The 66029-nt window shown below is 39.2% G+C and overlaps 3 protein-coding genes, 1 long non-coding RNA gene and 1 other non-coding gene across 14 annotated transcripts; 3 read left to right on the forward strand and 2 right to left on the reverse strand.

Annotated features, from left to right (window-relative positions):
* Positions 1-7194: 7194 nt before the first annotated feature.
* LOC130708115 (uncharacterized) lies at positions 7195-9316 on the forward strand. The gene is made up of 2 exons (XR_009008178.1): positions 7195-7527; positions 8570-9316. It is a non-coding gene; the product is annotated as an uncharacterized LOC130708115 (long non-coding RNA).
* On the reverse strand, positions 8357-13199 carry ACTRT3 (actin related protein T3). Its single transcript, XM_007197541.3, has 3 exons — positions 13000-13199; positions 11466-12414; positions 8357-8468 (listed from the first exon to the last, which is right to left on the reverse strand). The coding sequence occupies exons 1-2, from the start codon at positions 13197-13199 to the stop codon at positions 11496-11498; spliced, it is 1119 nt and encodes a 372-aa protein (XP_007197603.2). The 3' UTR covers positions 8357-8468; positions 11466-11495.
* A 1637-nt stretch (positions 13200-14836) lies between these two features.
* On the forward strand, positions 14837-14909 carry TRNAV-AAC (transfer RNA valine (anticodon AAC)). Its single transcript has one exon. It is a non-coding gene; the product is annotated as a tRNA-Val (tRNA).
* Positions 14910-17233: 2324 nt separating this feature from the next.
* MYNN (myoneurin) lies at positions 17234-40227 on the forward strand. 3 transcript variants are annotated; one of them, XR_452493.2, is made up of 9 exons: positions 17234-17806; positions 18700-18996; positions 23798-24588; positions 25307-25466; positions 27301-27479; positions 28373-28456; positions 29515-29601; positions 31366-31686; positions 33328-40227. XR_452493.2 is itself a non-coding variant. In XM_007197539.2 (8 exons), the coding sequence occupies exons 1-8, from the start codon at positions 17589-17591 to the stop codon at positions 31626-31628; spliced, it is 2079 nt and encodes a 692-aa protein (XP_007197601.1). In that variant the 5' UTR covers positions 17234-17588; the 3' UTR covers positions 31629-31727. The 3 variants fall into 3 exon arrangements, 2 of the variants coding, with proteins under 2 accessions (XP_007197601.1, XP_007197602.1); XM_007197539.2 differs by lacking the exon at positions 33328-40227 and having other exon boundaries at positions 31366-31727; XM_007197540.2 differs by lacking the exons at positions 28373-28456; positions 33328-40227 and having other exon boundaries at positions 31366-31727.
* Positions 38950-60008, reverse strand: LRRC34 (leucine rich repeat containing 34). Of its 8 annotated transcripts, none has more exons than XM_007197535.2 (11): positions 59852-60008; positions 54864-54984; positions 54235-54353; positions 54072-54136; positions 52980-53063; positions 49200-49328; positions 46887-46982; positions 43325-43479; positions 42783-42938; positions 41669-41795; positions 38950-40100 (listed from the first exon to the last, which is right to left on the reverse strand). In XM_007197535.2, the coding sequence occupies exons 1-11, from the start codon at positions 59949-59951 to the stop codon at positions 39897-39899; spliced, it is 1356 nt and encodes a 451-aa protein (XP_007197597.1). In that variant the 5' UTR covers positions 59952-60008; the 3' UTR covers positions 38950-39896. The 8 variants fall into 8 exon arrangements, with proteins under 8 accessions (XP_007197597.1, XP_057401046.1, XP_007197599.1 ...); XM_057545063.1 differs by having other exon boundaries at positions 54072-54160; XM_007197537.2 differs by lacking the exon at positions 52980-53063.
* Positions 60009-66029: the final 6021 nt, after the last annotated feature.

The following is a 66029-nucleotide window of genomic DNA, read 5'->3' on the forward strand; positions in this document are numbered from 1 at the left end:
AACTTCAAAGATATTTTTAAATTGCCCCCCAAGTCTTTGAACATGTTAAGCCTATGAATAGCACCGTGTTAGGTGTTTATACATTTCTGGCAAGCTTTCACCTCTTGTTAAAGCAGTAAATGGTCTTTGAACAAATGTATTTCTCATTCTTTGATAACTATGCTTCCTTGTTTGTACACTTGAAAGATGATTATCATCTGGCATATGAGGTCGAGTTGAACTCCTTGATGCCATTATAGTTCAACTGCAGCTTTAATTGAGTTTTTCTCCCAAGGTTGAAAATAAGTCACTTGGTTCACTTTAGTAAGCTACTTACTTTCTAAATAATGGTGAGATGAATTCAACTATTTTCTGCAAATGATATATATAAATAATGCTTTTCATTTTAGCTATAATATCCTCATTCAAAAATTGACATAAAAATTCAGTATTTTTATTTCTTCATTGCTGTATTTTTTTTCTGATGGGTTTTCCTAGAATTGCTTTAAATACCTATAATTATTCATTTTAACATTTCTAACATAGACAGTCATGGTACACACATAAATATCACCAAAGTAAAAACCTACAACTCTCAAGACAAAATATAGGATAGTGAACATCCTCTAGAACAACTTTATTTTTTTTTTGGCCAGCCGTGAAGCATGCTGGATCTCAGTTTCTTAATCAGGGATTGAACCCGTGCCCCCTGCAGTGGAAGCATGGAATTTTAACCACTGGATCACCATGGAAGTCCCTAGAACAACATGTCTTATTGCAGATGTGCACCAAGTTCATAATCAGTGTTATATAGAAAACTTGACATTAGCACTTCCACCCTTATCCACGCATCCTTTACCTGTATACCCAACACAAATCAAAACCACTTTCTGCTGGAGTAGCCACAATGCTCCTATCAGAGAGCTGTAAAATCATTCCTTGCAAACTATGAGAATAAGACCTACCTCTCCTCTTTAATAAAGCCATTAAAGGTAAGTCTTAGTATATCCATTTAATAAATGTGGAATCTGAAGTTGGGTGACTTTTATACTAGATTCTTCTGGCCAGGTCAGAACCCAGGCTAAAATTGTTTGACCATTTCTTCCTGTTTCCTTTTTCTCTCAAGGAAGAAATGAGAATTTGAAGATACTGTTATCAAACAAAGTTTGTGTGCGTGTTGCAGAGTGAGGCCAAATAAACCAAAACGTCAGAGTTTGGAGCAGAGGAAGATTTATTGCAGGGCCAAGAAAAGAGAACTGGTGGCTTGTGCTCAAACAACCTGAACTCCCAATTGGTTTTGGGGGAAGAATTCTTATAGGCAAAATTTGGGGTGAGGGCTGCAGGGTGTATGACTTTCTTCTGATTGGTTGGTGGTGAGGTAACCCAGGGTGGTACTCCAGGAATCTTGTGCTCAGTCTGAACTTACCATCCTCCACCTGGGTGGGGGCCTTAGTTCTGCAGAAGAACTCAAAGATATTGTTATAAATATTCCCTGAGAAGGAACCGGGACCCTGCCCCAAGGCTACACTATTGTTTCTTGACTGCTCCTCCCTTGTTTCTGCATTCTCTCTCCTCCCTGATTAGCAACTGTTTGAACCTGCCCTTTGAAGCTCAGGGAAGTTCCTGGAGGCTGAGTGAAGCCTATTTCCTACAAACTATTGGGTTGGCCAAAAAGTGTGTTGGGGTTTTTCCGTAAGATGTTATGGAAGGGACTTCCCTGGTGGTGCAGTGGTTAAGAATCCGCTTGCCAATGCAGGGGACATGGGTTCGATCACTGGTCCGGGAAGATCTCACATGCCGCGGAGCAACTAAGCCTGTGCAACTACTGAGCCTGCGCTCTAGAGCCCACGAGCCACAACTACTGAGCCCGCATGCTGCAACTACTGAAGCCCGTGTGCCTAGAACCTGTGCTCCACAACAATAGAACCCACTGCAATGAGAAGCCCGCAACAAAGAGTAGCCACCACTCGCCACAACTAGAGAAAGCCCATGCGCATCAACAAAGACCCAATGCAGCCAAAAAAAAAAAGATGTTATGGAAATACCGGAATGAACTTTTTGGCCAACCTAACAGAAATGGGCGACAGAGAAAGGATTTGTACCCAGGAGCCCCACAGGGTCCTGCTTGGTTTCAATACTGCACACTGTGGTGACTTTCTAAGAAGGGAGATCTAAACCAAGGTGGAGGAAGGGTATGGGAGAAATGGCCTCAATTCCACCAAGTGATGGTATAAGCCTCCTCATGTTACCAAGTCCAAGCTCGCTCTGCTTGCTGCATGACAGGACAATGAGTCGGGAGATGAGGTGTTGAGATAAGGAATACGACTTTATTTGGAAAGTTGGCAGACCAAGAAGATGGCAGACTAGTGTCTCTGAAAAACCATCTTACTGGGGTTTGGATGCCAGTTTCTTTTATAGAACAGAGAGGGGGAGGAAGTAAAGTAAGAAGGCCATAAGATATTACATATGTCCCCTGGAATGGTCAGCCTCGAGGAGGGGATGTGTTAATTTCTTCTTTCTTCAGCCATCCACAGGTGGACAGGGTCAGGATGTTTCCCTGAACAAAGGCACTTTTGTTTAACATTCAGGCAGAGGGGCAGTGATCCCTGAGGCAGGCCATTGTGTATAGACAGTATCCTTTTAGTGAACAAAAGCAACAGGAAGCAAAGGTTAAAGTAAAAGAAACAGATCCAACTTGTAGTCAGATTTTGCTCTCCCCTGTTGTACTCACAGCCCCACCAGGATCTGACAGAATGGACACTGAAGGACAGGCCTATCCCTCAGGCTGATTCATAAGAGCAAATACCGTAGGTGTCCTAAGTCCTATATGTGGGGGAGGAGTTCCAGTTCTATTTTCAGAATATTATTAAAGATTTATTTTGAAATTTCTGTCTTTAGTGATATTCCCAGGGGCCTATAAAAGATGCTAAGAGCATAGCCTCCTTTCACGTACAATTATCTTGCATAAGCCTTTAACTGGTGGGATGGCCCAAACTCCCATACTTCTGGGAAAATCATTCCTGACTTCTGGTATCATTGAATTTGTGTAGGCCAAAGGTCACAGATTAGTAGCTATGATGGGCCAGATTTTTCCTCAAAAGGTTTTCTGAGTGGCCCATTGCAATGACTTCTGACACCAACACCCAAGTTAGGTCAAACTTCACAGGTTAAGGACACAGTTCTCCACAAGACTGCCCTTACTTCAGACACCAGCTTAAAGTTTGGGGTTCCCCAAGCCATCCTCACTTCTGACCAGCTGGCTACAATTCAGCTGGCTAACCCCTCAGGTTAGATAATTCACTAGAATGACTCGCAGAACTCAGAAAAGTGCTATACTTATGATTACAGTTTTATTATAGAAAAAGGATTCAAATCCAAACCAGCCAAAGAGAGAGAAGTATAGAGTGAGGTCTGGGAGGGTCCCCAATGTGAAGCTTCCTCACCCAAGCTTCAAAGTGTCCAGAGTTTTGACTGGGACTTCATTATGTCAGCATGATTGGTTGAGTCATTAGTCAGTCTCTAGCCCCACTCCTCTCCTAGGAGGTCTGGCTGATAAGGACAAGTTTGGTCTTGTTGATGTGACCAGTCCAATCTAGGTCATCCCATAAGCTATTAGGTGTTGTCTGAGGGGCCCACCAGGAATAAGAAAGGCACTCCTACCAATCAGGAAATTCCAAGGATATGGAAGCTACTTCTCAGGACTCAGGAATAAAAGCCATCCAAATTATTTATTACACACACACAATATGTAATTTTATTTTAAATTAACTATCAACATTTTAAAATCAGTCTTCACATAAACTAAATTTTTTGTCTCCCCCTGAAATATTTCCAATTTTAGGCCTCCGTTCCCACAAGGCTGCTTCCCCTGTAAAAGGGGTATTTCCCCCACCATCTCCACAGTCTTTATTCTTGGTGTGATTCACTCCTTTTGTTTCCTTCTGGTGCACTGCAGACATTTAAATTTGCAAACCTTGGCCTAAGCCTTGGGTATTTTTGCTGTTTTTACTTCCATCACACATTATTACCTTAAAAGAATAAATGGGGAAGGAATGACAATTACCTTTTGTCATTTCATCCTCACCTTAGTTTAATTTAAAACTACTTTTCCTCTACACTTTGTATGAGTGCGGGTGCAGGTGTCTTCTATTTGTCTCTTATGTACTGAGCCAGGCCAATATGGAATTTTTGACTGCAGAACCAGGACAAACTAAATTAAAACTCACATCATCCTCAGAATCAAAAACTATAGCCAACCCAGGACCTTGGAAAAGAAGCCTGTCTTTCTAAAGACAAAACAAAACCCATGTTTCTCAATATTTTTAAAGCTATAACTTCCTTCACAAGCATTAAATTCTCACATTCTCCTTTATTATTTGAAATTCATCATAAGTAACTAAAAATAAATAAATGAGACAGTTATTTTCAAATTTCATTTACCCCTTCCCCCATTAAAACCCTTTGCAAATCACTGTTTAAATAATCTTAAAGGCATGAAATCAGCCCCAAGTACTTCCGGGGCCATGTGGATACATGCAGTCTCTCTCAGGTACAGGGGTTGCAAAGACCTTGAAGTATAGGCAATCCTCAATATTTGCAGATTCCATATTTGTAAATCCACCTACTAAAATTTATTTGTAACCCCAAAATCAATAGCTACAGCGTTTTTACAGTCATTCATGGACACATGCTGAGCAGTGAAAAATTTGAGTCACTTGACACAAAGTTTCCCCACTGAGGTCCAACAAGGTGACACGCTGCCTACTTACTCCAAAAACGACACTGTAAGCAAGTGCCCTTTTTGTGATCTATTTAGTGGCACTTTTTTTTTTTCATTTTTGTGCTTGTTGATGATTTTGCTGTTTAAAATGACCCCAAGTATAGTGCTGAAGTGCTGTCTGGTGTTCCTAAGTGAAAGAAAGCTGTGATATGCCTACAGAAAATATATGTGTAGATAAGCTCACATACAGGCAAGAGCTATATACAGTGTTGTTGAATATGAGTTCAATGTTAATGAATCAACAATATATATTAAATAGGTGTCTTTAAATAGAAACACACATAAAACAAGATTATTCATTGATCAGTTGATGAAAATGATGTGACTAGAGGCTCTCAGGAACCTAATTTTGTATTTCCCCTAGGAGAAATGGTTTCGTATTCACTAATTCAGTGTTAAGGTGACTTTATAGAGCATACTACCACAAATAACAAGAATAAACTGTACTTGTAAGCTAGTGAAACACACAATGGACTTTCCAGCACAAAATCCTATCAAAGAAGGTTGTGGAGGGAAGAGAGCAGGGGATGAAAACTAAGCTCACAGGCAAGTAACCTTTAAAGATGTTATTTTATTTTAAACCAGAAAATGGTGGTGGAGCTAACACTAATCATCTTTCCCAGGCAAGCCAATGCAGCATTAAGGTGCCACACAGTAAACAGAACACTGGACTTTAAAGTTCAGGGCGCTAACTGCTGGTCCCAACTCTGCAAAAAATTAACTTAGCCAAGGGAGTTTCTTCATCTGGTAGAGGGACTCAAATCTTGTAGCAATAAGAAGTCACATTTGCCATAATTATTATCTCCAAAATGTTGTCATGTAAATTATCTCATTGGTTGAACTCTATGGCCCCTTCTTGCTCCAAAATTAAATAATTTAAGGAAGAGAATCATTCTGCCAAAACAGAAAAAAATATATCAAATGTTCATAATACTGAGGATTTTCCTTTGGAATGTTTACAAGACATTTGTCAAGGAGAGGATTTCAAGTATAAGAACTAGAAAACGGCTGTGGTCTTTTATATTGTCTTTATTAAATCACTACTTTCTTTTTTAAAAATGAGAGAGAGAGGGACTTCCCTGGCAGTCCAGTGGTTAAGACTCCGGGCTTCCACTGCAGGGGGCATGTGTTTGGGAAACCCTGCAGGCCTCAGGAGGCCGAAAGCAAAAAAAGAAGAAAAAAAAAAGAGCCTTCTCCCTAGTAGGTGGGAGCCTTCTCCCCAGTAAGTGGCCATCCTTGCCTCAGGGCAGACTCCATCACAAATTTTATACATGTGGAGAAGCAAAAGTACCACTAGATGGAGCAAGAACAAAAGACATCTATTTATTTCTAGTTCAAGGAACCCTGGCAGTCTTCAAAAACGATCTTAAAAGGTCACTTTCTGAGTAAATGGAAGTTTAGTGAAGCTAGCTGAGTTACCTGAAAAACCAAGAAAAATCTTTGGCAAAGTCAGAACTAGAACGTCATTCACTAACTTACCCCATGTTCTTTCCACAAAACCATGCTGATGGGAAAACGTTTTCCTTCTTAGAGAACATTACCAGAAACAGTGCAGTCCAGGTTTTTCACATTTCTTAACTGCAGGCTAAGAATTGTATTAGACGACACTGAGGGACCTACTTCAGGCAACAGGATGAAATGCTAGACATGTTCATGTAGATACTGACATGGTCCTGATTTTTCTTTTCCATTGTCGGGTCCAGCTCCAGGCTGGATATCACACTGATAATTTGCCTTTATAATTCAGGCTGCTGGGTTCTCTCTCTCTCAGCAATTGCCGCCAGAATGGCTGTCTCAAGGAAGTGAAGGCACTGACTTCAATTCCCACATAAACCTGGAAGTTAGGTTTCGGAGACGAATGGGCAGAATGACCTGTTGACTGTTTCCTAATGGGCCTTTTTCTTTTCTTTTTTTTTTACCGCCCTTGGCAAAGAAACCTGACCCAATTCTTGGGGGGGGGGGGAGGGATATATATTTCTTCGTACACTTTTCTGTCACCACTTAATACTTTGCATCCAAAGACGGAGACAAAGACGAAAAGCAACGACCATTAAGGAACAGAATTTCCAGTTTTAAGAACAGACTAGATCTTCCAGTTAACAAATATTAAGTGTTTAATAATCTCACACAAAAAAAAATCACTGCTCTTCCATACCCAATTGTCGGGACTGATCGTGATCTACTTTGGAAGAGGCAAAAACCTCGACAAAATCCGCAGAGCAGGAACTGCGTTGTGATACTATAAAAGGGCAACAAAACCAGAGGAGGGGGAGGACAAAAAAGCCCTACACAGGAACGGCTAGCTGGCTATTCGGCTCACTGCCCATTCATTTGGACCAATTTTGAAGGTGCCTCCACGTGTCCTTCTGACAGTTGATTTGCACGCACTGTGGTCCAATCTGCAAGTTTGGAGGCTCACAGGCCCACCACTGACGGCGAGGGAGACGGACGCGCACGAACGGAGTCCCTCCTTCCAAGGAGAAAGCAGACTGCCCGTGCCCCACCCCCGCAGCTCCTCCGGCTGCAAGTGTCTGAGCCGAGTCCCGGGTGCACGTCCCACGGCTCAGGGAAGCGCACCGCGCGCGGGGACCGGCTCCGTTCCTTTCCCTGCGGTAAGAGCCTCGCCTCGGCCCCCCAAGCGACCCGCGGCTGACAGAGCCCAACTCTTCGCGGCGGCAGTGGGCGCCTCCGGAGAAGCCCCGGGCCGACCGCGGCCTCAGGCGGGGCGCGGGGCCTGGGCGGACGAGCCACGCAGGTTCCCGGGAGAGGTGAGCGAGCCAGCGGCTGACATTTTTTGTTTGCTTCAGTCTGGATGGTTGATGGCGGTAGGCCGAGGCTTTTCCGCCCGCTGAAAGTCAGCGAGAAAAACAGCGCGCGGGGAGCAAAAGCGCAGCGCCTACGCCAGTCTCAATTAGGGTTAGACAAAAGACGGCAGCCACCACTCCCGGGCCCACCCTCCGCAACCCACAGCGCCTCCTCCAGCGTCTCCTTATAAAGGGAGCGGCCGCCGCCTGCGCGGATTGGCTGGGACCCTCCCGCCACGGCTCTCGCGAGAGCCGGTCTCGCAAAATTTTTTTTCAAAAGTTCTGTTTCCGGCCATGGGGACAATCGCCGCCCCACCCACACGTTCCCTACGGGAGGATTTGGGTCTTTTCTTCAGGCGAATTAACTTGTAATTTGAAAACTAACTTGAATGCTTCTTAGCGCTGTTTTCCATCCCTTACAGACCAGGCGAGGTGCACGTTACTATCTTAAAGAAGTGGAGTTCATACAAAAATTGTAGGGCCAAAACAGTGATTCTCAGTTCGGATCATCACGTTTGTTAGAGAACTTTACCAAAATAGATTCCCGAACAGAATCTTGGCTTGGTTCATTGGGCTGCCTCCGCGATCCTGACCTGTTCCCTTCCTTAGAAAGCCTACTCTTCAACTTCTTGAGCAGAGGTTGTTTTATTACGTATAACTACTCCCTCCTCGATCTCAACATTGAGGACTGAATCTCCATTTTATTAGGAAATAAAGGCTTTTCAGTCATTGACTTTGCTTTAATGTTGTGTCGTGGTTGTGTTAAAAAAGAACAATGCACCATAAACTGTAGCAGGTTTTTATATTGGCCGGTACATGCTGTTTTTCATATAACTGGCTAATCTTAAAAGTTGAACTCTTCAATTGGGTGAACTTCATGGAGTTGTCGCTATTGGCACCGCGATCTGAAAGAAAAGTAAAATGTTAAGGGGGTTGGTTTGATATGATTTAAGATAGGGGAAAATATAACTAAACGGAAATTTCACATTTTATTTCCTTTCCCTAGATTACCTGAAAAGGATCATCTATGACCCCAATGAAGAGGCTAGAGTCTGTACAGAATATTCCAGGCTAGTTGTTGGGTTAACTGCCTAAGAAACCACAGTTAAGGACCATGCGCCTGCCTAACCTAGCAAGCTACTTTGGAGATCACTTTAAATTTACATCTCTTAATCTCTTTACATCTCAACTTCTTAATTTGTAAATGGGAATACTATTTGTCTTGCCCATCTCTCTGGGATGCTGAAGTTTAAATTAGACAAATGTATCTAAACAGCTTAGCCGAAATTTCTTTTAGGAAAAAAGCACTTTAAGAATTCTAAAGTGAGGGGGGTTGGGATCATTCTGTTAGGGGAACCACTGACTGAAACCGCCTGCCCCGGCCAGGTACCATAGTAACCACTTGCAAGAGCTATCTTAAGCAGGAGGTCCCGGTAAGGAATGCGGAACTAACAAGCTGCCACCAACCGGAAGAATTTGGGAAAGGTCAAAAGGAGAGAGGAGACTCCAGTCCATGTGTTGTACCAACCTCCCAGAATCCTTCTCGCTAGAATCCATCTTGGCTGAGTGATGCGTGTGCCACCAGGAAGGATCCTGAGTCAGAGTGATTCGCCAGAGACAACCCAGAAATCAACCCAATTACCATAAAACCCGAGACTGCGAGCCACGTGGCAGAGCAGTTCTCCTGTGTTCCCTTACCCTGCTGCTCTCCGCCCCGCCGCCCCTCCCAATAAAGCCTCTTGCTTTGTCAGCATGTGTGTCTCCTCGGACTATTCATTTCCGAGTGTTAGACAAGAGCCCACTCTCGGGCCCTGGAAGGGGTCCCCCTTCCTGCAACAATTCTCTCTACAGTGCTTGTGACTCTAGTGAGTCCAGCATCGACTATTCAAACTGCTCTCAGATAATCATTTTCTACACCTTATCCAATCTAGTAGTTTTGCTTACAATCACTAAAATGATAAACACATTTCAAAGAATGAAATGCACCTCTTCACAAATGCTTCAGGCCAAACTGAATTACTTCCTGCTGCTTGTACATGCCCATGATTTTTACACCTTGGAGGCTTTGCCCTGATGTTCCCTCTGCCATCAGTGTGCTTCTGGTCAATTCTATATATCTGCATATCTACTGGGAGTGCACACAGAAGTCATCAGGGAAGGGGACAGAGATGAAAAGAGAAAGCCCACAATCCCTGTCCTTTAAGCACATATCTAGTAAGGGAGAAAGACAAGCAAACCAAAAGATAAGGCTGCATAAATTAAGTAGTCAATAAAAGGACAAGTAATATCATGTGCTGAAAGATACAAATAATTGATTTTGACTATGGAGGAAGTAGCATGAGCTGGACCTATAAATTGTCTAATTCTGTAAGCAAAAAATAACATTTTGAAAGTCCCCATAGAGACATTATCTCATTTGTATTTCATAAGGACCCTGTGAGACAGATAAGGATTAGGATTAGCAACCCCACTTATCAATGAGGAAATTGATCTTCAAAATGTTTAAACAATTTGTTTAAATCATGCAGCCGGTAGGTGGCAGGGCCTGGACCTGAACCCACATATACTGCCCCTAAATTCAGAAGGACGGGCACTCTATTAGGTTTAAATTTCAGCTTCAAGCCCAGCCCCCAAAAGCCTTCCCTGAGCCTTTAAGTTGTTTTCCCTCCTATGAGTCCCATTTTATACTTCTCTTAGAACACTAAATCACTTTTCACCTTATATTATTGCAGTTAAAGTATGAATTTCACCTCTCACACTGGACTGCTGGCTTCTTAAGGACACAATCTGACTCCCGATTTAGCACTTACTGCACTTAGCACAGTGCTTTGCATAGAGCAGATACTACATACTTTGAGTTATGTCAACACTGCCATCATTCTCTCAGCTACCTTCGTCATTTCAGACCCTTCTTTCCCCTTCATAACTAATTAGACACCAAGACTTGTCAGTTTTTCATAATTTCTTCTTTTTAATTCCTATTGCTTATAATCTTGAGTATAAGACTTGACTACTTTATATCTACACTGACAACTTTCTAATTGATCACTGAATCTCCAGGGCCTTTCCCAGTCCAATTTATCCTCTAAACTACCACCACATTCATCCTAATTTCCTTATGTCTCCTGTTTTCAAATCTTTAATGGTTCCTTTTTGCCTATAGGACATTTAAAACAAAGCCTTCCAGTCTCTGGCCTTAATTTTCCTTCCTAGTCATTGCTCTTAGTCTGTTCAATATGGGCTCTTCATTTTAACAAAACCAGTGTATTAAACATGCCTTGAATATGCTTTGTTCATCCTCATATCTAGCTTCTTGCTCATTTCCACTATGCTCTTCTGAATATCTGCCCTCTTTTATTATGCTCCCACACCATCCTAATGCCACCCCATTCATGATGGCATACGTCTGCTATGAAATCTTCCCTTATAGCCACCTTCCTTCCATAAACTTCAACAACCTTCAATCTGTATCACTCATTTGGCACATATCATGTTGTACCACAAATTGCTCTCTCCCTCCAAAGGAAGTGTAAGATCTACAAGGTAAATAATAACATCTTCTCAGGACTTCTCTGGTGGTGCAGTGGTTAAGACTCCACGCTCCCATGTAGGCGGCCCAGCTTCCATCCCTGGTCAGGGAACTAGATCCCAGATGCATGCTGCAACTAAGGAGCCCGCCTGCCGCAACTAAGACCCGGCACAGCCAAATAAATAAAATTAAAAGAGTAATGTCTCCTCTAGCATTTAATTTGGTTCTACTCAATAAATATGTTATTTGACTGCTTCATCATTATTTGCCTCCATTATAGAAATGCAACAGAGACATGGACCTTCCAATAATTGAAATATTTTGTTCTCCCCGCAACATATAATATCCAAAGTTTTCTGTCACATGTACTCACAACATTTTCTTCTAACCATTTTATCTGTATTCAGAAGCATCTTTGGTGCACTATGTTGGGTCCGACTTCTTTAAATTCTGCAGCGGTGATCCACATGTCCTGGAAGGCAGAGAGGGATGCAAGAACAGAGCCTCCCATCCACACTGATATTCTCCTTTCTGGGGGAGCAATAACCTGCACAGGGGTGTTGGCAGGCACCACCTTTGCTATATCTTTAACTAGCCGCTTATCTAAACCAGGGAAAGAGGTTGATCCCCCAGCAAGGATAATATTGGAGAAAAAGGAATTCCTCAGATCTGTATCACATTTCATTATGCTGCTGAAGCACATCTTATCAATGCCAGGGGTCTCAAGATGCATGAGACTTGGAGAGAAGAGGGCCTCTGGACAATGAAAGAGCTGGTCATGGAGTTTGAGTGTCTTCCCATCAGGTAGTTGGTAAACCTTCTCTATACAATCAGCTTTCTTGGCCTTTTCCTCTTCAAAGTTCATTGCCACATAACAATAGTTTTCCTTAATGTCTGTGACAATCTTTCTGTGTGAAGCACTAAGCAGCATGATGCCATGCTCCTTCAACAGCATCATGAGGTAGTTGGTAAGGTCAAGACCTGCCAGATCTAGCTGCTGGACACTATGAGGCAGACAGTAACCCTCAAAGATGGGTACACACTGGGTAACCCCAGCACCTGAATTCAGCACAAAGCCAGTTGTGAAGCCAGCAGCAAAGAGAGCTAGCACCTCCTGGATGGACATATAGAAGGCAGGAACCTCCAGATGCTCAAAAAATACTTCAGTGACCCGTTGCCGGTTGGCCAGTGGGTTCAGTGCTGACTCTGTAATCAAGACTGGGCCATCACAGGGCCTTAGCTTCAGGTTATCGTCATAGATATGCTTCCACATGATCTCCATGTCCCCCCAGCAAGTAATGAGACCACGCTCCACTGGGTAGCTGTAGGAAAAGCAATAAGATAAATGGCAGCTTTACATTTTTCCAGTGTCTACTCTCTTCAAACATGGGTTAATCCCCGTATTTATTACCAGTAGCCCTTTATGGGCAGTGTCCGCCAGAGCGTCTCAGAGATGGTAACTGCCAGCAAAAGATAGCCCAGCTACCTTCCTCTGCAATTTTTGTTGCTTTCCATCTTCCCTGCCTCTTTGGAATACCCTTTTTGGCTTTAAAAAAAAAAAAAAAAAAGGGAAATCTTCACAGTTTTAATATCATTTAGTTGAAAACAAATAGCCCAGAAGACAAAGGTACCTTGAATTAACATTCCTAAATGAACTTGTATTTTATGAACGATAATTGTGTTTGTACGTTTGAATACATTTGAATAGATAGAGCGAGCAAGTGATGTTCACTCTTTAGGTATGTGGTACCCTCAGAGATTTGCGGCTCGAGCGTTTGCAATAATGATAGCTGGCAGAGACTTTCCTGTTCCTCACTTCTTATCCTTCCTCTCAGTATCAGGCCCCTCCTCTGGGTTCCCCCTACTTCGCCTCCACGAGGGTCCTGCCCGCCGGGAGAAGGCGGTACCTGATGGAAAGTGAGCTTCTCCGCTGCTGCGCTTGGTCTCCCACGCACACTTCCTGCGCGCCCTCTGACCCCCAGGTCTGGCCTTTGGCGCGGCCTATAATGTTCGGGTAGACAAACTGGGGCTCCCGGGACCGAGCCAGGCCCGCCTTGATCACTCCTGAGCCGTTGTCGATCACCACCGGTAGCTGGTAGTAGCTCATGTCGCCGCCGCCTCCTGTCGCCCGGCCGCTCGGGCTGCCCTGGCTGCGGGCTGCGCGGAGAGCGGGGAAAGTGATGCGCCGGTCCGACGACCTGGAACGCCGCGTCATAGAGACCCCGGCACGGCCCCGCGGGGCCTGAGCCGGGCTGGTGGGAGCCGGGGGCCGGGGCGGGGGGCGGGAGGCGGAGGGGAGTCTCAGGCCGGGGACTCAATGGATGCAAGGTGCACTCTAAAGTGCCACCCACGATTGCGTCTCACCCGGGTTGGACCACTCTTCACCCCCTTGGAATCCGGGAATACCAATATCAGGAAAACCTGACTTTCTTCCCAAAAAGCTAGATACAAATCTAACCCTTCACAAGAGGCTTTCTCTAATACCTCGATGAGCCATAAAAACAGTTTTATTTCTCAACGTCATTACATCCTGGTTAATAGATGTCTGTCCAAGGGCCTGCGGGAAGCTCTGAAATGCGCCCTCGAAACTGGAAAAAGGTGGAGAGATTTGACAGGGTAAAGTGTCGTAGCAGGGGAGGCACGGTTCATGCTTCTGAACTTCTAAAAAGAGAATTTTGTCAACTTCTAAAAAGAGAAAGGGAAAAAGTGCTAGGACTTAAAGTGGGTTTTAAATACTTTTATTATTATTTCTATACATTCTGGGCAGTACTTTGCTGTGTTTCTTTCCCCGTGTTTTCTAAGCAAAACGTACTCAAAACCAAAAAAGTATAATCTCACTTTTAAATTTTTTAAGCAAAACGTACTCAAAACCAAAAAAGTATAATCTCACTTTTAAATTTTTTAAGCAAAACGTACTCAAAACCAAAAAAGTATAATCTCACTTTTAAATTTTTTAAGCAATCCCATCAGGTTACCCACCCCACGCCCCCGCCCCCGGTGTAATATGGAAGCTCATTCTCATTCCCTAAAAATTCTTGATGTTTAGGCATAAGGATGTGTCTGCCTCTTTGCAGGAAAAACGATATTCCTTAGGTCATATGAAGCTCAGGCTTAGAAAAATTTATGCATGTTGCGTGCCAAAAAAGTGCTTCTTGATGTCTGATTTTCTTTTTTAACCTCTTCAATTTTGCACACCCTGTAGAAGATTTTAAAACAAGTGCCGTCTAAAACAAGTACAGAGCAGAGGAGGAAATTCAAGAGCTAACGACACGTCCCTCCACCAGAGGCTGAAAGGATCGCTTTCTCGCTAGCTAAGTAACAGCTAGGGAGTTTGGGGCTGCGCGGAGCTGCGCCCGGCTGCGAGAGCCGGGACTCCGGGATTCGCGTGCGGCCAGCCCTTCCTAGCCGGCCAAAGTCCCGAAATTCATCCGGGATTGTCAACAGCGTAACGCGAAGGAAAGAAACTAATATAACACTTCTTTTCCGTAGAAGAAAGTAAACCCAAAAAAAGTGCAACCAACGGGTGCCCGGTTTCTAACTAGGGCCTTGGAAAAAAGTGTATGCAAATTCCAACTTTTGAAATGGTAGTACTGTTCAACTGGACATACGGTTATTTTTCCTTTTGGGGGGGGGGTTCATTGTTCTTTCTGTTAAAAGTTACGCTAATCCTACCTTTAAGCGCTTGTGAATTGCACGTTACAACAGCAGATACCAAGGACTTTCTCAGGAGTTTCCAGCAGGCGGGTTTCCGTAGTGTAGTGGTTATCACGTTCGCCTAACACGCGAAAGGTCCCCGGTTCGAAACCGGGCGGAAACAGCTTACTTCTTTTCCCCCTGTTTATGTCCACTTAACAGGGTCTTGTGATGTTCCTTATGTTTGCTTTTTATTTTTTTAAACATCTTTATTGGACTATAATTGCTTTACAATGGTGTGTTAGTTTCTGCTGTATAACAGTGAATCAACTATATGCATACATACATCCCTATATCCCCTCCCTCTTGCGTCTCCCTCCCACCTTCCCTATCCCACCCCTCTAGGTGGTCACAAAGCACTGAGCTGATCTCCCTGTGCTATGCAGCTGCTTCCCACTTGCTATCTACTTTACATTTGGTAGTGTGTATAGGTCAGTGCTACTCTATCACTTCGTCCCAGCTTACCCTTCCCCCTCCCCGTGTCCTCAAGTCCATTCTCTACGTCTGCGTGTTTATTCCTGTGCTGCCCCTAGGTTCGTCAGAACCTTTTTTTTTTTTTTTTTTAGATTCCATATATATGTGTTAGCATACTGTATTTGTTTTTCTCTTTCTGACTTACTTCACTCTGTATGCAGACTCTAGGTCCATCCGCCTCACTACAAATAACTCAGTTTTGTTTCTTTTTATGGCTGAATAATATTTCATTGTATATATGTGCCACATCTTCTTTATCCATTCATCTGTCGATGGGCACTTAGGTTGCTTCCATGTCCTGGCTATTGTAGATAGTGCTGCAATGAACATTGTGGTACGTGACTCTTTTTTAATTATGGTTTTCTCAGGGTATATGCCCAGTAGTGGGATTGCTCGGTCATATGGTAGTTCTATTTTTAGTTTTTTAAGGAACCTCCATATTGTTCTCTATAGTGGCTGTATCAATTTACATTCCCACCAACAGTGAAAGAGGGTTCCCTTTTCTCCATACCCTCTCCAGCATTTGTAGATTTTTTGATGATGGCCATTCTGACTTGTGTGAGGTGATACCTAATTGTAGTTTTGATTTGCATTTCTCTAATGATTAGTGATGTTGAGCATCCTTTCATGTGTTTGTTGGCAATCTGTATATCTTCTTTGGAGAAATGTCTGTTTAGGTCTTCTGCCCATTTTTGGATTGGGTTTTGTTGGCTTTTTAAAAAACATAATCCTGATAGTAATTTGCAGTACCTTGGGAATTTGAACTTTCAACTTGGATGTTATTTTACTTGTTCACCAAATGTTTTTTTATTAACGGCTTGCACATGGAAGAAGTGCCCCAGACTTAAAAAAAAAACTTTTTAAAACTCACAACCTGATACTGAAAAAATGATATAATGTACAGCCTAGTAAGAGTAATCAAACACCGCGTAAAAAATAAGCCCTGTTGCCCCCAGCACTCTTTGTATTACAAGTCATTTGGTTTTCCATTAGTTTTCCCCCTGAGATTGCTGATTTCTCTAAACGCCAGTGACCATGTTTTATGCTTTTTCCATATTCTTAGTATCTGTTTGACACATAGTAGAGACAAATATTTCTGAATTAATAAATTACTGAAAAGGATTCTGACAAAAATAAAGTGGAATCAGAAAAAAATTATATTCATAAAGATGAAATCAAGAAAGAACCAGCCTCATTTTTTTTTCTTATAAACCTAACGGTTGTGGTTTTTTTCACAAACATGATTCTTACCGGGAAGAAAGAATTTACAAAGAGAGCAAACAGAATCTGGTTGTAAAAACTCTCAAGAGAGAAGAAAAGAATAAATTCAAGTTGAGACTGTCCTTTAATATAAAATCACGAGTAAATTTCCTGTGGTCCTGACACTTTTTTTTTTTAATTGCAGTATAGTTGCTTTACAATGTTTTGTTAGATTCTGCAGTACAACGAAGTGAAATCAGCTACATGAATCAGGATATATACATATATTCTCCCCCTCCCTTGGACCTCCCTCCCACCCCACCCCCCAATCCCACCCATCTAGGTCATCACAGAGCACCTAGCTGAGCTCCCTGTGCTACAACTTTTAACAAGAAAAAATGTTGACGTTTTGGTTTTCTTAGATTATATTGTCCGCGGGTGGTATGAAAGAATTCACCCTAACATATCAGCACGACTTATCTTACCGTTTCTGCGTCTTTTTATATTACGCAGATAACTGGCACCCCTTTCCCTCACTGTACAAAATCTGAATACGATGTAAATAATTGTATTAAAAACTTTCTAGTCCAGATGCAGAAGAACCCTTTCCGGTACAAAGCCCACCTTTCCCCCATGCGCATGCCCAGTGTACCCTACTGCTTTGCTCCGCTTTCATACAGCTCAGACTTCAATCACCACGTAAGGGTATCCTGGAAACTGGGCTGCAGTTGGCTGATGCAAACAAGACTCGTGGGTTCCCAAGAGCTTTCGGGTACGTAAACTAAAAAGGGGTGATCAGTTTCAGCTCAAAAATTCCCATGGCCCAGAGCCCGAGTACACAAAGCAGCTGTTCCTACTCGTGGAGCCTCAAGGAAGGGGAGGATGATGGGAGAAGACGAGCAACTAACTACAAGCCCCAGCACGCAATGCGCTATTTGGCTCCTGGAAAGAGGCCCGCGGTGCAGCGCGGTTCAGTGCGGTTCAGTCTCGGCCCTGAATGCGGGCCGAGCGCGAGATGCCGACTGTCCTCCAACCAGAATGCTCAGAATGAGGAAGACAGGCGTGGCGCTGTGAGCGAGCCCTTAGATCTCGTATCCAGGACTCTCCCTGTTTCTCCCTAGCTCCTGGCATGCTAGGTAGCGGTGTCTCTGTACGCCAGACTATTCCCCACAGGCCGGCATCGGGCCTCCGAGGTCCTAGAGCCTACGGGGTTGCCACGGAATGCCCGGAGCCGGATGTGACGTCGCCGTGGAGGAAGAAGGGAGAGGTGGAGCGTGGCGCGGTGACGTCCTTCCAAGATGGCGGAGAGAGAGTGAGGAAACTGTGTTCCCCTTTGGATTGCTATAGGTGAGTTCTGTCTTCGCCCTCAGCCTGCTGTCCCCGCTCGCTCTAGACCCTGGGACACTGGAGGGCAGGCTTCTTGGAGCTCGCGCTCAGGTCGGAGTGAAGGTGTTAGTGTGGAAAGCTTGGGCGAGGCAGCCCCGGTGTTGGCCTTGGCCACAACCTCTGCTGTGGGAATTCGCGGGAGTGGGAGCTCGGCGAAGGGCAGGGAGGCGGAAGCCAGGGGAGACCGGCTTTTGCAGTCACTCTCCGATGCCACCTCGAGTGGAGGCGGGGTAGGGAGGGGTGTGGCCTCCTGGGGCGAGTGACCTAACCTTTGACAACTCTTGGCCCTGCTCGTTCTCCGCCCCCTGGGCGCCCACCTTGCGTTTGAAGCCACTGTGCTCCGAGGAAGCTAACAGGTTTCAGTGATTTGAGAGTTCTACATTTGATCTTAGCCAAAAGGCCGAGAAGCGATTGAGAGCAGTTTTAAAGAACTCATACCGTGTCCTTTCTCCCTTTGTCCCAAGAAATCATTTCTTAGTGGTTTGTTAATTTTTTTTTCATAATATACGTGTGCCTACTGAGCTTGAAAGTCTGAAGGTTCAACTGATGCAAAAGCGTGAAATTTTGCGGTGCTTTTTTTTTTCCACTTTGTGGAAAATGTTTTCGCACATCGCCATTTATTGACGTGTCCAAAGGATTGTGTTAGTTTACCAAGCTGAAATAAAAGCTAGAAAGGCATTTATCCCTTCGGCAGTTTTATCCATATCTGTTTGATAAGAATTTTCTGGGGATATAAAATGAGAACAGACTTTATTCTAGTTCATGTTCTGTGTCTCTTCACTCACCAATTGCTTGGGTGAAAAGTTTGATGAAAATTTAGGGTTACTGATTTACTATTTCTTTTTGTTTTTTAGAACAAGGGTAAAATTCGATTCTGATATCAAAATGCAGTATTCGCACCACTGTGAGCACCTTTTAGAGAGACTGAACAAACAACGGGAAGCAGGTTTTCTTTGTGACTGCACCATAGTAATTGGGGAATTCCAGTTTAAAGCTCATAGGAATGTGCTTGCCTCGTTTAGTGAGTATTTTGGTGCGATCTACAGAAGCACTTCAGAGAACAATGTCTTTCTTGATCAGAGTCAGGTGAAGGCTGATGGATTTCAGAAACTGTTGGAATTTATATACACAGGAACTCTAAATCTTGACAGGTAAGGTACACATTTTATTTCCACTTACAAAAGCTGCTCAATAGTCTTTAGAGCTAAAGCAGATTAGTTTTTTTCCATTTAGTCCCTGAACTCAGTTTTCAAATATTGATGTGCACAGTGTTGTTTTTAATAAAGAAGTCAGTGTCTCTGATTTGAGATAAACAGACCACATTTCATAAGCACAAAAAGTACAGATGTTAATACGATTAAAGCATGGTTTTTGACACATTTGATTTATCTACTGAAACAAAGCCTGTGATTTCAGTTATGTAAAGTTAAAGATCAAAATATGATGAATTTTAATTGAATTCCAATTTCCCCTTGCTTTTTGGTCTTTATGTTCCTCTGGTCTTCTCTCTCACTCTCTATCCCCTACCTCTTAAGGTGTTTGGGGTGGGGAGGTATAGGTGGAGAAAGAAGGAAGAATCTCTGTGTGCATTTAATAGTGCTCCCATTTCCAGCTATAAATAGCAACCTGCAGGACCTCTTCCTGATCTTGATTCAGGAAAATAACTTCATTGGCGTGTTAATGGCCATGACTCCTGTTGCCTGGTAGAGCTATCAGTGCTAATGCTTAAGTCTGGTCTAAGATGCTAGGATGCTTCTCTGAGATGCTTAATGCTGTCACTGCACTGACAAGAAGTAGGTTCTCAGGAATCTGATAATGCAGGCATTTTGTGTCTTTCATACGTGATGAACTGTATAATTAGATTAATACTAATATGTTTACTCGTTGTTGGGCAAAAGGTGGTGGGGATAAAAGGAAAGAGAAACCAATCAACTTACTCCTGTCTTCTTTTCTCCATCTTTTATGAAAGTGTAAACATGAATAGATCATCATCTGACATAGAAAGATTATGGGCTTTAGAATTAGATCTTGCCTGTCAAGTCACCATGTCTCTGAGCAAGATATAGCCTCTCTGGGCCTCAGTTTCTCCATTTGTAAAAATGAGATGATAATAATTACATTGGTTGTTACTGTGAAGATTTAGGATTTACTACCTCCCAATGAACATTACTTTCCTTCCTTTATTTCCTCTTCTCTATCCTACTCTACAAGCCCATTAATTCCGCATTTATTGGAGAAAAATTAGGGAAAAAACAAAAAAGGAAACACCTGAAATTCTGCCACCCACTGATAACCACTCTTAACACTTCGGTAAATATTCTTTCATTGTTTTCCAGATGATCTCTATAGATATATGCATGTACACATTAAGCAAAGTTCTTCCCTCTCTTTACACTGCAGTTTATTGTGGAAATATACTTCTTGAAAAGCTGGAATTAGGATGTTCCTTAATCCTATTGAAAAGGAAACATTCATGCTCTTTGGAATTGCTTTTAAATTTTGATGTAATGAAATTTTTGAGTCAGTTCCGTGTGAGTTGATTAAAGGAACAAAGCAGTGTCATAGATAAATGTCATATAATGTTATTTAAATTTACTGAATATTTGGCTATACAAGTGCCTCTGATCTAAAAATTTAGAATACATAATATAAAATAATCACAAAACCAGTGAATTTTGGTTGATCTTCAATTTAGTGGTTTCCCTTTCTCAAATAACTTTGCCAAAAATCTTGAACTGATGGGAACACAATGAAGAGTACCTTACTTTGAGCCTTCATGCAAAAAACCAATGTGAAGAAGAGCCAGAAGAGCCATTTGGCTCAATCTTTTTTTTTTTTTTTTTTTGATGTGGACCATTTTTAATGTCTTTATTGAATTTGTTACAGCATTGCTTCTGTTTTATGTTTTGGTTTTTTGGCCCCGAGGCACCTGGGGATCTTAGCTCCCCGACCAGGAATTGAACCCGCACACCCTGCATTAGAAGGTGAAGTCTTAACCACTGGACTGCCAGGGAAGTCCCTGGCTCAGTCTTTTTTGATACATATCTTTCCTGGGGAGCTGGGGAGCCAATTGTTTGAGCCCAGACACAAATGCAAGAGAAGACATATACCAAAAATAGAAAGTCTGTACAACTTAGTGATTAAGAAAACAGAATAATAAAGAATTAAGTGGACTCAGGAGCTAGATTACCTTGGTCGAATCTTAGTTCTAACACCCTGTGATCTTGGGCAAGTTACTTAACTTCTTTGGGCCTCTGATCCTTCATTTGTATGTAAAATGGGGATTATAATTACTCATATAAAGCAGTTAGCCATATACCTGGCAATATGTAATTAAATGACTTTCAGTGACTATTCAAAAAGTGAAAGCAAGTTTGCAGGCACTTTAACTTCATGCTTATAAACAAAAGCAGATCAGTTATTGACATAAACAAATGCTGATTCTCTTAATTGTAACAGATTATAGGCTATTTGTGAAATAGATAAATAATTTGTATGAATTACTGTTTCAGTACTGAACAGTTAAGTGTGTGACTCAGTACTAGTTTGTATTGGTCTTAAAGGCTATCCCACCTTGTTGGTGATTCATTTTATGAAGCACTAAGCACAAGTATAATTTGAGACCTAAGTATAATAAGTGATGGAGTAAATTTGGTTTTCATTCTAATAGGGACTCTCATTTATTGTATTTTAATAATAGACTGTGTAGCAGAATCAATAAAAATGCTTAAGAAGCGTAATGTTTTTAGAGAGTGACAGTGCTGTATACATGCAAAAAGCATTTTGTATGGAAGATGATAAGATTGTATTTATGTTTGGGGCATTCATGCTATATCTTTGCAAACAGGGAGTTAACTTGATTACAAAGATCGTTCATTATTTGCTCCAGAATTATAGCCAAAGGCCATAAGAAAAGACTATTTTAAGTAATGTTTTCTTAGCTAAGGGAGTCAGTTTACAAACAGATTATTTTCCAAAAGTTTATTTGTAGTATGTTTAGGAACTTGGCATGGATTTTCCCAGAGAATAAAATGTTCACTAAAAGTGGTGATTAGGTTTCCAAACTAGCCTATAAATCTACTTAATTTTTCTGAGGAATTAAATTATATCTGAGGAAAATGACAAGTAGGAAGGTTACTTGAGGGTGTGTGTGTGTGTATGTATGTATGTGTATGTTTATGTATGTATCCATCATCAGATAATTAAAAGGGCATATTTTTTAGTGTTAATACCAACTCAGCTCTCTGACTTTACAGCTAAGAAAATTGAAGCACCCAAAGATGCTGATTTATTCTAATTAATTCAGCTAGTAATCCAGAGCCATTGCTAGCGTAATTGAACAGCCAGCCTTTCACTACATTGTAAACTTCTGGAGGGCAGAGACTATTTGGTATTTCTTAATATCGCTCTCAGTACCACACATGGTAAATGCTCAGTAAATTTTTTTTTTTTTGCTTTTGCTTTTCTTTTTTTTGCTTTTCACATTTTATTCAGTACATATAACAATACATATTAAAAGATTTAACAATAAGGAGATTTTTAATTTTTTGCTTTTATAAATTGTTTTTCTTTTCTTTTTAAAAAATTTTTTTAAAAAGTAAGCTGCAGGCTTTGGCTTGGAAAACACCAGGGGAGTCGGGGGCAGAAACCTGAGGCTGCTGCCCCTTATCTGCCTTCACGGTACTGTCCCCTTCTCCCAGCTCCTCCCTGACTCTGTGAGCCAGGCCTCAGACGTTCCAGCTAACCGCTTCCCATGAGCCACTACTCTGATGTCAGCCTATAACCAAAGGAGCTGGGGGTCTGGGCCTGGTGACCAACCCTTCGCCACCCACTCAGTCAGGGTGCTCCCCACGTGCAGGCAGGAGGCAACACCCTGTCTGCTACCATCAGCCCCTTCCAGAGCCCACTGCCCCACCGCGCCCTGTCTAGCCCAGCCACATGCAGCTCTGCCCCATCTGGGGGTGCTCTGCTCAGAGATGGGCCGGCAGGGCCGCCCCAGCCTCCCTGGTAGGCAAAGACTCTGGAAACCTCTGGGGTCCTGTGTTCGGCCATGTGATCCCAGGGGTGCACATGGGCCCCTTGGGTATCTGAACAGAAGGGCATGGGAGGGAGGGCCGCACCCCTGCAGTCCTGCTCTGCTGGTCTAATGGGCAGCTGCCCACCCTACCCCACCCCACACTGCAGGCTCCTGAGTCGGCAGATTAAGCATTTTATAAAGTGAAATGCTCAGTAAATATTGATTGGAATGTTGAACATTAATTTTTTCTACATAACTCTAATATGACAAACTCTCCAGCTAATTTGGGTTGGGGATCACACACAAAAAAGCTGGGAAGGTTGCTAGAGAGAGCTTAGTGCATTCTAAAACCTTGTTCTTCCAAATGTGATCCATGGACCATCAGCATTGGCATCACCAGGGCATATGTTAGAAATGCAGATGCTCAGGCCCGAAAGCAGACCTACTGAATCAATCTACATTTAACAAATCCCTGGGTGATTCACGTGCACAGGAAAGTCTGAGAAGTGCAGTTGAAGTCCCTCACAGGGGAGCAGAGGAAGATAATAATTTCTTTAGACTCTTCTTGTTGCCAGTCCAGAAAAGTTGCTTGGTATCTGAAGAGGCCTCAGGAGAAATGGGAGGAGGCAGTAAGTTGCTAACAGCCACTTTTGTGTTCCAACTGTTTTCTTAACACGTAGAAATTTTAACATTTTGTTTTTCCATGGTTGTACATATGAATAATCCATTACTTTTCATCTTTTCAAGTTCTGTAAAACTGGAGATTTTTGCCTAAACATTCTGAGTGAATAAATTTTTTATAAATTTGTTCTCTTAGGCCTTTTGTATCATTCTACTTCATTAGGTCTTTAAAAGACAGAAATACTTGTGTAGCTCTGTTTCAAAACGTGTTTTCTTTGATCAGAACATTGTCATTTAGCCTTGTTTCCTTACAGTTGGAATGTTAAAGAAATCCATCAGGCTGCTGACTATCTCAAAGTGGAAGAGGTGGTCACTAAATGTAAAATAAAGATGGAAGATTTTGCTTTTATTGCTAATCCCTCTTCTACAGAGATATCTAGTATTACCGGAAACATTGAATTGAATCAACAGACTTGTCTCCTTACTCTACGAGATTATAACAGTCGGGAGAAATCAGAAGGGTCTACAGATTTAGTTCAGGCAAATCCTAAACAAGGGGCTTTAGCAAAGAAGTCATCTCAAACTAAAAAGAAGAAGAAGGCCTTCAACTCCCAGAAAACAGGGCAGAATAAAACAGTGCAATATCCCAGTGACATTTTAGAGAATGCATCTGTTGAAGTATATCTAGATGCAAATAAATTGTCCACGCCTGTAATAGAACAAGTTGCACAAAGAAATAATTCAGAACTTGAGTTGACATCAGTTGTGGAAAATACTTTTCCAGCACAAGATATTGTGCAAACTGTTACAGTGAAACGGAAACGTGGAAAATCACAGCCAAACTGTGCTCTGAAAGAACACTCTATGTCTAATATAGCCAGTGTCAAGAACTCTTACGAGCTGGAGAGCTCCGGGGAAGAGCTGGATCAGAGGTATTCCAAGGCCAAACCAATGTGTAACACGTGTGGGAAAGTGTTTTCAGAAGCCAGCAGCTTGCGAAGGCACATGAGAATACATAAAGGAGTCAAACCTTATGTCTGCCACTTGTGTGGAAAGGCATTTACCCAATGTAACCAGCTGAAAACGCATGTAAGAACTCATACAGGTAAGAGTGGTTCGTGGAAAGTATAACTGTTTTTATATTGTGACTGAAATAATATTTTTATAAACATATTAACATACATTGTTGACTGTTTGTGACCAAAATTTGGTATGTACTTGTATTCATAAAAGTATTGAGCATGTTAGACTTGAAAATGTCTTTGTAATTGTGACCAAGTATTTAATGGCTATTTGTTTTGTTGTAACTGATACTCTGAAGTCCCAGTGTGTGAATTCTTTGAACCATTTTCCCTCACAAAATAAGCATAAATTTAGTTCTACCTTGCTAAATATTTAACAGACAATATATTAAAACTGATAAGAAGTAATTACAACTCAGGCTGATTCTCAGATTTTACCAACACATCTCACCACCTGCTTCTTTGTCGAACTTCTGAACATAAATTATATATACATTCCTTCCTCAGCCTCTATATTTACCTTTATTGGTACACTTAGATTTGTGCTTTTTAAGATGCATTATGTATTTCTCTCATTGATCACTTTTCACTATTATGCACTAAGAAACACTAATTTCTTTTAACTCTACTGGTGGTTTCAGTAATCAATCTGGAAAAATATCCTATTTGCTTTTTTACTTCTAGAGTTAATATTTTCTGAATACTGAAACTAGTACTGTTGATGAACTCTTTTGAAAGCTTGTATGGCTTAAGCAACTAAAACAATATTTCCTTCTAAATATAAATTTTATTTACTTTTAGGTGAGAAGCCATACAAATGTGAATTGTGTGATAAAGGATTTGCTCAGAAATGCCAGCTAGTCTTCCATAGTCGCATGCATCATGGTGAGGAAAAACCCTTTAAATGTGATGTATGCAATTTACAATTTGCAACTTCTAGCAATCTCAAGATTCATGCAAGGTAAAAATAAAAACAAAAAAACAGATGTTTGATCTTTGAGTCTGTCATTCACTATAGCCTTAAATAGACTATTGTATGAGAATTCAGGACAGTAGAGTTCTAATTGTGGTACCACCACACAGTATTCTCAGCACAGTGAAGGAACCGTAAGGGAGCCATGGTGCCTGGAGAGGAATAAGTGAGGGAGGGAAATAAGATCAGAATGGTGTTAGGGTGTCCAGATGGTGAAGGTTTTGTAGGCCATTATGAAGCTTTTACTCTTGAGAATGAGAAGTAAGTGATGTAATCTTGCTTGCATTGTAAGAGGATCACTATGGATGCTATGTTAAGCAAAAGATTGTAGGATTGCAAGAGTGGAAGCAAAGTTACCAGTTAGGAAGCTATAGATAAAACCCAAGTGAGAGTGACAATGGTTCAGGTCAGAGAGAGAGCAGTGGAAGAGATAAGTGGTAGTCAGATTCTGGACGTATTTTAAAGGTACAACAAACAGAATTTGCTGCACATTGGATGTGGGGTATGAAAGAAAAAAAGAAGAGTAGAATTAAAAATGATTCTCAAGTTTTGAGCCTGAGCATCTGAAAAGATAGAATTACCATTAACTGAAGTGGAGATTTGTGGATAAGGCAGTTTATGTAGGAGTACAGGAGTTTAGGAGTAGAGTTCTGATCATGTTAAATTTGAGATGACTATTAGACATCTGAATGGAAACGTGCATTAGATAGTTGGTTATCTAAGTCTGGAAGTCAGGGGACTGGTTTGAGTAGATAGTATTTAAAGTCATAACATTAGATGAGGTCACCAAGAGAATGAAGATGGATAAAAAAGATCAAAGGATGGAGTCATAAGGCACACTAACTAAGAGTTCTGGGAGACGGGCAAGTCATTATAAGTGACTAGGAAGGAACAACCAATATAGGGGCAAACCAGAAGATTGGGCTGTCTTGGAATCCAGGTGGAGGAAATGATTTCAGAGGGAGTAATCATTGTGTCAAATTCTGACGATAGGGAGATTAAGAGTGAGAATTGACTATTGGATTTGGCAAAGTGAGAGGTTAGCAGTGGTTTTGACAAAAGCAGTGTTAGCAGAGGCTAGTAGAGAAGAAATGAAAGTAGAACCATTGGAGACTCAAGATTTTACTAAAGGGGAACAGAAAATAGAGGAGCAAGTAAGGTCAGGGGTCTTTTTTTTTTTTTTTTAAGATGGGAGATGTATCAGTATATTTGTATGCTACGATCCAAAGGGGTGGTGAAACTAGATGATATAGGATGGAGGAAACTGCAAGAGTGATCATTGAGTAGGCAAGGAGGATAGTATCTTAAGTATATAAACTGGAGTAGTTGGATTCAGAAGAACTGTCATTCTCATATTAGAGTTAAGAAAAGCAAACTCTATAGATACAGATGCCTATAGGTGGAGATTTGTGTGGTAGAAATTTACTTCTGATTGCTTAAATTTTTCTCAGTGAAACAGGAAGCAAGGACATCAGCTGAGAGTGAGGATAGGTGAGGAGGTGCTGAAGGTTTGAGGAAAGAGTTTTGAAGAGTGAGTGAATGGACAGACAAAAATAATTGCCTGCAGTATTATGGGCACACTTGACTACCACATAAGGCTGATGGCAAAACTTTAAACTAATCTCAGAACTAATGTTTTGAAAACCAAAACATTTATTCTTGACAGTATACATTGAAAACTTGATTTTAAACACATACTGTTGATCTGTTAAGATGAAATAAGATACTGCATGAAGAATTGTATGAAAAATGTTTGCTGTGTGGCGTGATCCTCAGATTGTTTTACTTGCCAACATGTATCTTTATATTTATTTACTAATAGGAAGCATAGTGGAGAGAAGCCATATGTATGTGATAGGTGCGGACAGCGATTTGCCCAAGCCAGCACATTGACCTATCATGTTCGAAGGCATACGGGAGAAAAGCCTTATGTGTGTGACACCTGTGGGAAGGCATTTGCTGTCTCTAGTTCTCTTATTACTCATTCTCGAAAACATACCGGTAAGAATTTGACACAGAGATGGCTTAAAACAAGGAAAGTTGTAAATAAAAGAAAAAGGGAAATTGAGCCTTTACAAAAAGTAGGTTACAGGCTTTGTAGTTATATATCTGTTGTGTCTGTGCTTCTTGAAGCTTTTTGTGTTTCTGATTTTCACATAAATATTAGATATAAAAGCAGACTTATTTTCTAGAATAATACACAGTGGGTGAAATTTTTTTATCATGTAACTTATATACATTAAAATCAGATAATTTTGAAAATATATAAACTTGAGTTAATAAGACATTTTTTATGACCTTAGAAGAACTCTTTAGGGTCTTGAAGCTTCATTTCCCTTGGATAAAACTGTAAAGTTAAGGGGTTGGGGTGAGTTTGGGTAGAACGTTGATTTAATAACTTCTTAGGACTTTTTCTACACAGACATTGTAAGATTTGCAAATTAAATAGATACTTCAAACCCAAAGTATCAATTTTGAAGCAAAACCTGTTGTTCAAAAATTTTCATTTTTTTGTAGGGTAATTTTTTAATAGATCTTTCCTAAATGATTTTATTCCCCTTTAATAATCTTATAGACAGCAAAAATTGAAATATGGATTGATGAATTTTCATGTTTTTAATTATATAAAAATCAGACTTCTTGCCCACCTCTAGTCTACTAGAAGGATATTTGGAGAAAGTTTTATTATATGAAAAGCATCAGGTTACATGAACAGTGTAAAGTAATTACTAATGTTCATTTAAGTTGGATCACACTGAAAATACCTCTAAAATACAATACAAAGAGGTTTTAATTTAAATAATATTTTAGAACAGCTTACTTTAGATTATTGTAATTGATAAATATTATATTGGTATAGTACACCACTTCGCTATCTTTTATTTTCCATCTAGGTGAAAAACCATACATATGTGGTATTTGTGGGAAAAGTTTTATTTCCTCAGGAGAGCTCAACAAACACTTTCGATCCCATACAGGTCTGTGTTTAGGGAGAACGTATTATTTTTTGTTCTCTCTAATTTCTTTTTATGTAAACCTTGACTTTAAACCATTATGGACTATATGGTATCTAATCATACTCTAACTGTAGCTATATTTTAATGTATGAATATCAACTTTTTATTTGTTTATTTTTGGTTTTTTAGTTGTTTGGATTATGGATTAAATTTGGTCAAGAATTGTGTAGATTTTCTAAGAAGTGTGCCAGATAATCAATGGTTTTTAAATGATTTGGATAAAATTACACAGATAATACCAAAAAATGAAAAGGAATAGATAATACCAAGATAATATCAGATTTTCTTATTAAACAGTGTTCAGTATGCACGTTTTAGGAATATATTTTAATATTGACATGGTTATTGTAAAAGGTAGTATATAAGTAGTATGAAGAAAATATGAAATACACAAAAATTTTTAAAACAAAGGCGAACACCACTTTGAAAATGTACTGTTCTTTTTCTTTCTAAAAGTTATTTCTTGTAATTCCTATCTAGTATAGTGTGAGCACCTAGTCAACAGTTAATAAGTTTATTGGCAACTTCTATATCCTCATGTTCCTTACTTTGCATTATAAAGCAATGAACAGTTCTTATTTCAGAAGAATTATAATTTTGTAGTATTTTTATTCTGTGAGTATTTTTAAAGGATTTTCTAATTTATAAGCTACCTGAGAGCAGAAACCATAATTACGCATTTTCCCCCCAGCTACATCTCTTAGCCAGAGTCTGGCATATAATTGGCACTCACTAAATGTATGATAGAAATAAAAAAGTAAGTTTTTTTTAGTTTGAAGGTTCTGTTAGTGAAAATGCTCGATTTTTCCTTGAAATAGGGACGCTTTGTATTATAAAGGAAAGGAGTGCCTATGTGTATAGAAGTTTTCATTTCACTATATTAGAACCAAGAGATTAAAATGGTAATTTGAAACTAAATTTAAACAATATAATGTTTGCATTGTGTTCGTGAACATTGATATTTTTGCCTTAGCAGCTTCTGAAATACTGAGATTTTAATTTTTTAACTTGTTTTTCAGGAGAAAGACCATTTATCTGCGAATTATGTGGAAATTCTTACACAGATATTAAAAATTTAAAGAAGCACAAAACAAAAGTCCATTCTGGTAAATGCTTCTGTTTTTTAAAAATTTGGTGCTCTCATATTTGTACTATTCCTTAAAATGTTGAGATACACATTGTAACAGTTTAAATTAGATATATATTTTTAAAAACTAGGTGCACACATATGAGGAAGGTAGCTTTATAATGTTCAGATGAGTTCACTCTGAATTTCTTTCCATATTGACCTTGTAATAAACATTGCTTGAAATACTTCCTCCTTTAAAAACCTGATATATGAATGTAAAGCAATTAAACTCCAATAAAGATGTTAATAAATAAATAAATAAAAACCTGATATATGAACAATTGCAAGAATGAGAGAATACATAAACAACTATATATCACTCTTTCCCATACTAGAATCTAGGTTAACTGGGGTTTACTGTAGTTATGCGAAGAAAGGAGCATCATGAACGCTAGTCCAAAAATGTATAAGAGGAAATAGGGAAACGGGTATCCCCAAATTGTTATGATGCATGAAATGGAAAGCCAGACTACAAAATTTTTAGTCTGTTATTTAAAATGAATCCTTGAGAAAGTTTCACTGTGCTTACCCTTCTGTCATGATTAGAAACAAAACACTAGTCTTCTTCACTGTGTAGAGATGATAGTAAGTCTTTGATAGTAAATATAAACATCATAAGGATTGAGGTAGTAATGTCTGAAAACTTCAGTGAGTCATTAATTCAACAGGCATTTATTAAATACCTCTAAAGTACACATAACTATGCAGGGTATATGAAGTTGAACAAGGCGTAGTCCTAGTCCTCAGCTTACAATCTGGTGTGGGAGACCAGAAATCTAAATAAATAACTGATTACAACACAAAATACAGGATATAATAGAGATGCAAGAATACTGAAGAAGAGATTAAGTCCTTCTGAGGTGAGTATTGGAAAGGCTTAATTCTAGGTAAACTGAAAGGTGGAGAAGAGTTCAAAGGGTGGAGATGGGAAAGGGAATGTTCATCCCAGGCGGAGAGAATATTGTGAAGAGAGTCATCGCAACAAGAGAGCGCAAGTTGTATTCTTGGCTGGCTGAACTGAAGAATAGTCTGGCAAAAACAATCATAACTTTAAAAAAGCAAATATGCAATTTTGTCTAACAAGGTTGGTGAGATTGAAATCATGTCAGTACTTTGAAGTGAGAAGAGCGTGGTAAAGCTAGTGGAAAATTTGAAGGGAAAAATGTATCTTTAGTCAGTGGGGTAATTGCTCCCTTGAGTAACACAGAATTTCTTCCTTCTGAAAATAAATGAAAGTGCCATACCTCTGAACTTGAACTCACAGAATAATATGAACTACTCATTAATACATTCAGTGAACAAACTGGGTACTTATTATGTGTGTAGCATTATAAGGTACTTTGAAGGAATTAGAGAAGTGTAATTAGACATTTACTTTGAAGGAATCTATAGTCTGTTGAGCATTCAAGGCACACCTAAGTAGAATGTTACATACCAGTAAGATAGACAGATGTCACAAGGTGGTATATGAAAAACTGACAAATGAGTGATAAAGTAGATAGGAAACAGCTTACCCTGGTCCAGCACAATTAAGTCCCTTTTTATAATGGTGCTTAAACCTAATCTTGAGGCCCATAATGGATTTGTATAGATAATGTGAAGGGCAAATCAGCAAAAAAGAAACTGTGACTAAAGGTGTGGGGCTGGAATGCAAGTTCTGGGGGTGGTAAATAGATTGAGTCTGCCTCATGGTTTTTGTTTTGTTTTTAAAGATGGTGAATTTTTTTCCCTTCCATTTCAGGTACAGATAAAATTCTAGATTCCAGTATAGAGGATCATCCCTTGAGTGAACAAGATTCCATACAAAAAAGTCCTTTATCAGAAACTTTGGATGTGAAGCCTTCTGATATGACTTTACCACTAACTCTTCCACTTGGGACTGAGGACCACCACATGCTTCTGCCTGTCACAGATAATCAGTCTCCTACATCAGATACATTGTTGAGGTCAACTGTGAACGGGTATTCAGAACCACAATTGATTTTTTTACAACAATTATACTGACTTTGTGAGGAATATGGAATTGCTAAATCGTCTCTGGTAGTAAACATAAACATCTCTGGTAAGGTGCATATATTCATAGTAAATTAACCCTTCATTTGAGTTGTGGCCATTATTTTTCATTCACTGAAGTAAAAGCACCTGATGCTGCATCATAATTGTGCAATGCTTATTTTGATATTTGGCTTTTATGTCTACATTATACACACAGCTTTTAAAGGAATGAATTATACTACAGTAGCACTATTTGGGGTGGATAAGTTTTACTATCTTTTAGAGCTGCCTTAATTCCATATTTATTTTCATTTTAGAATTGCCTTTCATTTACTGAAGCGGAATCTATCAGTTTATGATTCACTTATGACCTATGGGATGTGTTTATTTTCTTCCCCTCAAAATTTAAACAAAATCCATAATAGTATCAGCCCAAGAGTGGTGCTGTTACTAAGCCCCGTAGACCAGTACATAAACTATGGGGGAAAAAAATTTGTATCTCTGCCTAAGAAAATTCAGGTACTGAGTAAGAATTGTGCTATTTCTCTATTAATATAGTCCATTGGAGGTAATAACTTTTCTAATGAAACAAAAAGTGCTTCTCTTAAAAACTAGAAAACTATATATAAATTTTGTTCATTTAGAACTCAGTATTCTGGATAAAACCAATGGTCAGTACTTTTGATTTGAATTATCTGAGACTACATTTTCAAAATGAATTTTAAATAGATATTTGGTGTTTTTATCTTATTAAAGACAGTTTCAGATTTGATGCAGATTGTTTTAATAGGTTTCTAGATTACTGGAGATGAGGAAAATATACTGAGTTTTGAAAATTTTTGATAAGCCTCTCTTATATTCTTATGCACTTTTTAAAATATAAAATCCTAAAAAGAATTTTCTAAATAGAAACTTAATGCATAGTATAAAACACTTGTCTTCTGAACTTGATACATTATATTCATAAATAGTTAAGAAATTAACTTCAATTATAAGTGAACATTTGAGTTATCAGAAAGCCAGTTTATTAAATATTTTATACTTGAGTTTTCTGAAAGTTTCGAGTTTTAAATTTTTATAGATTAAACCACAACAGTTCATGGTGGTTGTAGTTTCACAGTAGTCCTTTTCCTTCCAAATGAACTGAGAAAATTCAGATTTATTCTGATATTTACTACCACTCTTCCCCCTCCCATTTTTCCCACATATTGATTTATTTCACTGCCTAATCTTTGGACAGTAAATTATCAGTTCCTCAAAGTCAGTTCCTATACTGCTGATCAAACACCATGGTGACATTATTTCTTATTTCTGCTGTGCATCATTTGTTTTCTGCTTTTAAACTACACCTGTAACAAAATTAATGTATTTTCTATTGGTATTGATTTCTTTAGTTGTATTTTCTCTGGGATTCCTAGTCATAGGAACCAAGTAGAAGACTTAATAAAACTAAATTCTTCTAAACTGTACAGATCATCACCATTTTACAGCACATGCAGCATTTTTACAATAAATTGCCACCAGTGGGATTGACTTAATTAAACAGAGTTTGAAATAATTGCCTTTGTATAACATACATCAAATTTAGTATTTAATTTATCTAAGAAATCTAATTATGCATATGTATTAATTTAATATACTGGGTTTAAATACAATTTATAAAGTTATAAAAATGTTCAACTAATCTATTCTGGCTTAAATTCAATAGGAATTTATTGGAATGTGAAGAAATTAAAGAAAATTAAGACTCAGCCTTTTTAAGAAGTCTGCTGAAATGGAGAGGCTATATTTAATTCACATCTTCATTAATCCAAGCATCTAATGAACAAAATTTCTTTTTAAAAACTGCTCTAGTGATGTCATAATTCTGTAAGGGTAGTAGTTACCAAATTTCCTCTAACATGATAATTAGCATTTGCCTTTACATAAATTAGCCTTTAAATTTATTATTTTTAGGATTATTGGATTGGAGTGACTAAAGTTGATTTATTGTCTTTTCTTCATCACATTATCTGCTTCTTAGCTAAAATAATTTTATTTTAAATTGACATGGCTTGACGCTCTTCCAGAATGACATGTAAAGAAAGCTTGAAGACTGAGTATCTTTGTCTTGTCATTCTTCTCATAATGCTGTATTATTCTTTATCATAATATGCATATATTTTAGTTGTATTTGCTATCATTGTAACACTCACAATTATCAGTTAAATTCATCTTTAAATATATTTGCTACAATGCAGTGTTTTGGGAAAGTTCTATTCTTAATTATGTAAGTATTGCTAAGTTTTTTGAAAGTCTTTTTAGGATGCTGAACATCTTATTGAGAAATTATTTTCTAAATTAATTTTGTTTTGTATTTGTATTAGATTATTCTTTCTGTATCGTTAGATTTTAGGCTTTTTAAAAAACCATAGATTATATATAAATGATTTTTTGCTGGTATTTGTTTTATGTTGAATTTCATAGAATGATTTTGATAGACAGATCTTAGAAAATTGTTTTATTTTTTTCAAAAGAAAAGGTTCTGTCAGTTCTCTTGCAACAATAGTGTGTCACTTTTCTGTATGTTTCATTTCTACAGCAATTGTGCAAATGAGAGTAGTTGAAATGTGCTTTTATAAAGACAATCTACATGTACTCATTTTTTTAAATATCCTAGAACAGTAACTGACATTTGATGCATATCAGAAACATAGTTTAAAAATAGTGGTGTCCAAGCCCCACCCCACCTTAGGCCCTCTGAATCAGACAATCTCCAGAACATGCTGAAAAGCTCCATAGGTGATCTTAATGCATACCAAACATTGAGAACTATTATCCTAAACTTTTCTTGCTGTTCTTCCTTTGGGCTCTTGATATGTGATATGTAGGCTCTATTTTTCTTTTTTATTTTGGCCATGCCACGCGGCTTGCAGGGATCTTAGTTCCCCGACCAGGGATTGAACCCAGGCCCTCGGCAGTGAAAGTGCAGAGTCCTAACCACTGGACTGCCAGGGAAGTCTCTCTGTGGGCTCTTGATAAATGAAGCTCTTGATATAACTTTTCACTTTTTACTCAGAGATTTTGAGTCTTTAGAACTTGGCTAGAAATACCACCAAATAAAAAGAAATTGTACTTTAATGCAATTTCTGTAAATTCTACATTTTTACTCATTATGTATGAACAATACCGATATTTAGTTATTGGAGCATTTCTTGAGACAGTGATATGGTCTACTCATCTGTCCTCTACAAACCCTGCCCCCCTTCACTGAACAGAGATTTGGTGTATTTGCTTAAGGAATTTAGATAGTTATCATGTAAACACAGTAATCATTCAGAAATAGGGTATTTAATTTCAAGAATATACTGAAATAAACACCATGGATGTGAATCAGATATTTGGATTAAAATATCTGGCCATTATTTCAAATGCTGGAAAATTACTGAAATCAGAATACATACAGCTGTAAAGATGAACAAGATAATCTCCTCTTTTAAGTTTACAGTCAAGTGCGAAAGACAAGCCTGAATGCCAAGTGTTATAGTGGAGGAAGGAAAGAAAGGAAATGCTGAGCAGTCAATGGAAGTTGAGTGGACAGAGAAAGGGCTGTTACTCCCCTGGATAGGCAAACAAGAGGACATGGCTAATGGGAGGAATTTGTACACAGCTGACTGAGGTAGGGAGAATGGACAGAAAGTCTGAAAGGTGGTGGCAGAGATAGGAATCAAAGACACATCTAGCACTGTATCTATACCACCTTGAAATAGTCCTCTACCTTTAGCCTGTGCTGAAAGAGTGGGGTTAGATAGCCATGTTTATAATCCAGGATCTCACACACCCAACTACAGTTGACTGCTGAAGGGCAGGGATTAGACAGCCTCATTTGTAACACATGATTCCATACTTGTGACCACAGCTGACGGAACACCTTACCAGGGAGAAACAATTCTTAGGCCAAACTGAGCGACTTTCTTAAGAATTTGAGCTATGAAATTCAGAGACTTACTAGGTATTGGTGTACATGGAAAAGAAAAGATCATTTAGATCTGGTCCAGAGTCACTGAAGCAAGCCAGAGTCTAAAGGACATAGTGAAGAAGTAGAGAGAGCTGATCTATAGAGCGAAGCAAGGGGATGAACTAGGTTTGCAGAACCAAGCGACTGAGGCCCTGTGAGAGAAGTGGCTTGATTTCTGGCTTTGCAGTCCCATTCTTGAGGTCACACAGCTATGCTTCATTTCCTTGTTCTGGATGCCAGTGATTTTTGCCTATTAAATTCTTACAGTAAAGCCCCCTTTTCTTTTTTTTTTTTCCTTTTCTTTTTTTGCTGTGCTGCGCGGCCTGCAGCATCTTAGTTCCCCAGCCAGGGAGTGAACCCGTAAATTCCCTAAATCCACCTTTTCTTAAGCAGGCTTGAGTCAGTTTCCGTTGCGTGTAGTTAGGCAGTTTCAGCTTAGAATCCTAAGTTCTGATCCTCAGCGACTGAGTATATGGTGGTGCCATTAACTGCTAGGGAAGATAAGGGGGAGGTTTATGGAAGAGACTGTATTTTGTATGTGCTGAGTTTGATCGGTGGTGAGATACCTATGTGGAAATGTCTAGTGGTAGTTGGAAATGGGGACTGAAACCCAGCAGAGGTTAAAGCTAGAGATACAGATCTTGCAGCATAAGGCTAATAATTATTGTGATAGAAATGATTTAGGCAACCCTGGGAGATGGTACAGAAGAACAAAAGATGAGGACAAAATCTTGGGGGAAATGCATTTTAAGAATGAGCAAAAGACAGGAAAGGAGATGGAAAGTGATAATAGGAAGAAAACCAGGGTGATGCAAGTTTCACGGAGACAAAAGTGGCTTTGTACTGATCGTGTGGTACAGAGAAATCAGATAGGATGCAAATCAAAGACAACACTGGGTTGAGTAATTGGGTTGGGTAATTGGAGCATGATCCCCTGAGAAAGGCAGCTGCAGTAATAATAGTGGGAGTAGAACCCAGGTGGCTATGGTTTGAGTAGTAGATAAGACATAATGAATACTACCATTTAGTTTGAAAAGCAGAGTGCCTACAGCAAACAAGATCATTTTATCAAATATCTAAAAGGTATAAACCACTTTATTTCTTGCTTTTTTGCTTCAAACTTGAAACTTTGTTGAATGATGAGCATAATAGAGTCTGCAACACTGTAATATGAGGCTGGATTTGAGCTGGATCTTAAAGGATGATTGCTAAGAGGAAAATGGAAGGAAATGTATAACATGTATATGATTGCAGATTTGCTCGTTACAATTCAGATGTGCAGAAGAAGTGGAATTTTCCTACAGAACTCTCGCACCCAGTGGGAAGTCTGGAAAAAAATTAACTTTTAGACCTAGGCACTTTAAAACCTAATCTGATATAAAGCAGCTAGAATTTATAATATCTTAAGGTAGTGCTTAAACATTTTGAAAATTGCTGTCTTATTTCTACCCTTTGTCTTCTCTCTAAAATGCTGTCCACATATATGGGGAGGAGAGGAGGCTTGCACGACAAAATGGCATCAGGGAAGACACTGTCTTCACTCTTTATTCTCTGGGCATCCTGCTGGCCTCTCATGCAATAGGCAACAGCTTGTAAAATATGTGATCAGGTTTTTCCTAGCCTGGTCAGAGCCCAGTAATTCTTGGCTGACGTGGCTTCACCTTAGTTCTCTTGGATGTGGAGAGCAGAGCTCTGAGACTTCGGCAAAAATGTCTCAAGCAGCCCCGTGTAAGTCAGGTTGCAGGTTTAGCACATGCCACTCCACTGCAGGCTCCAGATAAGCCTACTTCCCATTTACCTATTTGCTTCCCACTCAGCTACCTTGTCAGTCTCCCCTTAGGAGAATATAGGAACTTGTGGGTCCCCTCTGTAGCACAGAGGAACAGAGAGTAGCTTGGGAAAGCAAACTGCATTAGGAAGGTTTACTTTGATACGGCTGTGTCCTAGCCTGGGAGTATCTCTTTCAGAATCCTATGGACTCCTCTACTATCCAGCATATTATGGAATACTTCAAAACAATAAAAGCCGAATAGACACTGCTACATGAAACAACAGGAATGAAGTGCACTAATATAATGTACAAAAGAAGTCTGACACAAAGCGTATATATACTGTATGATTCCATTTATATAAAATTCCAAAACATGCAAAACTACTCTGTGATGTTAGACATCATGATAGTGGTTGTCTATTGGAAGATGGTTGGAGGTGGTTCTGGGGAAGCTTATGGCATTTACTGTCTTTATCTGGGTCCTGGTTAACACAGATGGGTTAGCTTTGGGATAATTCATCTTGCTATTCACTTAGATACTTCCATTTAAAAGAAGTATATATTAAAGAAACTAATTTGAAGAATGAGAAAACCAGAGCATTGGTTTTTAAACTTCAGTGAGATTAAAGATGACCTGGATTGTAAAAATGCGGATTCCCCAGACTATCCTCAGAAATTCTGATTCAGTAGCTCTCACTCTAAGAATCTGTATTTTTAACATTTGCCCCAGGTGATTCTGATGCTCCATACTTTAAAAAATGCTGATTTAGTATCTTCAGTTTAAACTGTCTTTACTCTTTGGACAGATGTTCAAGTGTCTGTGACAGAAGTCTGTCATAGTGTTTCTCAAGTCTGAGTTTATTGGCTCTCTAATTGCTAGGAGTAGCATTTCCTCACCAGCTTAATGTTTTCCAAATGTAATGACAGTTGTTAGAAATGTTTGTATTTTTTCCTATACCAGGGTTTTCTTGCACTCATTGAATTCTGCAGTTTTTCAAATTTGATCAAAAAACAAAATTTTTTAAAATTTCCTATTGCATTTTTAACACTATAGACATGCCTTTCCTCGGACATACAACTTTTTTTTTAGATACAGTTAATTATTTCTAGCTATATTCAGCATGTAATAATGTAAAAGAACTTTGTGAAAAACAGCTAGTCTTTATATCTGCAGAGGAGAGATCTTAAAGTGGAAAGAAAGTAAGATCTGAAACATGTAGAGAACATTGGAAACTAAAGTTTGATAAAAGCTAATAGCTAAGAGTAAAATCAAATTCATCTCTCTGAAAGCATGAGAATGGATTTGGTAAGGCATTTAGGTCTTTTCTGGGTCAGTAACTCTAGAACATTAAGTGAAAATCATGGCTCATAATTTATCCAGATGTTCTTCCCATTTCATAACCACCACCACCACCACCACCCCAGTTTCCCCAGGGAGTATGGAAGTGTGGTATGAGGTGCTGAATACAAGGAAAAACCTGTTAAACTTTAAAAATCATTAAGTAGTGAGTAGGGCATATTTATCTTAATTCTTTAATCTGTTAAAGGAATGGACAATAACAGATGTGGGGTTTTTTTTAATGTTAAATTTTTTGAATAAATACAGCTATGATTTGAGGAATTCACAGTACTTTAAGTGAAGGCCAATACTTTGACAACTGTAAAGCTATCACCTTTATTCCTCTCAACATTTAGAGATAGATGGTTTTTACATTTAGACTGCAGAACTTAAAAGTAACCTCTTTAAATTGTCACATAAAATTTTTTTTCTCACACTTTGCCCAGCTTTAGCAGTAATAAATCATTCAGATTAAACAGTTAAGTGGTATGTATGAATTAATTTGTGAACATGGGTCTGTAATCAAAGGATCGTGGTGTCTATTGCCTCTTCATAGAAATTTTAATTTAAAAACAGGATTGACCACAGACAACAGTAATTGTTTGCCATCAAATCATGAAAATGTTATTGGCGTCCTCCAAAAGAGAGAATTATCTTTTTTAAAAGTTCACTGGCAGCACTGACTTGTTTGGAAAGTATACATTTATATGTATTTGTATATGTGTATGTTTATATATATTTGCCTGGATTTGTGAAATTGTTCAATACCCATTTGTAAAATACCTAAAATACTTTTTTCAACCTCTAAACCCCTTGACAGTCCCTGGAATCTGCCACCTGAAACCTTTTTACCACTTCATGACAACTTTCAGTTAGGATACCTATAATGACCTTTCCTTGTATGCTACGTTACTCTTTGGGTATATTTTCTTTATAAAAAGAAATTACTTCCTTGATTTCCTTCTCCAGGTGTTCAAATTTTAGTCCCTATTTTGCTAAATTTCTTTGAAAAAATTACACTACTCAGTTTTTCACAATGGACAGTTATTCACAGTTTAGTATCTCTTTTACTTGTTCTAATTTATGAAAGAAAATTTAATAGACAATAAAATATAATCTCTGTGAAGAGTAATAAGACAAATATATGAAAATTACTTTAAAGCTTGTTTTTCATAGATATTGACCTACTGGTACAAGAGTAAAACCTGCATTAGATGATGGGCTGCAAGCTTCTCCATAACCTGGTGTCCAGTAATAATGCCTTTTAAGGCCATTGGAGACTTCTGCAAGGTACACGTGTCCATCCACCACAAATGGCTCCACATCTGTATTGTCTGATTTTAGACGGCCCATGTGAATTAAATCTGAATATGCCTAGGATTTTTAAGAAAAACTGTATCATTAAGAAAATAGTTTATTCGTTTTACAGTGCTTAAACAAATTTCAACATTCAAATTAGATGTGATAATTTATAGTTTAAAATAAAATATTCTGAATAACACTGCTGAATTTTAATATTTTCCAGGCATTGTAGTTTTTATTCATTTAATTCCACACAATGTAATTACAATCTTGCAAAACTTATTTCTACGTTTTAACGTTATTAGGCATGTTTTGTTGTCTCATGACTCCCAGAGATAACAATTCTATGTATTACCAATTTTGTGGACCAAAGGTCTCATGGTCAAAATTTTCAAGTCCTAAGGTGACTGACTCATAAATGAGGATGGAGTGCTGTTGTATATGCCCTTGAAGATCCGATGACAGCCAGGGATCCATTTTTCAGAAAAATAAACAATCACAGATTTTGGCATACAACTATATGGAGTTCATGGACCCCCTGAAGGTAATCTACAGATTTAGGCTTAGAGAGACCATTCCCATAGTATTAGATGCTGGCCTGGCTGGCCACTAATTATTTCTTCATTGTAGAATTTTCTTTGTATATCTCTTATGGATCATTGATATCTACATAAAAGTGTCGTACAAACATGTTAAACTAGTTTATCAGTAAGGTTGCGATTATAGAGAAAGGCAGAAATTAGACAGTAAAAGATTCAAAAGTCTAGCTGCTTTCTGCTGTAGCTTGTCATTAGTAATTCCAACTCAGCCTCTAGTGTGTAGAATGTGGATATGATGTTTTTCTGAAATCAAGGATTTTTTTTTAATAGTGTACATTTTATTAGCCTTTTTAGTGATAGAATTCTGGTTAGTCTTTTGGCAATTTTTGAGAATTCTAACATCTTATATATTTTTTTTTTTGGCTGCCTTGGGTCTTTGTTGCTGCACGTGGGCTCAGTAGTTGTGGCTCGCAGGCTCTACAGCACACGGGCTCAGTACCTGTGGCACACGGGCTTAGCTACTCTGCGGCATGTGGGATCTTCCCGGACCAGGGCTCGAACCCGTGTCCCCTGCATTGGCAGGTGGACCCTTAACCACTGTGCCACCAGGGAAGTCCCCTAACATCTTATTTTTCTTTCTCTTCTTTCCAAATGAAAACTATTTGTTACTATGCTTTTTGTGTGTGTTGAAAGTAGTATCAAGGGTTCTCTGTATTTACATAAGCAACACACCAAATATTTTGACAGCTTTTACTGTATCTCTCCAAATTCTGTGTCTTGGTTTAATTATTGGGTAGCAGATTGGAGATTGTGCCACAGCAAATTTAAAATAAATCAACAATTGTAATTTAAAAAAACTTAACTTTGGAGAAATTGGGACTGTGTAATTCAGTGATATTTATACTAATATGTAGTACTTGATATCTTTTCCTATTTCAACCACAAAACTTTCCAGTAGCTAATTTTTAGGACTTAACATTAAAATTTATCAAAACTGCAGTGTCTCGTTACACTTTGTAATCATGTCTAAGGCATCTGTATATAACATCTGACGTTATAGGGAAAACCCCAGAAAAAGCCTCAGTGAAGAAAAAAACTTACCACACGTGTAGCTTCATCAAATTTGTTTCCCCAAATGTAGATATTAGAGAGTGTGGGATTTGTTTTCATTGATTGTGAAAGTGCAACAAGTCCTTCTCCCTCTATGTTGTTGCTTACCACTGACAACCTATGGAAAACCAAAAAGTAATAACCCTGGAAACCAACAGTTCCACAAAGAGAATGCGTAAGCTAGCAACAGCATTTATTACACACATTTTATTGTGTTAAGTCTTAGCATTAAATACATTTAATGTATAATCAAAATATTGACCTAATAATTCCTAAAATCCAAGAAACTTAATTTCCTAATTGGATACTTCATGTACCTAAGTAGAGCTACCTACATTTTGGAAATAAACAGTCTTGTTTTCTATTTATTATTCAGTAAAGGTTTGGGGTGGATTACAGATATATTTTTCAAGATAAAGTCATCCAAGTAATATTTTCTTCTTTGATTCATTCTTATTTTAGAGTCTTGATCATATTGAATGATTATAATTTTTCTGTTAGAATTCAGGATAAAATAACAAGAATTTTCTCATTAATTTTTTTTTTTTAATTTTATTTATTATTTATTTATTTATTTATTTTATTTTATTTTTGGCTGTGCTGGGTCTTCGGTTCGTGCGAGGGCTTTCTCTAGTTGCGGCAAGTGGGGGCCACTCTTCATCGCGGTGCGGGGACCGCTCTTCATCGCGGTGCGCGGGCCTTTCACTATCGCGGCCCCTCCCGTTGCGGGGCACAGGCTCCAGACGCGCAGGCTCAGCAGCTGTGGCTCACGGGCCCAGCTGCTCCGTGGCATGTGGGATCTTCCCAGACCAGGGCTCGAACCCGTGCCTCCTGCATTAGCAGGCAGATTCTCAACCACTGCGCCACCAGGGAAGCCCTTTCTCATTAATTTTAAGCAGTCATAACTAGAATCAATCTAATTTTTAAAAGACATTACTTTTGAAAAATAGAAGAAATTGAAATGTTTCCTGTAACTTAATATGTCAGTTTAGAAACTGAGTTTTCATATTTCACCATGAATCTTAAGAGGTAAGAGGTTTAAGGTTAGTATTCTAAAAAATTTAAGTTTTTCTGTTATTTTGGTTAAATATAAAACCATACTAACGCTTTAAGAGTCCTGTTGTGTGAAGCAAGAGCGTCACTGAGATAGTTTGCTCCTGCATTTTCTATTCTGTTAAAAGAAAGATCTATTACTTCCAGGGTAGTATTGCTTTTCAGTACATTGGCCAAACACACCATTCCATCCTGAGTTATTTTATTGCTGGGAAAGGAAAAATATGTAGTTATATTTGGAAATATGAAGTATTCTTTTATTCATAGAGATAGCATGCTTGAAAACTTATATAGTAATAAGTACTTTCTATTTTAGTTAAGATTTATTTTAATCACTCAATTTCCAAAAAAGTTAATAAAAATTTGCCATAAAATGTTGCTTCTATTCTGGTTTACATATTTAAATGGCTCTCAAGTTATTATATCGGTATAAGCCGAATAAATACTAAGGCTCAAGATAAAAAGTTGACAACAATGGTTGCATTTTCTAATTTTGGAATTAGTGTCTAACAAAGAATTTTATCTACAGTGACTATTTACAGAGATTATTCCCATGATTTAACTCCTGAATTAATATATAAGTTATCAACTTACCAGCTTACATCAAGGTAGCGTAGGCTTCTGTTCAGATACAGTGCATCACATAACTGTTTCATACCACAGTTTTTTATGTCATGCTTACACATGTGTAGTTCAACAAGGCACTGATTTTCTTTCAACATGTGGCCTAGATGAACTGTGGACTCTTCCTAAAAATAGATAGTCTTTTTTCTAGAATATAATTTTGAAGCAGTACATGTTTATTCCAAACATGCAAAGTTATTTAAATTAGCTTTTTAAAAAGATTTTATCAGTTAAGACTATTCTACTATTTGCAATTTGTTTGGCATGGCTTTTTAAAACAATCATTTTGCCACAAATATCTTTACTGTCTTAGAAACAGGCAGCAGGCACTTGTAAAGTGCAGTGACTAAGTGATTTAAGAGAGGCTGGTTAAAAAAATCATTACTAAAAAAGCAACAATCATCTCAGCAGGAAAAAAAAAAATCAAAATAATTGGTCCCATGATTGAGCATGAGGGAGTTCCCTGGTGGTCCAGTGGTTAAGACTCAGAGCTTTCACTGCTGGAGCTCAGGTTCAATCCCTGGTCAGGGAACTGAGATCCCACAAGCTGCACGGTGTGGCCAAAAAAAAAAAAAAAAAAAAAAAAATTGAGCATGAAAACCCCTTTACTGCTGTCCTCTCAAGACAAGGTGTTCTTGCCCCTTACATAGGTTTCTAAACTTTGCTCTTGATCGCCACTCTTTGTAGTTTTTAGACAAAATACAAAGACATTGCCCATCATGATTCTATTTTTAAAATACACTCACCCTGTGATATATCCAGTTCCCCTTGGAAAGTCATCCCAAATTTATAAATATGGTTTACTCTTGTTTTCTGGTAACTGGAAGACTTCCTTCCTTCCTTTCCTTCCTTTCCTTCCTTCCCTTCCTTCCTTCCTGCCTCCCTCCCTCCCTCCCTTCCTCCCTTCCTTCTTCCCTCCCTCCCTCCCTCCCTCCCTTCCTCCCTTCCTTCTTCCCTCCCTCCCTCCCTTCCTCCCTTCCTTCCTTCCTTCCTTCTTCCCTCCCTCTGCTGCTTCCAGACAAAAGGTATGTAACCTCAGTGAGGATCTGAACACCAAGTACTTTAAATTTTTAACAGAATCAAAGCACGTCTTAAAATAAATGGGCCAAAGTATTTTATGATAAGAAGTCCTGATGCATTATTGCTGTTTTTATAAGTTTTATAGTCACTGGAAATGCTGATCATGGATAGCCATATATGCTCGAATTATCTAAAAGTACTTTGAGAAAAAATAAAAGTTAAATAAAATCACATAGCAATAGCAGATTGTACATGAGCTTTATAATAAAACTGTCCAAATGCTAGCTTTACCTTGTACTAACTTTATCACTTTGGGCAAATTATTTCATCTAGCTGAGTCCCAGTTCCCTTTTCTATATAAAATAGGTAAAATTTTACTTCCCTCACAGAAGTAAATAAATTAACAAAAGTACCTGGCACAAAATTAGTGTTCTATAGAAAACCACAAAGCATTTATTATTGTTCAATATTCTATAATATGGTATCTGATTTAAGTTATTGCTTTGACACTGAAAATACATATCCAGAGGGAAGCTGAAGTCTGAAATCTTAAATGAAAACTGACCACTTAGGAGGTCCAGTATTGGTCTGCATAGTGCCTGGAACAGAGGACATACTCAATACAGATACGATGTATCCCTTGACTGCATTTTTAGGTCAAGAAATTTGAAAGAGGGACCATCCTTATTAAGAAAGGGAACTAGTATCAAAAATAGTAAAGGGTTTTTGTTTTTTGGGTTTTTTTTTTTTAGCTCCACTCACTGAGTTTGTGGCTTAGTTTGGCCTAGGGTGGCACCTAGCATCAGCGTTTTTCCAAGCTCCCCAGATAATGAACAGTAAAACCCTTAAATGAAACAGGTTTGCTGGCTTGTATTTGGGAACATTAAGTATGAGGAAGCACAAGAGGATTCTACTCCACAACCATTTAAGAGACTAGTACTGTCAGGGATAGAAGGGGGCGGCTGCCTGGGAGAGGAACAGAAAGCAGGCTAGTTTAGCTGACTGACCAGAAGCACCAGGCTAAGAGCAAGGTCCGGGGCCTGAGAAAGAGCCCTGGGCTTTTTTTTTTTTTTTTTTTTTTTTTTTTTTTTTTTTTATTTATGTTTTGGCTGTGTTGGGTCTTCGTTGCTGCGCGCAGGCTTTCTCTAGTGGGGGCGCTGGGCTTTCAATAACTATTCTCAGATGGATTTAGGAGTAATGACACCACTGAACATTTAAAAGAGGAATTGTGCTTCAAATGCAATTTCATATAGTTTAACATACTTCCGCAGGGCTTTAATCCGGAAAATTTTGATTCAGCCTTCAAATCTCTTAACACGTCCTCAGTCTGAGGCGCTTCCCTGCCACCTCTCATCCCCCTGCATTGACTTCTCTGTCTTTTCTCCTGCTCCCAAGGCACCCTGAGCATATCACTCTCCAGACTTGTGGATCTCCCTCCGTGTGGACTGAAAAAAAGCTCTTTGAAAACGAGGGCTGTGTGCTTTGACACTATCCCTGGCACCAGCATTGTTTCTTGTTTAGGGTTGCATTCCAATATTCACTGAGTGAAGAATCAGAAATGAAGCAATTTACTGAATGCTTACTTTGAGCCAGGTATTTTGCTGGTCTTTAAAGTAGGTTCTTCTATTTGTGGATTCTGGTTGTCTTTTTGAGGTTAAATTTGTAAACATGAAGCAATTAACATGATGTAAAATTCCAGAATTTTTCATACAGGAAAGTACAGAGATAATTCAAAGGGAGAGATCTATGTAGACAACGAATGCAAAATATACTTACAAATATGAAAAATATTTTTAAAATATGGTTAATTCTCAATTACTCATACTAATGGGGAACAGTGAAGTAGCTGATTTAAAGACCAAAGTCCTTGAACTTTTTCTTTTAGTAGATATTCTGTTTTTGTTTAGACCAATAGTAAAACGAGTTCTTATTCCCTAGCATTTTGCTGATAAGAGAGGAGAGCCACCTAAAAGAATGTTAAGGGGCAAGGAGAAGCCTTGAGAGTTGGAACCATGTTTTTACCATCTTTCTGTCTCTAGCATGCAGCTTACCTGAAGCACCAAGTCCAGACCTCCCAGACTGCTATTCGTATGCAATTTGCCGTTATTGCTCAGGATTTCAAAAATGTAAATGGTTCATCACATCAGTGTAACAAGAACAAACAAATCACAAAACAGTTCACACTGGGCTCTTATAATCCTCCAGCCTTTAAAACTTTAATCATTTATGCTTTCATCTTAAAGTCCTCTGCCCCTCACAGGTTTACTCACTGAGAATGAGTTTATAAGAAAAATAGACGACATGTTTACTGTTTAAATAAGCAACATCTAAAACCATATTTATAAAACTCTTACCAAGAATTTAAAATTTTCCTTTCAAGTTTTTCTTTGTAAACAGTAGTTTACAGTTCTAAAAATACAATGCATTCATGAATCTTGACATAACCTTCAGTAAGTAGTACCTTCGTTTTATTCACATGTAGCCTTATTAACTGCTCACTTTGAATACATACCTGTTCACCATACAGTATAGGTCGGTTTAGGTTTAATCCCTTAATTGTTTGGTTTTGAGTTAGGACTGTAGCGAATGCTATCACACTCTGCATTCCCTAAAAACAGGTAAGTTCATTAAGGAAACTGACAAAGTATATAAATTAACCTCCCTAATATTTCAAGATCAGTAATCTGGATTCTGACAAATCAAAATTGTAGGTTGATCCTTCAATGGTAGGTTGATCAAATTCAGAAATGAATTGTTACTGTGTTATTTTCTCTCTGCCCTAAAATCTATAACATACATGGGGAGTTTCTTAAGGTTTCAGTATCCATTTCCTCCGGTGTTTACCTCTAGGTTTGCTCCTAAGCCCTCAAGGTTCTACATGATGCACAGAAATACAGACACACAAGTGGATCCCAGCTAGGGCTCTATACTACATATAGTGTATATCCTTAATGCAAGCTTTCTTTTACATTCATACTAGTACTTTAAGTGTGTGTTTGTGGCAGGAAAGGGTTACTAATCACATTTCTCACTGCTCCCACAGGCCTCCCTCTACCTTATTGGAAGGGCCTAGTCCTCTGCCATCTCTGTGATGCACACACATCTAGTTGTTATGCCAGAAAACCTGGGCTTTCTTCCACTTCACCAGTCCTCTTACTCTCCTATCAGTTGATCAGCAAGTCTTACAGATTCTGCCTCCAAAAGATGTTTCAAATTTGTCCGTCTCTGTAGCTACCACCCCAACGCCAGTCCTCATCACCCACCTGAATTACTGCAGAAACTGCCTAAGTGGTCAGTGGGCTTCCTCTCACCACCCTCTAATTCCCCACAGAGAAACAAGAGTGATCTTTTACAAGCACCAATCATATCATGTCACCCCTCAACTTAAAGCCTTTCCATAATTTGCATTTAACTCCCTTTGTGTAGCTACTCTGGCTTTGTAGTTCTCAGACTCAGTATTTCATCATTCATGTACTCCCCTCATGATTTTTGCCATATCTGAGTATCAGTTTTACTATTTACCTAATACTTTTCCATTAAATCAACTCACTTTTTCCTTTATATTTATTTTAAAACTGTGTCACTACCATAAATGGAAAGCCACAATCCCTTGAAATAAATAGAAAGCATTTGTAAAAACAAATACGTATTAAAATTACCTCAAATTATGTCAGTCAGTATGCTACCCATACCACACTTGGGGAAGCATTATCTTAGAGTCTGTGTGTTCTGGACCCCCTGCCTGGAATGTTCTGCCATGGACCCTCTTCAAGGGAGCTCTTTCTCATCCTTCACAACTCCTAAGTATGACCTCCTCAGGTCTTCGGGTAACCATCCTATCATGCCTATTACCTTCTGCCCATTATCAGAGTACTTTGCCAACTTTGTAGCACTTTTCTCTAATTTACTGATGTTTTCCTAACTAAAATATAACCTTTATAAGGGCAGAGACCATATCTGATGCACTCTTATATCCTTAGAATCTAGAATTGTGACTGGTATGTGTAGACAATACACAGTTGACCCTTAAAGGGTCAAGGATCAACTGTGTACCTTGGTATCCATGGAGTCAAACAACCTTGAATCCTGTAGCAACTGTGGTATTTACTATTGAAAAAAATCTGCATATAACTGGACCCCAGCAGTTCAACCCGTGTTATCAAGAGTCAACTGTATATTGAATTAATGCTTTCCCAAGACCATACTGGCTGCATCTACCCCCTTCTTAAGCTTTAGAGCCTATTACCCCTAAAAGCCTCCTTGGCCCATCTTACTGTTTTCCTGTCCCAGGAATTTTGCATTAACCTATTAACAATAGGTTCCTAACAGTAGGCCTGAAGGTTTGAAGGCATGTTTGAGAAAATGAAGCCTAGAATTTGAAGACATGCAAAACAGACAGACTTCTCATTATCAGTCCAGATGAAGGCTCAGAGCAGCTCTTAGCATAACCTTAGGTTTTATGCTATAACATAACTACTCACTGCAAAATGTTTCCATAAGTAAAAAATTTATATTATACGAATGAAGTAGTATTTGTTTAATTAAAAGGAACATAATCTTCTTCTTTAGAAAATCCCATACAAGTTAAGAAGGGTAACAGATGGAAATGTAGGAAGATTTTTTTACACTGGATATTCTTCCATAATATTATTTATTATAATCTGATTCTTATTTTAAAAAAATATTTTCTCTGATATTAGACCTTAGAGACAAGCTTAATCATTCATAAACTGTCATTTAGCTGGTCTCTGACACTTCTCTATGCTAGTTTCCAGGGAGAATGATCCAATATCTGAGTGACCATCTCATACCCAATTTAACTCACCAGATCACAGTCACCCACATCTAATTTCTCTAAGGATGAATTAATTTGTAGCATTGCAGCAAAAAACATTCCACCCTTATTTTCAATCTTGTTTCCAGTCATTCTTAGGTGCTTCAGAGTTGTATTCTTCTGAAAAGGAAAAGAGGCAAAACTTGGTTAAAATTTTAACCCACAGAATTCTCTTTAGATTACATGAGTTAGGAGGCTATATTACTATTTGCAGACTCTTCAGTTTTTCATGGAGATAGAACAAGATATATTCCTTAAAGGTAACATTCAATTTCCCATAACAGATAAAAATCTAGTTTAATAGTTTAGTAGAAAGAATGCCCAGGAAATAGATACCAAAATAATGACCAGTAAATGAAGCAGATTTTAATAACTTTCCTTTCATTAGAAAATCTATAAATTTATCTTCTAAGAAAATTACACCACCTTTTAAAATTGAGATGAAATTCACATAACACAAAATTAACTATTTTAAAATGTACAATTTGGGACTTCCCTGGCGGTCCAGTGGTTAGGACTCCATGCTCTCGCTGCCGAGGGCCTGGGATCAATCCCTGGTTGGGGAGCTAAGATCCCGCAAGCCGCACGGTGCAGGAAAAAAAATAAGCAAGAAAATGTACAATTCACTGGATTTTACTACATTCGCAGTGTTGTGCAGCCATCACCTCTAGCTAATTCCAAACCATTTTTATCACCCCTAAAGGAGACCCTGTACCCATTAAGCAATCACTTCACATTCCCCCGTATCATTTTGAAAGTGATACAATTTCTCAGACATTTGCGAAGTTTAATTCCTTCTCTTATTTCATTTCTTTTGATAAATCTTTCACAAAATTACAGACATTTCATTGTCCTAGTGAATAAATATTTGGACATATAAGTGCAAATAATTATCTTTAAAATTAAGTCAAACCCCTCTAAGAGTGGGAAGAAGGCAAGGATGTCTACTCTCACCACTTCTATTTGACATTGTACTGGAGGGTCTAGATAGGACAATTAGGCAAGAAAAAGAAACAAAAAGGGCATCCAGGTTGCAAATGAAGTAAAACTCTTGTTTGCATACGACATGATCTTATATGTGGAAAATTCTAAGGAATCCACCAAAAAAAACCCAAACCAAAACAAAACAAAAGCTGTTAGAACTAATAAATGGGGAATTCCCTGGCGGTCCAGTGGTTAGGGCTCCATGTTCTCACTGCTGAGGGCCCAGGTTCAATCCCTGGTCAGGGAACTAAAATCCCACAAGCCGGCCAAAAAAAAAAAAAGAACTAATAAATGAGTTCAGCAAGTCTGCAGGACACAAGATCAATATATAGAAATCAACTGTATTTCCATACACTAGCAATGTACAATTCAAAAATGAAATTAAAATTCCATTTATAATAACATCAAAAAGAATAAAACATTAGGAATAAATTTAACAAAAGGGCAAGACTTGCACATTGAAAACTACAAAGCATCAAAGCATGGTTGAAAGAAATTAAAAACAACCTAAACAGGGACTTCCCTGGCAGTCCAGTGGTTAAGACTCTGAGCTTCCACTGCAAGAAGCATGGGTTCAATCCCTGGTCGGGGAACTAAGATCCCACATGCTGTGCAGTGTGGCCAAAAATAAATAAATATTAAAAAAATAAAATAAAAACAACCTAAGTAAATGGAAACACATCCCATGTTCCTGGATCGGAAGACTTAAGAGAGCAATATTCCCCAAATTGATCTAAATATTTAAAGCAATCCCTCTCAAAATCCCAGTTGCATTTTTTGCAGAAATTGATAAACTGATCTTAAAATTCATGTGGAAATGCAAGGGACCCAGAAGAACCAACACAATCTTGAAAAAAGAACAAAGAGGACTCACTTCTTGACTTTAAAACTTACTACAAAACTACAGTAGTCGAGATATTGTGAGACTGGCCTAAGGATAGACATACTGATTAAAAGAATAGAATGGAGAGTACAGAAATAAACCCTCACATTTATAATCAACTGACTTTCAATAAGGATGTCAAAATTAATGGCGAAAGAACAGTCTTAACAAAAGGTGTTGAGTCAAATGGATATCCACATGAAAAAGAATGAAATTAGACTCCTACTTCACCTCATATATAAAAATTAACTCAAAATGTGTCAGAGAACTAAATGAAAGAGCCAAAACAAAAAGCTGTTAGAAGAAAATGTAAGTGTAAATCTTCATGACTTTGGATTAGGCAAAGTCATGAAGTTATAGCCTTCTTAGATACATCACCAAAAGCCCAAACAACAAAAGAAAAAATAGATAAAATGAACTTCATCAAAATTAAAAAATTTTGTGCTTCAAAAGACACCACTAAGGAAGTTAAAGGCAACCTACAGAATGTGCGAAAATATTTGCAAATCATGTATCTAATAAGGGACTCCAGAAAGAGCAAAAGATTTGAACAGATAGTTCTCCAAAGAAGATATACAAATGACTAATTAGCATATAAAAAGATATTCAACATCTTTATTCATTAGGGAAATGCAAATCAAAACCACAAAACCTCTTCATACCCACTAGGATAGCTCAAATCAAAAAGACAATAACAAGTACTGATGAGGATATGGAGAAATCAGAACACCAATACATTGTTGGTGGAATTGTTAAAAGGGACAGCCACTTTGGAAAACAGTTTGGCAGTCACTCAAAATGTTAAACAGAGTTTCCAAATGAACCAGCAATTTCACTCCTAGGTATGTACCCTAGAAAACTGAAAACATACATGCACAGAAAAATGTGTGCAAATATTCATAGCAGCATTATACGTTATAGACAAAAAGTGGAAACCCAAATGTCCATTAACTAATGGATGAACAAAATGTGGTATTTCCAAACAATGGAATATTACTTGGCAATAAAAAGAAATGAAGCATGTTACAACATGGATAAAATCTGAAAGCATTAAGCCAGTCACTAAAGGCCACATACTGTACGATTCCATTTATAAATGGCCAGAATAGGCAATCTATAGGTAGAAAGTAGATGTGACTGCCAGGTGCTGGAGAGTGAGAGAGAGAAGCACAGAGAGGGATTACTAACGGGTACAAGGCTTCTTTTTGGGGGAAAATGTTCTAAAAACAGTGATAGTGGTGATGGTCACATAACTGTGAATATAACTGACTGTTGAACAACACAGGGGTTAGGGGCGATGACCCTCTGTGCAGTTGAAAATGACTTTAACTTTACATTTGGCCCTCTGTATCCGAGGTCCTGCATCCTCAGGTTCAACTGACCGTGGATTGTGCACTACTGCAGCATGTATTTAGTGAAAGAAATCTACATATGAGTGGACCCATACAGTTCAAACCTGTGCTGTTCAAGGGTCCACTGTATTCAATATACTAAAAAACCACTGAATTGAACACTTACAAAGGGTAAATTTTGTATATGTGAATTATATCTTAATAAAGCTCTTTATTTTTTTATTCTCTATTTTTTTAACTGAAGTATAGTTGATTTACAATGTTGTGCTAATTTCTGCTGTACAGCAAAGTGACTCAGTTATACACATATATATATTCTTTCTTTATATTTTCCATTATGGTTTATCCATAAAGCTGTTTATTTTTAAAAATGAGTTCAAAAGTGCTCATGTAATGTCCAGATTTTAATAAATTGAAGTGAAATAAAAAATATACATTCGCACAATATTAAAATAAGTTGACATTAACATTTGTTTCTGTTGGTTCCAAGCTAAAACTAAAGAAGTTAAAATTCCCAAATAAAATGTTAGTTTGAGGTATACGAATGCTTACATGTAGTGCTTTAGCAATCAGTTCTCCACCTTCAGGCCCAATGTCATTAAACATAAGGTTTAAGTAAATGAGATTATGTTGTTTCTAAAATAAGGAGAGAAAAGAAGCTATTACATGTGTATTATTAGAAATCAATAATATGTAAGAGCTGCTTTTTAAGTAAAAGTGTTTACCTCCAAAAAAATTCTTTATAACCAGGAAATTTCAAGGTCCAGCAAAAAAAAAGGACCATTAAGGAAAAAAATCAACATGATCATTTAAACAAATATAATGGCAATATAAAGAAAAGAACTATATTCATTTTTGATCAATGATTCGAAGTATGGATGTGCTTTATGTACTTAACCATAGTGTATAAGTTTGCAAAAGATGACTCAGGAGGCTCTAGGTACCAGCTCTACTGAGACCAAATACACAAATGGGTTTTTAGTGTATTTCAAGTGTTATAAATATGGCAGAGTCAGGACACTTGACATTTTGCAAAACTAGTGTTTTATGTGTGTGTGATTAGACTAGGTGATTTCACTGTAAACAGAACTAAGAATATTTTGATGACGATGCTTTTGCAGCATTTTTATTTGTGGTTGATGAAAATAACGTGGTTACTTCATTTTTTTTTTTTTTTAATCTTCACTCTGTCCTTACATTGTGTGCCATTTCATGGACATGAGAATTTTAAGATCATTTTAAGCTCATTAGAAGCACTTGTAGCAGATGAGAATGGAACAAATAGGAAATTAAAAAGCCAATTTAAGGGAAGAATAAAAAATGATACATGCTGCTTTAAACATTTTATTTTAACTGAAAATACAGACATACATACGTATGTGCCAATCTTCTGAGGCTGAAACAAAGCCTTTTCTTTAACGACACCTATTCTTATTGGTGGACCACACTGTCTTTCTTAAATAAAATGCAACCATAAAACAGCATTTCAGCTTGGGTATCTCCAAAGTGAAGTCTACAATAAAGGGTTAGCTTAGCAGGCTAGGCGTGCTGAAACCCTGCACGTTCCAAAGAAAGGGCTGGTTCTTAACTGGGTCCTGGGAGAAAAAAAAAATGAACCAAGAACATTTTGTAGTAAAATAATACCTGAAGCAGTTTTGCAGCATAGGATACGCCAACATCACTTATGAGGTTATATCTAACATCCAAACCTGAAGAACACAGATGAATAGAAGCTGATATTCCTTCTAATGAACACTTAAAATCAGGAAAATGAAAGCAGGAAGGAATGATTCTTAAGGAGACATACCATTAATATATGGATTATTCTTTAAAATTCTGCAAAGAATCCAAAAATCTTCACCTGTTACTCTTTCTACTGGCATTAAGTGACAGTTACCAGCAACATTTAATGTGATTCCTACCAATCTGTTAAAATATAAAAAAGAAATCCAGTAAAGAAATAAAAGTATTTTTCCTTCATGTTTAGTAACATCATGGATAGCATTTACTGGAACCAAGTATGTATCACAATACAGATTTATATCAAGTAACTTAAAACTACTGAATATTCTACAGCTTTTGCAAAGCACTTTAACATATGCATAGTTTAATTTCTCAACCACAAGAAAACCAAAGTATTCCCACTTGACAGATAATGACATTGAAGACTTCAATGATTTGCATAAATAAACCCAGCTCACAGGAGTTAAGGACAAATCTGGAACCCAGACTTGGAGAATGCTGGTCTAGTCCTTTTTCAGTAAACTCCACTACCTCCAAGACCTAACCATGTCGATCATCTATGCTGAATCAAAAAGTATGTCCACTTTATCAAGCATTTGCAAATGGCTTTCAAATCACTCAGTGTTCCAGGATTTTCACACAGATGAATATCAGTGAATGTTACTGATGTAGTCAAGTATTTGTCTTCCTTACCCCTTTTCAATTTCTTCGTCCACTTCTTGGAGTATATGCAATATAAAAGGTTTAATTTCCTGGGACTTTTCCATACATAGCTCATAATAATATTCCTGTAGACCGCCAATAGGTTCTGCAGCTTTTGAAAAATAAATGCATTACCCTTCATCGCATATACATTATCCCAGGAGCTTCCCCCCCGCCAGAAAAAAATTAGACTTCTTTCAAAGATACAAATGTGTGTGTATAGAGTTGAGGGCAGGGTGAAGAAAAGGAGATGATGTTAAGAATACAGAAAGGGAAGAAAAATAAGAAGGAATGGGAGAGAAGAAAAATGCTGTTTGGAGAACTAGGGCCATAGAAGTACCCACTGAAGAGTGGGCAGACACTAACTTGGAAGTGACACAAAGGGAGAACTAACCTCTGTTATGTAACAGGTCTGGCAGCTGAGGAAAATGATGTCCAGAGAAATTACGTATTGTGCCTAAAATCATACAGCTAATAAGGGCAGAGTACAGAATCATACTGACTCCAAAGTCTCCTCCTACTCTGCTATAATGGGTTAGGGTGACTCAAGGTTGCTTATCATGGCTTCAAACAAAGATAATTTTATCATAGAGTCTAAACTCAAAAGGGATCTGAAAAATCACCAAGTCCAATAGGCTTCTTGGAGACCCTCTATACCATGCACGTTGATGGCATTTGAATACAGCTCTGTCTGTTCTTCCTAACACCAAGTTGAGGCCTAGCTCACAGAAGCGCTTCACCTACCCTGGCCTTCCATTTCCTCTTTCTAAAGGTGATTTTCCCTGTCCAGTCCTTAATAAGGAAGACAGAAACAAAACAGGAGTTAAGAACTTGTTCCTCTGTTATACCTGCACTTTTCCTTAATGGTCTTATTATTTTCGATATTACTTTTCTTTTTTTTTTTTAATTTTGCTTGTGGCCTTTTTTCAAGTTTATTTATTTTATTTATTTATTTTTGGCTGTGTTGGGTCTTCGTTCCTGTGCGAGGGCTTTCTCCAGCTGTGGCGAGCGGGGTCCACTCTTCATCACGGTGCGCGGGCCTCTCACTGTCGCGGCCTCTCTTGTTGCGGAGCATAGGCTCCAGCCGCGCAGGCTCTGTAGTTGTGGCTCACGGGCCTAGCTGCTCCACGGCATGTGGGATCTTCCCAGACCAGGGCTCGAACCCGCGTCCCCTGCATTGGCAGGCAGATTCTCAACCACTGCGCCACCAGGGAAGCCCTCGATATTACTTTTTTAAAAATTTTTATTGGAGTATAGTTGATTTACAATGTTGTATAGGTTTCAGGTGTACAGCAAAGTGAATCAGTTATACATATATATATATCCACTCTTTTTAAGATTCTTTTCCCATATAGGTCATTAGAGTATTGAGTAGAGTTCCCTGTGCTATACAGTAGGTCCTTATTAGTTATCCATTTTATATACAGTAATGTGTATATATCAATCCCAGTCTTCCAATTTATCCCTCCCCCTCCCCTTCACTATTACTTTAAAAGCATCCTTTTTGAGGCCCAGGCCTTCTTGGGTAGAAGGTGTGCTGACACTTTTCTTAGAAGCACACACCACTGTCTGTATGTTCTGTCCTACCTTTTGGGTATGTCTCTTTAAGAGGTCATGCTCAGAGATCTCACCGCTCAGTCAGCCTGAGGTCGTTAGGATTCTGCTTCTCTAAGTCTCTACATCTCAAAGATCTTATTTGCTGAGTGGATTTCTGCACTACATGAACTAAAGAGTTTGCTAAACAAATGTGCAAAACAAGATTTAAGATGAGGAACATCATATTACACAAGTGAAAGCAGATAAACTTTTCTTATAGTTTTTTAAAATAAACTTTTAAAAAATAAATGTAGGGGACTTCCCTGGTGGTCCAGTAGTTAGGACTCTGTGCTTTCACTGCACCGCAGTGCAGCCCAAATAAATAAATAAATAAAGTTAACCCACACTTATTTCAGATAACTTGGAAATTTCAATATCAAAAAGAAAATAAAGAAAAAAAAAAGAAAAGAAAAGAAACATTCATCAGCAATCCCGCTACCAAAGAACCACCACAACTGAGGTCTGAGGGTATTTCCTCCCTATTATTTTTCTTTTTCTATATCCTTTTTTTCTTCAGTTAACATTGTGAGCAGCTTTCCCATATCATTAGATATTCTCTGAAAAGTTTTAATGTCAGCATAATTTCTGTCTTGTGGATGGATGTACATAAGAAATCTTTCACTTACCAGATATAAAATAGATAAACAACAAGGACCTACTATATAGCACAGGGAACTATATTCAGTATCTTGTAATAGCCTATAATGGAAAAGAATCTGAAAAAGAATATACCTATATATACGTATGTATAACTGAATCACTGTGCTATACACCTGAAACTAACACAACATTGTAAATCAACTATACTTCAAATTAAAAAAAATTTTTTTAAAGAAATCTTTCACTTACTTTAGGAAATTTTCATGTATTTAAATAATACTTCAGCACAGTATTTCCCGAATTGTGTTCTGTGGAGTACTAATCTACAAGATGATCAAAGATGCTCTAAATAGAATAGGTTTTGTTGTCAAATAAGTTTGGGAAATGATGAATTGAACAATGCTAAACAGATTCCTATCTACAACACTTCTCAGGACATTTAAAACTCTCAGGTGCTCAAAGATTCCTCCGATTGTTGAGCCTGGCGGGGAGGGAGGTTAAAAGTGCTCACAGACTTAGGACTTACGTGACCATGGTTAACATGGAATGCAATCCAAAAAATGCTGGTTTAGCATCCTCAACAGAAAACAAAGCAAGTAGATCTCAAACGGATTTACTTCCTGGAGCTGGGCTCCCACTGGGTTTCTTTCCTCTCTTCTGGTTACTACTTTCCTCGGTATTAAAAATGTTAAACAAAATTTCAGAAATAGAGACCTGATTGAAATAAAGACGTGTTTATTTGGGATTTGTTAGGACTGCAACCCAGGAGACACAGATCCAAGAAGCACTTGAACTGTGTTCCACCAGACTACAAAATGGTGGAGGCTTATAAAGGCAAAAAACCCACAAGGTTACATAAATTGTTTGTCAAGAATTAGGATTGGAGCTGGCAAGAAGTAAGGGTGCTTGGTAAGCAAGGATTGGTAGGAGTCTGAAACAATTACAAAATTGCAAAGGTGGGGGTAATTTGAAACTACAAGGCTGCAACTAGCAGCTGCTAGCAGATTCTGTTTTGAAAACAGCTGGTAGTGTCCTTGAGTCTCATACAGTTCAGAGAAAATTCAAGCTCTCAGTGATGAAGGAATGCATCTGAAATCATATCCACCATGGCCACTTGGCTCCATTTTGCATGCCTGTACCACAGTTACTCCATTTTGATTTTTAAACGATCTTTTTTTTTTTTTTTTTTAATAAATTTATTTATTTATTTTTGGCTGCGGTGGGTCTTTGTTGCCTCACGTGGGCTTTCTCTAGTTGCAGAGAGCGGGGGCTACTCTGTGTTGCGGGGCTTCTCATTGCAGTGGCTTCTCCTGTTGCGGAGCACAGGCCCTAGGTGCACAGCCTTCAGTAGTTGTGGCACGCGGGCTCAGTAGTTGTGGTTCACGGGCTCTAGGGCGCAGGCTCAGTAGTTGAGGCGCATGGGCTTAGTTGCTCCGTGGCATGTGGGATCTTCCCGCACCAGCGCTTGAACCTGTTTCCCCGGCATTGGCAGGCAGATTCTTAAACACTACGCCACCAGGGAAGCCCTAAACGATCTTAAGTATGTCATCAAATAGAAGAGAGGATTGCCCTGAGAATTTCTCTGACGTTCATTCTGCCTGCCCTCAGCTGGCACAACCGTATCCAGGACATGCAGACAGATGTCAGACTTACAGGTCATGTTTTTGTGAAGACATGAAGGAATCTTAGATTACAAGCTAAATACAGCTAAAGAAATTTACAAGAATATTTGTATTTAATTACCTGGCCATGGATGTAAATTATTTTAAAGCTTCAGCTATATCTTTCTGCTACGCTTTTATTTACAATTCACCTAAGTATTGTATGTCAGGATTCTATGGCACCAATAATTTATTTCCTATAGTGTATCCATATTAGGAGAAAATAATAAACCAGTCTGCAAAGTGTAAAGCAAAACCTAGGAATAACCAATTACACAAGAAAATGTCAAGGCTCTAACCTAGATTTCATTTTTAATCCACACCTGAGTCTTGAGTTCCAAATAATTTTTACTTAACAGCCTGCTTTAAAAATTCTAAAAAAAAAAAAAAAATTCTAGTTAAGGGCTCATTTTGGAGGTGGTTCCCAATGCCCTCCCATACTGGAACAGCCAAGTACTGGGAAATCCAAGGGTTGAGGGTGTCAGACTTGGGTGCCTACCCAGAACTGTCTGTGTGGGCTGCACAAGTTACTTAAATTCTTCGATCCTAAATTTCCTCTTATGCTAAAAGCAGACTATATCAATGCTCATCTCATGGTGCTTTGAGGAATACGAAGGCTTCTGGCACAATTTCATATCTACAACACAAGTGTCCCAAATGGAAATGGTGGAGGGAGAGGGCGTTCACACTATACTTAACTTGCTACCGGATAATTCATGGGTGCAGAAATACTTAAAACCGAGCTGGCGTAGAGGTGCAAAGAGCGGTTTCCAGACCCTCTCGCCCACCTGGGCCCTGCTCTCTGGAGACTGCACAAAAAGGGACCCAAGAAGCATATCCAGACAACCTTCTCAGAGACCATAAGAGCAAAGCGACACACACTTTAGTACTTCAGGACAACCCACCGCGCGAACTGCGCACCCGCTGCGGGAACTTGGCGCTCCGCTCCCGCCTGCGTCTGGGGGCGCCCCGAAGTTCCGGCCACAGCTGGGGTTCCCAGGGGCTCCCTCCCGCCGGACCACCTCTGGCCCGAAGTCTGCTCGGAGGAATCGGCCTGCCCCCGACGGCCCTCGCGCGTTTCGTCCGGGCCAGGCCGGCGCCAAAAGACCCCCTATTTCTTACCGCTACAGTCGGCCGCAGCCCACGCCGGAGTAGGGGTCGTAGATGGGGCGGAAGGTGGGGTCCGGGACTCAGGCCCGGCCTGCTGCGGGCTGCGCTGCATGCTCTCTGCCTCCCGCCGGCCGTGGCAGCGGCGTTGTCATGACGACCGCGCGCGTGCGCCAGCCGCCCCAGGCCGCCAACGATCTGCGCCGGGAGCGGATCCACCGAGCGACCCTGAGCGCCGGAACCAGCCGGCTGTGGCGACCTTCGCCATTACTCCCTTGGTCCCTGAGACCTGATTGGGCGGGCAGTGAACGCCGATGCTATGGAGGCTCCTTGGTCACCCCGTCTGGGTCCAGGTCACCTGCCCTGGGTTAAAGACACACTGAGGGAGGGCACCCTGGCTCCTTTGCAGGGGGAAGTTCTCGAGGTTTAGGGGGCACAGCTGACGGGCTAGGGGCCGGGGATACAAAGACGATTATGACACAGTCCTCTCCCCAAAGTGTGCACATACCTGCGGAGGCCAGGCGCAAAAGCACAGAGTGGCACTAGCACGGATGGGGCGCGGAGGTAAGGGGGCATAAAGGGGCTTGTCGATCAGTCTTGTGGAGGGGTGGGGGCATCAGGGAGGGCTTCTTGGAAGAGGTATCATCCTGACTGGCCCGGGTGAACCTGCCAGAGGGCAAAACTGCTTTGTGTGTTTCTGGAGATGTGCAGGTACTTGGGGCTGCCCAGATGAGCCCGGACTGTGTCTGTATTGGGGGCGAAGGGGGAGCTGTGTGGCAAGCGAGGCCAGATCCACGTGGAGTCCTGTGCATCCTCTGAGAAGCACAGCTGTTACGGGGCAGGGCACTGGGAGCTCTCAGATGGGGAACAGCTGATGGAGGATGAATTTGACACGACCTAGGGGAGATGCAGTATAAAGCAGCTCAGGAGAGATCATAAAGCCTCAGCTAAGACTGGACTTCGGGGAATGAGAAGGAGACAGAACCCAGCGATAGTTACAGGGTAACATGGTCAGGATTTGGTACTTGGGCCTGGGGGAGAGAAGAAAAGGAAGGAGGGAAGGAAGGCCCTCTATTTGGGGTTACCGTAGATCAAAGAGAGGTGGAAGGCCCCTGTAGAGCAGCGGTCCCCAACCTTTTTGGCACCAGGGACCGGTTTCATGGAAGACAATTTTTCCACAGATGGGGTGGGGGGGATGGTTGAGGCGGTAATGTGAACGATGGGGAGCGGCAGATGAAGCTTCGCTCACTCGCCGCCACTCACCTCCTGCTGTGCGGCCCGGTTCCTAACAGGCTGCAGACCGGTACCGGTCCATGGCCCGGGGGTTGGGGACCCCTGCTGTAGAGGACTGTGGAGCCAGTCAGAGACTCCTTGCCTGAGCAAAGGTGCAAGGAAGATCCTCAAGGTAAAAACAGGCCATTTAGGAAGACAGTTCAAAGGTGAAAAACAAAATCTCTGAGTCCTCCCTCCTTCCCACTCCCCCACCAGCCAATTCCAGACCACCGCTCCACTGCCAAGAAATTGTGCCAGGCAAGGCAGAGGTCTCTTGAAACCCTGTGTAGCCCACAGATTTTAAGCATCACCTGAAGTATTTCTTCAGATTACACATGATGATGATAGAAAAGACAATTATATTTTCATTTACCCCACGTGCTACCAACAAAGTTGAGAGGTAGCCTGAAATACTGAAGTGTGAGTGTAGGTGCAATTCAGCACCTGCCCTTCCCTATTCCTCCCTTAAAGTATTTTGAGTTAAGAAAATAGGGGAAAGAGAGGTTGAGGATTAATTAATTGCTGCCCCAGGGGAAGGGAAGAATACTCTTCCAAAGGAGCAAGAAGGGCAGAATTAGACTTTTGTTCTAGAGGGTCAGAACAGGATAAACAGGAAAGAGCTGCTTTAACCAGACAAACGGCACCTTCAGCACTGTTCTCCCCATCTGCCTTAGCAAAACACAAACAGTATTTACACAGAATGACAGCCTGCAATGTCAAAATGCGTATCAAATAGGATGGTCAAAAAGACACCACATGTACAGCTCATTTCCATTAGTACCTTTCTCATCACCCCCAGTGATTTCCAGATATGGAGGAGGGATGTAGTTTGGGGGAAAAAAACCCTCCCTGATTGGGGGGGTAGGGGAGCAGGGGAGAGGGATGCTGAGTGGATTCACTGGGTGCTTATGTGTCAAGAACTCGGAGTAGAGGTCTACCTCGAATCTGAGCTTTCTAGAAGTCAGAACCAAAGAAAATATGGGAGGATGTCATTCCTTGTCGTCCCTCGGTATCCTCAGGGATTAGTTCCAGGACCCACTAGGATCCCAATATCCGTGGATGCTCAAGTCCCTTATATAAAACAGCATAGTATTCGCATATAACCAATGCACATTCTCCTGCATCCTTTAAATCACCTCTAGACCACGTATAATACCTAATACAATGTAAATGCTATATAAACAGCTGTAAATACCATGTAAAAGCTATGAAATAGTTGCCAGGGCACGGCAAATTCAAGTTTTGCTTTTGAAACTTTCTGGATTTTTTTAGTCGAATATTTTTCATCTGAGGTTGGTCAAATCCATGGATGTGGAACCATCAGATACATGGAGGGCTGACTGTATGCGATCCCCATGCTTCAATAAAAGGCAGCATTTACATTTCTCTGGCACCTTATAGTAGGAAGGCTTAGTCGGTGTATATTTATGTAAGTAACTTAATAGACATGTCTTTGACTATAGGTTTGTAGAAGATCCAGAAATATTTTTCAAATGATTCTTTCTTTTATTGTTATTTTATTTAAAAAGGCAACAGCATGGTGTTTAATTATGACTTAAAGAAGTCATGTCTTGAGGAAACACAGATAATATGGTCTAGTAAGTTATTTCCTGATAATATGGAGATAGAACTCAAAGGATCTGGGGAAATTAATATTTAATATATTCATTAGCTATTTTTTCCAACTCTCAGATGGCTCAACTGAGCTGCTAGCAAGCAGAGTAAATTCCTGGTTGAATTTTCTGCTGAAGTGCTGATTTCTGGTGGGGTTAATGCATGCATGTTGTTTGTGTACTGAATATGGAAAAATTGGTGTTCTGTTATTAAAAATGTTTTGGCCCATGGATAAAAGAAGAGTGAGTTATATGAAGTCTACATTCTTATTTCCTGAAGAGATGAGAAAGTATATCAATGATTAGTAAATGGAACAGTGCCCAATGCCTTCTTGCTCATTCGTTATGCAAGATAACAGTTTGAAAACCCAAATTTTAAAAAAGAAAAAGAAGAAAAAAGGTTTTGTTTATAAATTACTAGGTCTATAGTTTGGTGGTATGGGTGCAGGACTGAAAGATATAAACATTTTTGAAATGGATAAAATGCCACTTTGAGTCTATTTAAAAGAAATAAGTCCTGAGAAGCTATTTCAGATCAATAATTTGGCAACAGTAGGGAAACAGTGAAAAACTGAAACCATTTCCACAAAGATCAGGAACAAAACGAGGTTGCCCACTCTCACCGCTGTTATTTAACATAGTTTTGGAAGTTTTAGCCACAGCAATCAGAGAAGAAAAAGAAATAAAAGGAATCCAAATCGGAAAAGAAGAAGTAAAGCGGTCACTGTTTGCAGATGACACGATACTATACATAGAGAATCCTAAAGATGCTACCAGAAAACTACTAGAGCTAATCAATGAATTTGGTAAAGTAGCAGGATACAAAATTTATGCACAGAAATCTCTTGCATTCCTATACACTAATGATGAAAAATCTGAAAGAGAAATTAAGGAAACACTCCTATTTACCATTGTAACAAAAAGAATAAAATACCTAGGAATGAACCTACCTAAGGAGACAAAAGACCTGTATGCAGAAAACTGTAAGATACTGATGAAAGAAATTGAAGATGATACAAACAGATGGACAGATATACCATGTTCTTGGATTGGAAGAATCAACATTGTGAAAATGACTATACTACCCAAAGCAGTCTACAGATTCAATGCAATCCCTATCAAACTACCAATGGCATTTTTCACAGAACTAGAACAAAAAACTTCACAATTTGTATGGAAATACAAAAGACCCCGAATAGCCAAAGCAATCTTGAGAAAGAAAAACAGAGCTGGAGGAATCAGGCTCAGGCTCCCCAGTTTCAGACTATACTACAAAGCTACAGTAATCAAGACTGGCACAAGTATGGTACTGGCACAAAAACAGAAATACAGATCAATGGAACAGGATAGAAAGCCCAGAGATAAACCCACAAACATATGGTCACCTTTTCTTTGATAAAGGAGGCAAGAATACACAATGGAGAAAAGACAGCCTCTTCAATAATTGGTGCTGGGAAAACTGGACAGCTACATGTAAAAGAATGAAATTAGAGCACTCCTTAACACCATACACAAAAAGAAACTCAAAATGGATTAAAGACCTAAATGTAAGGCCAGACAATATAAAACCCTTAGAGGAAAACATAGGCAGAATGCTCTATGACTTAAATCACAGCAAGGTCCTTTTTGACCCACCTCCTAGAGAAATGGAAATAAAAGCAAAAATAAACAAATGTGACCTAATGAAACTTAAAAGCTTTTGCACAGCAAAGGAAACCATAAACAAGATGAAAAGACAACCCTCAGAATGGGAGAAAATATTTGCAAACGAAGCAACTGACAAAGGATTAATCTCTAAAATATACAAGCAGCTCATGCAGCTCAATATCAAAAAAACTACCCAATCCAAAAATGGGCAGAAGACCTAAATAGACATTTCTCCAAAAAGATATACAGATTGCCAACAAACACATGAAAGGATGCTCAACATCACTAATCGTTAGAGAAATGCAAATCAAAACTACAATGAGGTATCACCTCACACCGGTCAGAATGGCCATCATCAAAAAATCTACAAACCATAAATGCTGGAGAGGGTGTGGAGAAAAGGGAACCCTCCTACACTGTTGGTGGGAATGTAAATTGATACAGCCACTATGGAGAACAGTATGGCGGTTCCTTAAAAAACTAAAAATAGAACTACCATATGACCCAGCAATCCCACTACTGGCCATATACCCTGAGAAAACCATAATTCAAAAAGAGTCATGTACCACAATGTTCATTGCAGCACTATCTACAATAGCCAGGACATGGAAGCAACCTAAGTGTCCATTGACAGATGAATGGATAAAGAACATGTGGCACATATACACAATGGAATATTACTCAACCATAAAAAGAGGTGGATGGACCTGGAATCTGTCATACAGAGTGAAGTAAGTCAGAAAGAGAAAAACAAATATCGTATGCTAACACATATATACGGAATCTAAAAAAACAAAAAAAAAATGGTTCTGATGAACCCAGGGGCAGGACAGGAGTAAAGACGCAGATGCAGAGAATGGATTTGAGGACATGGGGAGGGGGAAGGGTAAGGTAGGACAAAGTGAGAGAGTGGCATGGACATATATACACTACCAAATGTAAAACAGATAGCTAGTGGGAAGCAGCCGCATAGCACAGGGAGATCAGCTTGGTGCTCTGTGACCACCTAGAGGGGTGGGATTGGGGGAGGCAGGAGAGTGGAAGGGAGATGCAAGAGGGAGGAGATACGGGGATATATGTATACGTGTAGCTGATTCACTCTGTTATACAGCAGAAACTAACCCAACAATGTAAAGCAATTATACTCCAATAAAGATGTTTAAAAAAAAAAATTCTTCTTGAGTTTTTTGGGCCTTGATTGTTTTCACCTTGAAATAATCTGTACACTAAAGAGATATTTTAGGATGGCAAGTTTTGCTTCCCTACATTACTGTTACCAGTTTATTTTAAAGGATACAACTCAGGAACAACCAAATGGAAGAGATGCATAGGGCAATGTATGGGGAAGTGATGCAGAGCTTCTGTGCCCTCTCCAGGCACACCACCCTCCCAGTACTCTGTGTGTTCACCAACTCAGAAGCTCTCTAAACCAAAGATGGTTTTTATGGAGGTTCCATTACAGAGGCATGATTGATTAAATCATTGGCCATTGGTGATTTAACTCAATCTCCAGCCCCTCTCCCCTTCTCTAAGATTGGGGGCTGAGGCTGAAAGTTCCACCCCTCTAAACATGTGTTCATTCCTCTGGCAACCAGCCTCCATCCTGAAGCTATCTGGGGCCCCAACTGGAGTCACCTGATTAGTATAAACTCAGGTGTGGT

The sequence above is a fragment of the Balaenoptera acutorostrata genome, chromosome 4 (genome assembly GCF_949987535.1).
Source record: "Balaenoptera acutorostrata chromosome 4, mBalAcu1.1, whole genome shotgun sequence".
Lineage (NCBI taxonomy): Eukaryota > Metazoa > Chordata > Mammalia > Artiodactyla > Balaenopteridae > Balaenoptera > Balaenoptera acutorostrata.

Coding starts and splice junctions, on each gene's coding strand:
- ACTRT3 (XM_007197541.3), bottom strand. CDS start 13,199: ATGAGCTACTACCAGCTACCGGTGGTGATCGACAACGGCTCAGGAGTG. Junction 12,415..12,999: donor AGAAGCTCACTTTCCATCAG/GTACCGCCTTCT, acceptor CTTTTCCTACAG/CTACCCAGTGGAGCGTGGTC.
- MYNN (XM_007197539.2), top strand. CDS start 17,589: ATGCTAGGTAGCGGTGTCTCTGTACGCCAGACTATTCCCCACAGGCCG. Junction 18,997..23,797: donor GGAACTCTAAATCTTGACAG/GTAAGGTACACA, acceptor GTTTCCTTACAG/TTGGAATGTTAAAGAAATCC. Junction 28,457..29,514: donor ACACTTTCGATCCCATACAG/GTCTGTGTTTAG, acceptor CTTGTTTTTCAG/GAGAAAGACCATTTATCTGC.
- LRRC34 (XM_057545063.1), bottom strand. CDS start 59,951: ATGCAGCGCAGCCCGCAGCAGGCCGGGCCTGAGTCCCGGACCCCACCT. Junction 43,480..46,886: donor CTATACTGTATGGTGAACAG/GTATGTATTCAA, acceptor ATCTATTTTTAG/GAAGAGTCCACAGTTCATCT. Junction 41,796..42,782: donor CACAACAGGACTCTTAAAGC/GTTAGTATGGTT, acceptor GGTTTTCCATAG/GTTGTCAGTGGTAAGCAACA.